This window comes from Leucoraja erinacea, chromosome 1 (genome assembly GCF_028641065.1).
Source record: "Leucoraja erinacea ecotype New England chromosome 1, Leri_hhj_1, whole genome shotgun sequence".
NCBI classification, from domain to species: domain Eukaryota; kingdom Metazoa; phylum Chordata; class Chondrichthyes; order Rajiformes; family Rajidae; genus Leucoraja; species Leucoraja erinaceus.
In genome coordinates this window covers 169982644-170054732 of record NC_073377.1, presented here as the reverse complement: position 1 = coordinate 170054732, position 72089 = coordinate 169982644, and the positions used below count along the sequence as shown (strand labels likewise).

Here is a 72089-nt window from a genome sequence, read left to right as displayed (position 1 = left end):
TTCATGAACCAAGCGGACAACTAATGAACCAAGTGGACAACTAGTGAACCAAGCGGTGAACTCGTGAACCAAGCGGGGAACTCGTGAACCAAGTGGGGAACTCGTGAACCAAGTGGACAACTCGTGAACCAAGCGGGGAACTCGTGAACCAAGTAGACAACTAGTGAACCAAGCGGGGAACTCGTGAACCAAGCGGGGAACTCGTGAACCAAGTGGACAACTCGTGAACCAAGCGGGGAACTCGTGAACCAAGTAGACAACTAGTGAACCAAGCGGGGAACTCGTGAACCAAGTAGACAACTCGTGAACCAAGCGGTGAATTCATGAACCAAGCGGACAACTAATGAACCAAGTGGACAACTAGTGAACCAAGCGGGGAACTCGTGAACCAAGCGGGGAACTCGTGAACCAAGCGGGGAACTCGTGAACCAAGCGGGGAACTCGTGAACCAAGCGGACAACTAATGAACCAAGCGGACAACTCATGAACCAAGCGGGGAACTCGTGAACCAAGCGGGGAACTCGTGAACCAAGCGGTGAACTCGTGAACCAAGCGGTGAACTCGTGAACCAAGCGGGGAACTCGTGAACCAAGCGGTGAACTCGTGAACCAAGCGGTGAACTCGTGAACCAAGTGCCATAATTCATGAACCAAATGGACAACTAGTGAACCAAGTGGGAAAACCATTAACCAATCCAATTAATTAATGAACCCAATTGTGAACTCATGACCCAAGTGGGAGAATTCATGAATTTATCAGCTAACTCACCAAGCGGGAGAATTCGTGAAGCAGCCAAGTACCAGACATAATCTTAGGCGTTGGTGTACGTTTAACATTGCAGACCTGTACGCAGGCCTGCAGTGCAGTGGCTCACCACACGGTGGGAGTGTTGACCCCAAATTTGAGTGACCTGTTATGCGAATTCGCTTCACATTGGGAGCGCTGTCTACAAATTAGATATAATTGTTCTCTTTCCCGCAAAATGGTTCATTATTGTTCTGTGACGCATTTCCTTTCCCCGTAATGCACCCATTGCCCAGATGCCAACGTTTGTAGAAGTCCTGAAACCAGTTTAGATTTGGGATAAAAATCAAGATGCTGGTTGGAATAACAGCGGGTCGGGCAGCATCTGTGGATAGGTGACATTTCAGCACAGGACCCTTCACATTTTACTAAAATAAATATATTAAGACAAACTAAAATATGGGTGGCACAGTTGTTGAGTTGATGTCTGGCAGTAGCAGTGACCTGGGTTTGATCCTGATCTCGGGTGCTGTCTGCACAGAGTTTGTCTGCTCTCTCTGTGACCACAGACGTTTCCTCTGGATGTTTGCTTTCCTCCCACATACCAAAGATGTGCAGGTTTGTAAATTAGTCGGCTTCTGTAAATTGTCCCTAGTGTAGGTTAGGCATGGGTGATTGCTGGTCAGCATCTAAGTGGGCCGAAGGGCCTATTTCCATGTTATCTCTCCAAACTAGAAACCACTGAATGGGCTGGATTAATAAATTGTAATTGGATTAAAATTAAGGCCATGAATATTACACTATAACTTTAGCGCTAATTTAACCAGGGAATATAACTAGGTCTAAACAGTGCTGGAGGTACTCAGTGGGTCAGGCACCATCTGTCTGAACACAAATTGGATGGACAGACATTTTAGGTCAGGAACCTTCCTCAGACTGGTGGAGTAGGGCAGAGAAAGTGGGGAGAGAGAAGGGAGCAGGACAAAGCCAGGCGAGTGATAGATGGATACAGGTGAGGGGGTGGTTGGCAGATGGATGGAGTAAGTGACAGAGGCTGGAGGTGAAAAGGACATAAAGGTTGTCAGATAAGGAGATGGGAGCATTGAAATGTAAAGCCAGAGAGATGGATATGGGTGCAAGGGGAAGGAGGAAAATATAAGATTCAGGAATGAGAGATGAGCGTACAGAGGGGTAGGAGCAGTGACTGAGGTGTTGGGGAAGTGTGGACACCAGGGTGGGGGTGCAGGGTAAGATGGGAGTTTCCATCAGTATACTCATCTCCCTCTCAAAGTGCCACATTTCCCTTTTACCCCCTTCACCCCCACCCTGTCCCATTACACCTGTATATCTCCCTCAAGCTTTACATTTCACACCTCCTCGCCTTCTGAAACATTCTTACCTCTCCATCTCCAGCCGTTGTCACTTACTCCACAATCAACCCCTCACCTTATCCACCCATCACTTGCTAAGCATTGCCTCACCTCACCTCACTTTCCCAGCTTTCCCCCACTCCAGGATTCCAAATAGATACATCTATCCATTTGCTCCACAGATGCTGCCTGACCCACAAAGTTCCTCCAGCTCTCAAAATTCCCTTTTAAAATAGCCACAGAAAAATTTAAATATTTGGGAATCGAAATCACTAGAAAATATCAAGCTATGTATAATGCTAATTATACAGTGGCTTGCAAAAGTTTTCATACCCTTTGAACCTTTCCACATTTTGTCATGTTACAACCACAAACGTAAATGAATTCTATTGGGATTTTATGTGATAGACCAACCCAAAGTGGTGCATAATTGTGAAGTGAAAGGAAAATGATACATGGTTTTCAAATTTCTTTACAAATAATAAACTGAAAAGTGTGGCGTGCAAAAGTATTCAGCCCCCCTGAGTCAATACTTTGTAGAATCACATTTCACTGCAATTACAGCTGCAAGTCTGTTGGGGTATGTCTCTACCAGCTTTGCACATCTAGAGTCTGAAATTTTTGCCCATTCTTCTTTGCAAAATAGCTCAAACTCAGTCAGATTGGATGGCGAGTGTCTGTGAACAGCAATTTCCAAGTCTTGCCAGAGATTCTCAATTGGATTTAGGTCTGGACTTTGACTGGGCCATTCTACCACATGAATATGCTTTGATCTAAACCATTCCATTGTAGCTCTGGCTGTATGTTTAGGGTCGTTGTCCTGCTGGAAGGTGAACCTCCGCCCCAGCCTCAAGTCTTTTGCAGACTCTAACAGGTTTTCTTCCAAGATTGCCCTGTATTTGGCTCCATCCATCTTCCCATCAACTCGGACCAGCTTCCCTGTCCCTGCTGAAGAAAAGCATCCCCACAGCATGATGCTGCCACCACCATGTTTCACAGTGGGGATGGTGTGTTCAGGGTAATGTGCAGTGTTAGTTTTCCGCCACACGTAGCGTTTTGCATTTAGGCCAAAAACTTCAATTTTGGTCTCATCTGACCAGAGCACCTTCCTCCACATGTTTGCTGTGTCCCCCACATGGCTTGTGGCAAACTGCAAACGGGACTTCTTATGGCTTTTTTTCAACAATGGCTTTCTTCTTGCCACTCTTCCATAAAGGCCCGATTTGTGGAGTGCACGACTAATAGTTGTCCTGTGGACAGATTCTCCCACCTGAGGTGTGGACCTCTGCAGCTCCTCCAGAGTTACCATGGGCCTCTTGGCTGCTTCTCTGATCAATGCTCTCCTTGCCCAGCCTGTCATTTTAGGTGGACGGCCATGTCTTGGTAGGTTTGCAGCTGTGCCATACTCTTTCCATTATCGGATGATGGATTGAACAGTGCTCCGTAAGATGTTCAAAGCTTGGGATATTTTTATATAACCTAACCCTGCTTTAAACTTCTCCACAACTTTATCCCTGACCTGCCTGGTGTGTTCCTTGGGCTTCATGATGCTGTTTGTTCACTAATGTTCTCTAACAAACCTCTGAGGCCTTCACAGAACAGCTGTATTTATACTGAGATTAGATTACACACAAGTGGACTCTATTTACTAATTAGGTGACTTCTGAAGGCAATTGGTTGCACTGGATTTTATTTAGGGGTATCAGAGTAAAGGGGGCTGAATACTTTTGCACGCCACACTTTTCAGCTTTTTATTTGTAACAAAATTTGAAAACCATGTATCATTTTTCTTCCACTTCACAATTATGCGCCACTTTGTGTTGGTCTATCACATAAAATCCCAATAAAATACATTTACGTTTGTGGTTGTAACGTGACAAAATGTGGAAAAGTCCAAGGGGTATGAATACTTTTGCAAGCCACTGTAGTCCCCTACTTAAGAAATTAAATACTTTAATTAAATTCTGGAAAACACTTCCCATGTCTTTAATAGGTCGAATAAATGATGTAAAAATGATATTTCTACCACACATTCTATACCTATTTCAATCAATCCCTATATATCTACCAAAAAAGTTTTTTTTTAAACTGGACTCAGACATTACAAATTTTATGGAGGACTAGAAATCCCACAGAATACAAATAACTCACTTGAGCAAACCTAAAGAATTGGGTGGTTTAACGCTTCCTAAATGTATGTACTATTACTGGGCAGTAAATATCAAAAATATGATCCACCTGCTGGACAATTCTGCCCAGCAGGTGGATTGGATTATAATGGAGTGAGGACTGCTCCCCTTGTAATATTGGAGCGACCCTCCTCTCACCAATCAACTTGAATAACACAAATTAAAAACTAAAAAGCTAAAATTAAAAGCTAAAAACTCACGGACAGAATGTTTATGAGTAGCGGGCGCCCCATTAGAGTCGGCTGGAGAAAACAGCGACTATAACAAAACGGTAGAAAAATACCAATTAAAAACCTATAAGGTATAAGGAACCATAAAGAAAAAATAGATCTAAATGGATGAGTTGGATTCGGAGATAATATGTCAGATTGGGTCGCACTATTGGAATTCCTCATAGAAAATGATTTAAAAAGGCACACTCCAGAAGGGCCTAACAGGAGAGCCAGCGTATGGAACACCCAGGAGAGGTCCTGGGAAACATTGGCCTAGCAGAGAGCCAGCACCAGAAATGTCTGAATAAAGACAATACAGGCATTGGTCTACAAGAGACCCAGCGTTAGCAGCAACCTAAAAGGGCTGCCAGAGTATGGCTTCTATGAAGAACGTGTGAGAGGAATACCCGATAAAGGATTTACTAAGCGTAGGCCTGTAGAGAGCCAGCGCAGGAAATGCCTGAAGAGAAATATCAGGTGAACCCCACTATGAGGAGGAGGAATATCCAGAAGATTCTGATAATGAACATATGAGGAACGAAGCCCAATAATAAAGCCCAAAGTACCAGGTCTGGTCCAAAATATTCTCAGGTCCCAGATTGAAGGGACAATCATTGGCAGAAGAAATAGTATTAACTATATTATTGTTTCCCATCAGTTGTAAGAACTGACTATGGATGAGACTGTTAAAAAATATGAAATCCCGCAGAATTACGCACTGCTAGCAGTCCCACCAGTAAATAATGTAATATGGGGCTATTTGCTTACCGTAGTACATGCTCAAGAAATGAGTTTATAGCGGGTGCTGAGATCATTTGGATCAAGTATTAAAAAATATAAAATGGCTTTTGCCAGAGACCTGGGAGACGAACATGTAAAATGTCACAACAGGATGTTTTGGCACTAATGTGTAATGCACACTTTGAAATAAAATGTATTGTAAAACTGTTATAATACCTAATACACATCCTAAGTTTGCAGGACTTTGTAAACAATCAGATATATAATTGCCGAAGTTACTCTTTGGAGAAACTCTCGCCAAATTAATGAACTACCTGAAGGAAGAAACAAAATCCGTGGGGATGATTAAATCAACGGTGTTTGGCAGATCAGTTCAAAGGCAATATCCATACCGAAGGTACAACATTTGACACCCGTAAACCCTGAGGTAGGTGGGCTGGTCCTGGAAGAAACATATTATATGTTCACATTCATAAATTGATGGAAGGTTACAATTCTTCCTAAATTAGATTAGATTAGATTAGATTAGATTAGATTAGATTCGTTTATTGTCATTCAGACCTTTCGGTCTGAACGAAATTTTGTTTTCCTGCAGTCATACATATAATTTAAAAATGACAAAAACACACAATCAACACAAATTTAACATCCACCACAGTGAGTTCACCAAACACTTCCTCACTGTGGTGGAAGGCAAAATCTTAAAGTCTCTGTCTCTTCCCTCTTTGTTCTCCCTCTGCGCCGAGACGACGGCTCAAACTCTGCGGGTGGTCGCTGCCTCCGCCACAGCTCCAGGACCGAGTCGGGTCTCCGCTGCCACAGCTCCAGGACCGAGTCGGGTCTCCGCTGCTGCTATCTCCACCGCTGCAGCTTCAGGGCCGAGTTGGGTCTCCGCCACTGCTGCTGCTGCTACAGCTCCGATGCCGCCAGCTCTGCCATTAGGCCTCAGCGCAGACGGAGACGGGGATGGGGAATACGACCGAAGAAAAGTCGCATCCCCCGAAGGAAGAGACCAAAGCATGTTTCTCCCACCCCACCCACACACATATACAACTTAATAAAACAATATTAGCTAAAACATGACAAGGAACAAAACGAAAGATAAAAAAACAGATGGACTGCAGGTGGGCCGCAGCTGTTAAGCCAGCGCCGCCATCTTGAATCTAAAAAGGATAATGGAGAATACATTTATACTGTGTCATCTAACAAGTCTTAAAAACATTTGTATTTCAAAATGGAGACATTACCTATTGCTATGCAGCTAATTTGAAGAGAATGCCATATCACCAGCATAGATCTGCAAGATGCATATTACTCTGTGGCTGTGCATGGTAAAAGATTGAAGATATTTAAATATTTAACTGGATGGAAGGTTTATTTGGTTGATATATTAATTGTGGGTGATACTCAAGCTACAACAGAAGGATCAGTATCAGAAATAAGCTATAAACGTTTCTAAGGCTGGCATTTGTAACATCCAGATAAATCTATATTGTCTCCAAAAATGAAACTATTAATTACTTGGGGTTCACGATGAATTCAGAACACATGATAGTGATTTTACTTCGGAGTCACGTGAGTGACTACGTGAAGAGCCCGCTCAGCACGCATGCGCGACATTGCGTTCACGCAGGCAACAGCGACACAGCGGGAGTCAGGCAGCTCCCACTACAAGTCTGAGGGAAAGGACCGTTAGGTAAGTACTTACCTTCAGTTTAAACTAGCGACTTTGCGCTTGTTTTTGCTCCAGGGAGAGCAAAGCAGCAGAGGGAAGCGGTCCCCGTTCGACTCCAGGGAAGGAGCCGACAGTGGAGGGGGGAGAGGCGGCAACGGGACCGCACACGCTGCGGTCCAGACACGGGTGCTGCGCTGATGCCCAGTCCGCTAAAACAGCTGTCTGACCAACAGCAACGGACTGGAGGGAAATTTAAAAACTGGCCGGCATCCATGCAGACTCCCAACAAGGAGACTCGCCGCCAGAGAACCGCTGATATGCCGCCCGAAAACAGCAGACAGCCTCTAACAGCAAGGTCAGGACCAACCTCAGGCTGGAGACAGACACGGAAGATGGAACAAGATTGTCTGTTTCTCCAAGCCAGAGGAAGGTCATGGAGCTAAAAACTCCAGCGAGACTGCATCAGGAGCAGGAGCAAGTCCGCCAAGGGAGCTACCACTCCCACTCCAGTGCCTAACAGCATTGGCCATCTCCCTTGTCGAGGAATTGATGGGGGCCAGACTGGACTGGTCAAGAAGAGGGGTCACTGGCTGAAGTTTATCGGGAGTATGCTTGAGGTACAGGATCAGGAAGAGCTGCTGGGTGTGGCCGCTATGTGGCTCCACCACTAGCGAGATGGCTTTTCAGTCTCAACTGACGGCCAGCTTACTACCTGTTCTTTTCAAAAAACCTCTCCAAGACAGGTAGTCATGAGGTGTTGGATTCATCACGCCTCCCCTAAATTGCATTTACTCAAAGTGCCCACCGTTATTGGGTGGTACATTGAGCATAGCTTTAAAACCCAAATATCTTAAAATGCGTTTGATATCCCTGACGTCGGTTATCATTTTCGCATGTTCATATCAGAGGGACAGGGTAGTATGGCAAAACACCTGACCCTACTGTTCGCAGTGCTCCGCAACTTCTTAGGAAGTTATAAAACCTGCCCTCAACTTAAGAAATTACAGGGTGTGAGAATGCCGACCTCTCAACCACAGACCCTGCTAGCTGGCTAAGTTATCAAACCAAGCCTAAAAAACTGGAGAAGTATCCAAAATTCGGCATCTGGAGGGCAGGATCTGGAATGAGCACCACACGAAACCAGCAGCAGTGCCTCTACGCATCCACCAGTAGGCGTCCACCTAATAGTACTGGTGTAAGCTCGGGGCCCGCATGCCAACCCCCAGTAAGCCCTGCTTTTTCAGGCCAGGTTCCAGAGCGGGCCCCCTGGAAAAATGTGCCACCCCCAACAACACCATCCCTACGGACAAGGAACCGGAAACCGAAGAGATGAACACACCACGGAACAACAGTGAAATAAGATACGTATGGTTCCTGCCATCACACAAAAGATGAAGGGTTTGTACTAACAAAGTATTCAAGGATAAAATTAAATTAGATCCCATCCTGCTCGGCCTTTTGGCTAAGATTAGTAGTAACTGCCTTATCAGTTTATACCTGATATGTCCCTTCCCAGGGACCATACAATACCAGTACAGCATGCTCCCTAGGGGTCTACCCTCCCACTAATAAGAACATGACGGACTAGCAACTGGGGGTAATAATTATACAGGGGTCATATAGAAGCCAATATGAACCTTTGGTACCAACTAACCAAGATGGTAATGTCACCATCATCGATATCAAGGGGTCATAATAAACCCAGTATGAACCTTTGGCTCTAAAAATCCCAACATGGTATATGTCGCACTGTCATTGACTTGCCACTTGAGTATCTCGCCAGGCCACGCTTGGAATATTGAAACTGCCAACCTTTCATTCCAAGCATACTTAATGGTAGACATCAACTTCAAAGATGCATACTATTCAGTACCCATTCAAAACACTTGGAGATAACTTGGCAGTATTAATTATCGACTGTGGCTATTTACAGCCAAACTGGTTCCAGATATTCTAACCAGCCCTGGCTATATTAAGGAACTATCGTCATGGCATGTTCCAATGATATTAACAACGACTAATCCATGGGTATAGCTATCACAGCTTTAGTTATTATTCTTTTAGCTGAGCTTGTCATGCAATCCAGATAGATCTACGATTGAAACCATCTCTCTCAGCCTTGTCTAAATCAAGCGGAGTATCTGTTGTTGTTAGTTCTATTTTGACCATATATCAATTGATTTGGAACACGGAGATGGGGAGGGGCTTGCTCTGTCCACTCCACGCATCAACCAGTATTGCAGTACCTTGAAATATAAATCCTCTACTGTTGACTATTTGGTATTCAACACTCTACCCACTTATATTTAACTTGGCATAGAAGAGTCAGTATGACACAACCTGTAACAATTAATGGTATCTACCTACCATTCAACAGTGGCAAGAGTATTGGGAGCTAATAGCAGCTGTTCCAGCTACTTAACTTGAACCTTCCATTAAGGCTAGGTGCTAATGTTTAAACTACCCACACCCAAAACATGGTGGCATATGGACTAATCTGGAGTCGTCATCACTATAGACACAAGGCGTAAAACCTAGTTTGGAAATTTTGAGTACGCTCTATTGGCAAAGCATATTATCCTGCAGTGCACCATTTTGCATGTTTGTTTATAATTAACAACATCACAGTAGTGACATACACAAGCCACTAGGGCAGAATAAATCGATATCATGTGACATTTATTTAACAATTGGAAACTACAGGTCGTCAAAAATATACGACCATCAGCAAACTTACCTACTAGGTGAGCTAAATACTGTAAACAGACATATTAAACCCAAGTATTGCTGGAATTACAAAGCAATATGGAACACCCGATATCGATTTCACTGTATTCAATTGAATTCTCCACGTACCGATGTATGTCACAAGAAACCAAATTTGAGGCAGGGGCAATGAATTAATTCCCACTGAATTAGGAAGCGTGAGGGGGGAATCTAATCTATGTTTTTCCCCTTTTTTCCTACCTCATCAGGTACTACGCACATGCCACGATAAATTAAACTACTGAATTGCAGATTTGAAAAGACCATCACTGGGCCTGGATTGCAGAATTGGGAAGACCTCTGCTGGGCCTGGATTGTCAATAGTGCTATCGACGAGGATAGCATCCCATCGCATGTCCACTAGGGAACATACTTGGCGAACATCAAGAAGTGGGAAGATACCATTCAAATACAGGAACTACATATTCAACTACAACAAACCTGTGCTGGAGTTCTGGCAGGTCTTCATCACAATGAAGGATTCAGCCAGAACTGCTCTGTCAGCCTACTTAACTCGGGCACCAGGACCACAAGCCATAGGGTACCTCCCGCTGGTGATCAAATTTAGAAGAGGTTATTCCCCCAGACCTAGGTACACCCAAATCTGGGATGTCAGTATGGACCTGACGTACCTTAGGGAATGGTCACCAGCCAGGTCCCTCAACCTGGAACAGCCCACCCTGAAGGGACATGCTGATGGCCTTGTCTCAGCACAAAGAGTCCAGTTCCTCCATCCACTACGATTGGACAAGATGGTCCACTACACCACGTTACATTACCATTAGGGGCTGGGCAAACAGAGCAGACCAGGAACATCAGGTCTAGTTATGGAATTCCGGGCATACCCACCTGAACCACGGTTATGTGTCATGACCCACTTATTGAACTACATCAACACAATAAGTAATCCTCGAGGGAGAGAAAAAGCCTTATGGGTCAGCCACAAGAAACGTTATGGTGGGGTGACGAGCCAAACTATCTCAAGTGGCTCACCAGGTACTGGGAGTTGCTGGAGTACACACTAACGTGTATAAATCTTACTCCACCAGGACAGCATCCACATCAGTGACTAAGAGGATGGACTTACCAATGGACCACGTCCTGGCTACAGCAGGGTGGTCTAGGGAGTATACGTTCCAAGCTTTTATAACAAGCCACTGACAGAACCTGTATCGTTTGCAGAGAAATAATCTGCAAAAAATATATAATTTAAGCCCGGGGAGCATTTGGTCTTGTTATTGTTAATAACACCATTATTGTTTTTACAAACAGATTCATGGTTGATTACGATAACATACTTCTTCCCTCGAAAGACTTCGGCAGCGAGTGAAGTATGAACTGTTACACGGTTTGAAATCACAGAGCTTTAAAATCTTCACGTAGTCACTCACGTGACTCCGAAGTAAAAAAGTACGATGAGGGATTACGTGCCCTCCGCTCCCACCCTCAATAATATGGGTCAAACTGATAAACTGATGTCTCCTTGTCTTTACTATGTTTATTTCAATAACTGTGTCTATCTGTGATTCCACACCGCTGCTTTGAAGTATGCCGCGCATGCGCGCTGAACGGGCTCTTCACGTAATCCCTCATCGTAACTCCTCATAAAATACAGATCAAACTTCAATCTGGTAAGTTCTCGTTTAATCTTACTATTATATGTTTTAAGTTTGGACAATAGCACAATGGTGTCCCATTCGGAGGGGAAATAAAAGCTCTTTTTTCATTTTCTATTCTATCTGCTTTGAAATTTGATCAGTGACTTTCATACAGATGTCTACCTTGATTAGCTAAATTCCTCAAACATCAATAGTATCTCGTCTGTTCTCTGATTAATTGATGCTTGGTGCTGTCTCTGCAAGTTGCAAATGGCGAGTTTCTGACAGGGAAATTCTAACAAATTCATAACCATACGGTAAGGAGTAAAACAAATGCAGAGTCAAACACAAAAGTGATATCGAAAGTGTGATTACAGAACTTACAAATTATGTTTAAAATGTTATTATGGCATCTTTTAAAAGCAAGTTGTTTGTTTGATTTTAATATGCACATATAAACTTAAAGTGAGCTGATGTGTCTTTTACTGCCACCAAGACTGCTGAAGTTGCAGATAGTGAGGAATGTTGTCAAAATATACAGTGAGAAATGGATCAGCTTGAGAAATAGGTTGGGAAATAGCAGGGAGTTGAATCCAAATAAGTGTGAGATATTGCACTATGGATGGTCGAATGTAAGGGAAAAATATGGTTAATGGCAAGATCCGGATTGGAATTGATGCACAGATGAAACTTGGGTCAAGGTCCATAGTTACCTTGAAAGTGTCAATACAGATAAATAGAGTGGTAAAATGCATATGGTGTGGCAAGTGCTTCCTTCCCATCATTGCTCAGGCATTGAGTATGAAAGTCAGAAAATCACAATGCAGCCCCATTAGACACTGACTGGGCCACATTTGGAATATTAAGTGCAGTTCAGGTCATTCCATTACAGGAAGTGGAGGCTTTAGCGAGGCTGTATCGGAATGCTGGCTGGATTAGGGAATATTAACTGCAAGAATGGACAAAGTTGCAGATACAATTGTGGCATTGAAGAGGCTTTTAGATAGACATATGGGTATACAGGGTATAGAAGGATATGGATCATGCACAGATTAACATTTCCTGGCTTCATGTTGGATGCAGATATTATGGGCCGAATGGTCTGTTCCTCTGCTGTGCTGTTCTGTTATATGACTTATATCAAAGACATGAGATAAATGTAGTACTGATAGACAAGTTTCATCTATAAATCTTGATCCATTTCACTCTCCAATCTGCTCTGGATCACGAATCTACAGCTTACAATCATTTTGAAAATGTCCTTTACATAATGGATTATATAAGCAAACTTTTCAACCGTGTTATGGGGTGCTCTTGAGGTGCAGTGCGCCTGTAAATCCGCCAGATGTTGTTGTCGAACGCTATTTATTTTTGCAGAAGGGGGTTCGTTTCCTAACTGAGTTATTTGCTTCTTGACGACATCTGACCGAACCTCCCAAATAATGTGCACCGATATAAAGTTAGGCGCTCTCCGTCCAAGATCGCTTGGAGGCAGATAACATCAGCAATGAATTGTAGGCGACCAGGGAGTAAATCATCATTTGACACAGTGCAATGAGCGACACCAGTCTGAAAAAGGATCTCGACCCGAAATGTTTCCCTTCCTTCTCTCCAGAGATGCTGCCTGTCGCGCTGAGTTACTCCAGCATGTTGTGTCTACCCACTGTTCTGTTAGGCTGGAGATCGGGTGATTGTTGCGGAAGGACTGTCAGAGGTTGATGTAGAAAAGCAAACTATTTATTTGTTGCTTTGTCCCTCCCAATCAGTCAAACCCTTCAGAAAATATGAAATAAACTAAAACCTCAGCAAGAAAACAGAAAACACAGAGCGTGCGAGATATTATAGTTCTGGGGGCTCAAGCAAGTATTAATCCTGGACTTTACACCTTGAGATGGGAAAGGGGATCGGAACAATGAACGAGGCCGGCAATCGATGATGCGACTGTTTCTCCAGGGGAGGAACAGGTCAAAATGTGTAACATTGCCTCACATTAACTGCGACCTGGGCGGCTTATTGGAAATGTTTAAAAGGTTTTTTAATGATTGCCTGCGGTAAGCAAGGATGACGCCTCTTTGTGAAGTTGAATGCGGGATTCCTCCCTCCCACACACTCTGTCTGGGCCGGTGTTATGCTGGAGCCCGGCCGGTTCGGCAAGAGGAGCGGCCCAGGTGGGGAGTGGTGCAGAGAGTCGCCGCCCACACCTGTCGCTGTCCCACTCTGATAGACATCATGGTGAAAGACTGTGTCTTGCTGGCTGGTGTCTCGCTGCTGTCTGCCGTTCAGCAGGGTAAGAGTCTTGCTTCTCTTTCTTTAGCGATGCACAGTGCTGGTGTAAACTGGACTACCTTTATATTCGCACCAACGTGAAACACCTGAGGAGCAGCCCAGGGTCGAAGTCTCGCAATGCGAACATCACCTGACTTCGAGCAGCGACTGCTTTCCGCTGCCCAAATTAGCACCGTGATGGTTTGAATCGCCTTCCCTCCCCAATAATGCAGTTTTAAAGGCAGTTCTTTAATAGAAAATAGACGATATACCTACACTACTGTTGTGAGTTTTGCACTGCCCTTCAGCTTGTTGGGTGAAGGACAACAAAAATAGTTTTAGAAAGGATTTTTGGTGAATCATTAGTTTAAACCGTTTCAAACTTTGGACGATTCTCTGGGAGCTGGACAGGGACAGTTTATCTGAATAGTCCCAGTGATATCATGTGGCTGTCAGATTTGTAAGAGGTTGTTAAATTTTGTACAGTGTTAACAGTCATTTCTGGCCATCTTTCAATTGAATTAGGGAGACAGATTTAAAGTGACTGGAAGGACTGGCGCGGAGATTAAAGAATCTGCAGAATTTGATTATTATTTAAAATTGATGGATTTGATATTGTGGGGAAAAATTCTGATCCTTGACCATGAAAGAAAACGTAAAGTAATTGTCAGAGACAAAACTGCAGATTTATTTTTCTCTACTTAGTAAGTTGTTACAATTTGGAATATATATCCAGGGTGATGGAAGCAGATTAAACAGCAACATCTAAAAATATATACAGAGTGGGGAGCTGAGGCAAGGCCCCTTGAAAGAGATGAGGGACTTTGTGTGGAAAATTACTGAAGATAGACACAAAAAGCTGGAGTAACTCAGCGGGACAAGCAGCATCCCTGGATAGAAGGAATGGGAGATGTTTTGGGTCGAGACCCTTCTTAAGCATTTTATGCCTAATTGTGTGCTGATTATATTCTTTCCTGTTTAAATGTTGGATGTCACGGTACGGTTTAATATTCCCTGTTATTGTTGCTTGGAGCTACTCATTTTTGCTTCTTGCCTTCGAGGTTCAGTTTCTAAAGTTTCACGATTCTTCAAAAGTATTGTTTTCTAAACTTTGAGTTCCACCCAGCAAGAAAAAGGGGTGATCTGGGTTATTGTATATTTTGGATACAGCAGCTTTCATTAGAATTGTTTCTGTGTTCACCTTGGCTGCACTTCCACTTGGAGGCATGCAGACTTTTGTAATGGAGCAGTAGATGGAACAGCAAACAAATCATTTCTTCAGAGGTAGACAAAAAAGCTGGAGAAACTCAGCGGGTGCAGCAGCATCTATGGAGCGAAGGAAATAGGCAACGTTTCTGGCCGAAATCCTTCTTCAGACTGATGGGGGGGGGGGGGGGGGGGGGAGGAGCCTGAGGGCATCACTCACTGGGGGGGGGGGGGGGGCAGTTGGAGAGGAGGTTGTCTGGAGAGAGGAGGAGAACTTCTTCAAAGTAGGCATACCTTGAGGAGATTTAGCAGCGGAGTAGACAAAGTGTTTAAGAAGGAACTGCAGATGCTGGAAAATTGAAGGTAGACAAAAGTGCTGGAGAAACTCAGCGGGTGCAGCAGCATCTATGGAGCGCAGGAAATAGGCAACGTTTCGGGCCAAAACCCTTCTTCGGACTCTTTATTTACAGCTACTGTTTGCTGTAAAATGTAGCATGTCTCATGAATTCCATTCCTGTACCACATGCATTGTGCAATCACTTTTGGAGAGAGAAAAAGCAATGTTCCTAAAGAATGCTACACATATTTTAGAGGGAAATGGTAGCCATGTAACCATATAATATAATATAGAAACATACCCTTGGGCTCTCCATGTCGATTCTCACTATCAAACACCCACATACACTAATCCTGGTTTATTTCTCTTGCCCCCTCATTAACTATTACCTACCATACGAACGGCTTATTCTCCTGCCACCCACCTTCACCAGGCAGTTTACAGTGGCCAATTGACCCATGAATTAGGATGGCTTAAGGAGGTGGGTGGAAACTAGAAGGAACTACACAAGGAAGCTGTGAGGTAGCCATGCTAATTGCTGTGCCATTGCACCACCACCATTTGAAGTTTTATTTGTATTCAGCCAGAGATTATGTGTTCGACTGCAACCAGAACACTTTTTTGAAAGTGGCAATGCCACTATTTTTAAAGCTGAAATGGTTTAAATCAAATATATTATCACACAGAAGGGGGGCTTTCTGCCCATTGTGTCTGAACTGAGCAAACAAAGGGGAGACTTGGACAATTGCCATATCCTATGTAGGAAGGAACTGCAGGTGCTGGTTTACACTGAAGATAGGCACAAGTAACTCAGCGGGACAGGCAGCATCTCTGGATAGAAGGAGTGGGTGACGTTTTGGGTCGAGTCCTGTCTTTAGCATTTGCAATATCCCAAACCCGAGTTGGTAATCTTGTATTTTTGAAACTTTAAATCCTTTTCCAGGTACAGTTAGAAACCTTAATCCCTCATCCTTTCCAACATTCATCTCCAGACCATGACCAAATGTTGGGTTGAAAAAAATATTTAAAGGTTCCTGCTAATCAATGTAGTTTCATTTCTGAAAAAGTTGACTTGTTTGTGAAGTGGAAGAGATACTTCCTGTCAAGGCATCTCATAATGTTACATTTTGCAATTAAATCTGTCCCAAACCTCCCTTTTCCCTGAAGAAAGGAATCCCAGCTTGACCAATCTCTGCTCATAACTATAATCCTCCAGTTCTGATATTCTCCTAAATATTTTTTTCACTTCCTCAAATCCTTCCCCAGTGTTGTCGCAAAAATTGTGGTATTTTAGTCGTACATGAGGCTTGAGATTATATTTTATATTACTTTACAATCTGGTATAATTTTACCTAAACACTTTACATGAGGTGACTAATGATAGGGTGAGAAATGTTGTAGAGCAGGTTACTTTATTATTCCACATAATGTTGTCAGAAATTTGTGTAATCTACCCACCTCTTAACCTTTATTCGAGGGAGTGCCACTGAAAGTAAAGCTACTCGCTTGAATTGTAAACCATAACTTCCTTTGGTTTAGCACATTTAGTGCAAATTTCTTTCTTGTTTTAATAGTGAAATCAAAAGGAATTCAAAGAAATTATCATAGAATACCCATTAAATAATGAATGATTGGAAATATCTATATTATTAAAAGTCTGATCGTGACCATTTCCTGTTCTGTATATTGATTTTAGAAAAAATGCTGCCTCTTACGGCTGTGATTTTTGGCCATCTTACTCGGAGCCCCCTTCTGCTGCGCAGGACAAGAGGATTTTTCACATCAATGAAAAATAAAAGAGTTATTAGTGTTTAAAAAATGTTGAGATTCTCTCTCCTGAAGGCCACGCCCCTTCCGGAGGGACTATACAACCTGGAAGTGTTGAGTGCCTCAGTCAGTCTCTGCAAGATGGGGGAGCGAGCGGGTCACGTCTCTCAGTCTGAGCTGTGAATAACATTGAACACATGTCTACTAAACTGTGAGTGGTTTTACTGACCTGTCAGTGCCCTTAATGTGGTTTGAAAATATAGCTTGGAAATGCTAAAGCTGTGTTGCCTTTAGTTTGTAAATGCTAAAGCTGTGTTGCCTAATAAAAGTTTAGGATAAACGCTATCATTTACGGCTGTGATTTTTGGCCATCTTACTCAGAGTCCCCCTCCGCTCATCAGGTGCCGAGGATTTTCCCCACCGATGAAAAATAAAAGAGTTATTAGTGTTTAAAAAATGTTGAGATTCTCACTCCTGTCAATCATGCCATAAAGGCCACGCCCCTTCTGGTGGAAAGGGAGGGACTATAAAACCCAGAAGTGTGGGCGTGGCTCTGTCTCTGCAAGGTGGAGGAGGGAGAGGTCACGACTCGCTCTCTTTAGTCGTCTTGCACCCTGCTTGAAATGGTATGAAACTGCACTTGAATTTGTAGACCTTGCACCCTGCTTGAAATGGAATTTTCAGGAATAGCCGTGAATCAATTGCCAGCCCACCAGCCGTGAGTGAGTCAGCTGCCAACACACCAGGGTTGAGTGACTGAGCCGCCAGCCCAAGACTCCATTCGGCCCACAATGTCCATACTAGTCCTCCGGAAACCTCCAGAAACGCTCCAGAAAGCCCCCCCCCCCCCCACTGGCCACCAATATTGGAATTGGTGGAGAGGTGGAATATTGCGTTGGGGGACCAGCCCTCCCGGGTGATGCAGGGATCCAATGGGTCCCACTTAGTCTAGTTCTGAGTTATTTATTGGTTGTGCTTTAGCTTCATGTTTTTTGACAGAAACTGCTCAAGGCAGAACTTGATGTTGAAATAGATGTTGGATTGACTTCATACATGAGCTATTTAGACTGTAAATCCCAGTTTAAATTCAGATTAACACTGCAGTAGCTAATTTCTTCTGGAACTGCACATTCAGCCATGATCATATTGAATGGCGGTGCTGGCTCGAAGGGCCCAATGGCCTACTCCTGCATCTATTTTCTATTTTTCTATGCCATCAATGTATACTTGGATGTGCGTACTGCTTCACTTCCTGAAGTCATTCACAATCTTCTTGTCTTGCTGACATTGAGGGAGAGGTTGGTGCTTTAGCACCAAATTATAAGGTTCTCAAGTCTCTTTCCTGTACTTTGTCTCATCATCATTCGATATCTGGCCCACTATGGTCGTGTCATCTGTGATCTGTCCTCTTTACATTCTTCATTTAAATGTGTCTTCAATTAATCTAACAGTTTCATTTGTGTATTTAAAAACAGACCGTAGTCTTTGAAGAAATCTTCCTTACTTGTGCCCCAATTTCTTTCCTAAATTGCAACTTGTATTTCCTTGTTTCTTGTAGTATGCTGATATACTTAGAAAGAAGAGTTATGGCTTAACTTTGCCCTTTTTAAAAATCTTAATATTTTGTTATTTAAGATTATCTTTCAATTTGTGAGATTACCTTTCAATTAAATGATTCTATCCCCATGGGAATGATCAGCTTCCCTCAGCTTCAATGTTTCCCCTATTATGATCCAAAGTGCAAAAAATTATTTGATGTTAGATGAAGCACAGACGAGAGGTAATGATAATTCCTGACCTATTGATCTATCTTATTACCATCTGTCAGATGTCATCTCTAGCGAGGTGCCACGTGAAAGGGTGCTCCATACGACCTCATCATATTAGGTCAAATGTGTTAGCGTGAAATGAAGATTTGTTACTGCATAGAAGATTGAGGGGCTGAATAAAGGGGGGGGGGGGGGGTTTCAGGTGGAAGGAAGTAACTAATGGATAGGCACTGAGATTAGTTCTTGGCTTCAATCATTTATGATGTGGAGGTGGGGGCAGACTAGTTTGCCAATGAAATGACAACAGGTGAAAGGGTTTGTTGTGATCGGCATGGTAGGAGTCAACAACATAGATGAAGTGGGCACAAACTTGGCAAATGGGGTTTAATGTGAGAAAAGGTGAGGTCATGCATTTGATATGAGTTTAAAGGCATACTATTATCCAAATGGAGTAAGAATGCAGGTGAACAAAGTACAGAGGAATCTAGGTGTTGTACAAGAATTGTGAAAATGTTAATAAGAAAATAAATGGTATATTGGCTCTTATTGCAGGAAGGTTGAAGTTTAGAAATGGGGAGGTCTGCTACAGTTGTACAGGGTATATATCTGAAGTGCAGTCCACAGCTTTGGCCTTATTTCATATTGTCATTGGAGGCATTTTAAAAGAGGGAGTCACCTCATTGCAATATATAAGATCCTAAGTGGACATGGCAAGGGTAGATGTTGAAAAGATAGATTAAAAAAGCTGGCGTAACTCAGCGTGTCAGGCAGCATTTCTGGAGAAAAGGAATAGGTGACGTTTTGGGTCGAGACCCTTCTTCAGACTCGGGCTTCTTAAATCTGAAGAAGGGTCTCAACCTGAAAGATCACCTATTCCTTTTCTCCAGAAATGCTGCTTGACCCGCTGAGTTACTCTAGCGTTTTTTTTGTCTATCTTCGGTTTAAGCCAGCATCTGCAGTTCCTTCCTACACCTAGATGTTGAGATGTTTCTACTAGTTGGAAAATCTGAAATGAGGGGACATTGTTTCAAGGTCAGGGCGTAGTCATTTAAAACGAGTGTACATAGGAATTTCATCATATGCAGGATGGAGAATCTCTGGAATGCACCACCAGAGAGCTGTGGTACTGTACTGAATATTTGCAGTGTTTTGCAATTTAATGTGGCAAGGGTCATGGTGTTAATAATGATGTACTTTGATCACATTTTTAACTGTTTTCTGGACTTCCAATTTTGAAATCTCAAAACAGAGGCTTGGTGGCAGTGATGCTATTTCTACTTTAGGAGAGCAGTCTTGGATTTGGTCCCTTCCCCTCTATCTAGAGAAAGTGCAAAACCACTATTTGGCATGTCTATGGAGCCACAAGATGAAAGGGAGTGACCCCATGATCTTCACTGTTTGCTTTAGTTTTAGTTTAGACATATAGTGTGGATATAAGCCCTTCGGCCCACCGAGTCTGTGCTAATCAGCAATCCTCACACTCTAATATTATCCTACACACACTAGAAGCAATTTAAACTTATACCAAGCCAATTAACCTGCAAATCTGTACGTCTTTGGAGTGTGGGAGGAAACAGGAGGTCCCGGAGAAAACCCACGCAGGTCACGGGGAGAACGTACAAACTCCGTACAGACACCACATGTAGTCAGCATTGAACCTGGTTCTCTGGCGCTCTAAGGCAGCAACTCTATTGCTGTGTTACTTGGTTCATTTGCATATTTGTTTAATTGTTATTGTGTTTGCACCAATATTAGTTCATTGTAATTACATATTAATTAAGAAAGACCCCACCATCACTAGATATTCAGATGATTTTATGTTGACATTAAGATGGTGCATTTGGTTTTCTCAGCCCTAGCGCTGTTTACCATCTCTATGGATACATGTCCACAGTGAAAATTGCTGTCACAACATCCTGATTCACCCAACAACATGTCCAAACAATCATTGAAGAAGCATGAAACTACAGAAGCTGGAATCTTGAACAAAACACAAAAGTGCTGGAGGAACTCAACAGGTCAGGCAGCATCTGTGGAGGGAATGGACAAGGTTTGTCTGAAGAAGGGTCCCGACCCAAAACATCACCTGCCCCATTCCTCACCCAGATTCTGCCTGACCCACTGAATTCCTCCAGCATGTTGTATTTTGCCAAAGATTGTGAATGAACTTGGATGGTTGACTACACGACTGTACCATCACTTTGAAAACCTGCACTCGCTTCCAGCAATACCTATAGTTTAGTTTAGAGATACAGTGCGGAAACAGGCCCTTTGGCTCACCACGTCTGCAGCGACCAGCGATCCCCGCACATTAACACTATCCCACACACACACGGAACAATTTTCAATTGTACCCAAGCCAATTTACCTACATACCTGTACGTCTTTGGATTGTGGGTGGAAACTGAAGATCTCAGCCAAACACACACGGTCACGGGGAGACGTACAAACACCATACAGACAGCCCCCTTGGTGGGGATCGAAGGCGGGTCTCTGGTGCTACAAGAGCTGTAAGGCAGCAACTCTACTACTGTGCCACAATGCTGCCCCTGTGGGGTACATTTGTTATAAGAGTGATTATGCTACAATCTTGAATTTTCATGATCAATATTCTTGCTCCTTTGCTGAAGCACCCACCTGTGTTCTTCTTGAAACCAGCAACATATAGGGAACAAACTTTGAGTTTCCTTGTTTGTGGGGCTCTGTTGTGCTAGTTTGGACCAATTAGTCAGCTTGCTGGCCTGTCCACTATATTGCTGTGTTGAAGAAAGAACTGTAGATGCTGGAACAATCGAAGGCAGACAAAAAATGCTGGAGAAACTCAGTGGGTGAGGCAGCATCTATGGAGAGAAGGAATAGGCCACGTTTCGGGTTGAGACCCTTCTTCCGACTGATGGTGGGGAGGGGGTGTGGGAAAAAGAAAGGAAGAGGTGGAGACAGTAGGACTGTGGGAGAGCTGGGAAGGTGGAGGGGAAGGAGGGAGAAAGCAAGGGCTATCTAAAATTGGAGGTCAATGTTCATACCCCTGGGGTGTAAACTACCCAAGCGAAATATGAGGTGCTGTTCCTCCAATTTGCGCTGAGCCTCACTCTGGCAATGGAGGAGACCCAGGACAGAAAGGTCAGATTGGGAATGAGAAGGGGAGTTGAAGTGCTGAGCCACCGGGAGATCAGATTGTTTAACACAGACTGAGCGGAGGTATTCAGCGAAATGATCGCCGAGCCTGCGCTTGGTCTCACCGATGTAGAGAAGTTGGCACCTAGAGCAGCAGATGCAGTAGATGAGGTTGGAGGAGGTGCAGGTGAACCTCTCCCTCACCTGGAAAGATGGCTTAGGTCCCTGGATGGAGTTGAGGGGGGAGATATCGGGACACGTGTTGCATCTCCTGCGGTGGCAAGGGCAAATGGTCAAAGGCAAGTATGAGAAAAACAGGTGTGAGACAAAAGGATTAAATAGTTGGGAATTGTAAAGCCAGAGGAAGGAAAGTAGAGCGAGGAGAAAGGGAGAATTAGCTGTGACCAGGGGGAGCACGGTGGGGGTGGGGGTGGGGGGGGGGGGACTAATTCTGTATTACGCCGTCTGCAAGGGATGAAACTTTTTGTTGAAATCAAACAAAAGATGTTGCTAACTTTGAACATACTAACATAGAAACATAGAAAATAGGTGCAGGAGTAGAGGCCATTCGGCCCTTCGAGCCTGCACCATTCGCCATTCAATATGATCATGGCTGATCATCCAACTCAGTATCCTGTCCCTGCCTTGTTCTGGAACACCTTTCTCCATTTATTGAATCCATTGCATTTTACCATAGTAAGAATCCTTCTGAATCTGCAGGATATGCTGCTGGAAATGTGAAGAGACCCAAAGTAAAACAATTAAGAGTGTACCAATGTATGTGTTGCAATACTAATCTAGCATTTGGTTATCAGATTATTTCCCAGGGTCTGCAGTGACATATTGCTGCAGTACTACATGGCTACCACTAGATGCCCTAAGTGGACCATCTTGGCACCAATACAGTGAGCTCTACAGTAGAACATGATTGACCAGGCTAATTGCTTGCCTTATCTCTGCTTAATATTTGTGGGCTGGATCATTAGTTAACTGCACACTTGCCACAATGCTGAATTAGAAATGAGCAGGAAAGCACCAGATCCCATTGTTTGTGCTGAATCACCTTGGACAGATGTAGGAATGAGCAAAATGGTTTAGAACCCCTGAGTGAAGGAAGGGGATGTTTTGGGAGCATTCCTGTTTCTGTTTGCCATGTGATGGCATCTGCTGAATGAATATATATATGTCCTTCCTTGGTGTGGAGAAGGGTGAGGGCAGGTTCAGGCTTGCCCATGGCTCACTTTCATTGCCTTCACTACCAAAACTGGTGGTACAGGTACAAAGTTTGTGAGCAGTGCTGGCTTCCTTCAGTTTTTTTGTGAGCTAGAAGGTGAATGAGCTCATTTGGGGATGAATACTGAACTGCAGACCTGGATAACCCAACACTATAATCTTTGCTATTGGTTTATTAATTCTGGGCATTGCAATTTATCTCTGTGCATTGCATCTGTGGTATTTAGGCTAATTAGGTTTCTATGGCCAAATATAACAACAAAATAGATCTCTTGCCTCTTGCTCTATTATTATTCTTCTTCAAAGCATGTGGTCATTATTCTTGTTCTTCAAAGCAAGTTGCATTAACCAAATTTCCTGAAATTTGCTTCAAAATGGCATAAAAAGTTGTAAACAGAAAAATAAAGATATTAATTTTAATGCCTTATGCTTTCTCGAGTGACACATTTGGTTTGGAAGCTGGTAGATTCAGGATTGCCATTCAAAGGTTGCTTGTCCTTGTAGATGGCTCTGATATCTACATTGCCTGACTCTGCTTCTGAAGAGTCCTGGACAGCTTCAAAGAAAGTCTCTTTTCTTGGGTTCAGTATAGTTCAGAGCTATATGCTTGGTGAGGTGTCATTAGCAGAAGTCTGGTTCTGCTGTTGATCCTTAAAAATTCATGACTGGAGCACCACCTTGAAAACAAACCTGAATGATATTGTCAGACTCTGAACGTCAGTATTTCGCATGAGATCTCAAGTCCACATACGCCTGCGGTGAATCTTATAGACATCGCACTACATCTATTGCAATCCCTTCAGCCACCATCTTTGCTTGCAGTATCTGTGCCAATGTTTAAATACGGGATCACAAAATAAATAGGCTATTTGAAACATAGATCCGACTCTGTAATATCTGTTGGTAAGCTGTGAAAAATGTTATGACTATTGGTACTGTGTGCAAATTATTTAACCATTGATGTAATCTTTGAAATGTAACTTGTTTTAATTTAATTGCTGAAATGCTAGCTGTTTTATTTTTCTTGTAATAACCATAGATTTCCATTGTGCATGCAGCGTACTTTGCAGGGCAAGTAGGAAATGCCAGGATGAAATATAAAGTCATGCCACCATCAGTTGCAGGATCGCCTGATTTTGAAAGAATTTTCCGTGCGCAGTAAGTTTATTTTCATTTGCAACAGTTTGCTTTAGCTCTGAAATGACCAAAAACTCTTGTTTCCATTTTATTCCCAAATCAGATTGTTATCAGTCTTTTTGTGTTGCTCTACTTTTCACATCTCTAAATTGCAAACAAGTTATAGAGTCATAAAGTTTGTATGACACAGAGCTGGGGCCATTCAGCCCATCATGTATGTGGTGACCTTTTCCCCCATTTATATTTAATACATTTAATGTAGTAGCATTTTACCATATCCTCATTTGCCTTGCCTGTTCAGCTGCCTGCCAAAACATCTGTTAAAAGTACTAATTGTGTCTGATTCCACCCTGGCCACTGGCAATGAGTTCCAGCGATCAACTGCGTTCAGTGTAAGAGAAAGCCTTCCCTTCCCTTCTAAAACTCCAGCCTTTCACAATAAAACTATGTCCTCTTGGTTTAATAGCCCCACATTAGGAAAATTATTCTGGCTATTGTAGCCGTACCACTCTTAATTTTACAGGCCTCTATCAAGTCGCCCTGCAGCCCTCTTCATTATAGAGAAAACAAGCTTAGACGATCCAATCTCTCCCTGTAACCAAACTCCTCAGTACCAGGCAACATCCTAAACATAGACATAGAAATTAGGTGCAGGAGTAGGCCATTCGGCCCTTCGAGCCATTCAATATGATCATGGCTGATCATCCAACTCAGTATCCCGTACCTGCCTTCTCTCCATACCCCCTGATCCCCTTAGCTACTAGGGCCACATCTAATTCCCTCTTAAATATAGCCAATGAACTGGCCTCAACTACCCTCTGTGGCAGAGAGTTCCAGCGATTCACCACTCTCTGTGTAAAAAAAGTTCTTCTCATCTCGGTTTTAAAGGATTTCCCCCTTATCCTTAAGCTGTGACCCCTTGTCCTGGGCTTCCCCAACATCGGGAGCAAACTTCCTGCATCTAGCCTGTCCAACCCCTTAAGAATTTTGTAAGTTTCTATAAGATCCCCTCTCAATCTCCTAAATTCTAGAGAGTACAAACCGAGTCTATCCAGCCTTTCTTCATAAGACAGTCCAAACATCCCAGGAATCAGTCTGGTGAACCTTCTCTGCACTCCCTCTATGGCAATAATGTCCCTCCTCAGATTTGGAGACCAATCCTGTTCGCAATACTCCAGGTGTGGTCTCACCAAGACCCTGTACAACTGCAGTAGAACCTCCCTGCTCCTATACTCAAATCCTTTTGCTATGAAAGCTAACATACCATTCGCTTTCTTCACTGCCTGCTGCACCTGCATGCCTACTTTCAATGACTGGTGTACCATGACACCCAGGTCTTGCTACATCTCCCCTTTTTCTAGTCTACCACCATTTAGATAATAGTCTGCTTTCCTGTTTTTGCCACCAAAATGGATAACCTCACATTTATCCACATTATACTGCATCTGCCAAACATTTGCCCACTCACCCAGCCTATCCAAGTCACCTTGCAGTCTCCTAGCATCCTCCTCACAGCTAACACTGCCCCCCCAGCTTAGTGTCATCCGCAAACTTGGAGATATTGCCTTCAATTCCCTCATCCAGATCATTAATATATATTGTAAATAGCTGGGGTCCCAGCACTGAGCCTTGCGGTACCCCACTAGTCACTGCCTGCCATTGTGAAAAGGACCCGTTTACTCCTACTCTTTGCTTCCTGTTTGCCAGCCAGTTCTCTATCCACATCAATACTGAACCCCCAATGCCGTGTGCTTTAAGTTTGTATACTAATCTCTTATGTGGGACCTTGTCGAAAGCCTTCTGGAAGTCCAGATACACCACATCCACTGGTTCTCCCCTATCCACGCTACTAGTTACATCCTCGAAAAATTCTATAAGATTTGTCAGACATGATTTACCTTTCGTAAATCCATGCTGACTTTGTCCAATGATTTCACCACTTTCCAAATGTGCTGCTATCCCATCTTTAATAACTGACTCTAGCAGTTTCCCCACTACCGATTTTAGACTAACTGGTCTGTAATTCCCTGTTTTCTCTCTCCCTCCCTTCTTAAAAAGTGGGGTTACGTTTGCTACCCGCCAATCCTCTGGAACTACTCCAGAATCTAAAGAGTTTTGAAAGATTATTACTAATGCATCCACTATTTCTGGAGCTACTTCCTTAAGTACTCTGGGATGCAGCCTATCTGGCCCTGGGGATTTATCGGCCTTTAATCCATTCAATTTACCCAACACCACTTCCCGGCTAACCTGGATTTCACTCAATTCCTCCAACTCCTTTGACCCCGCGGTCCCCTGCTATTTCCGGCAGATTATTTATGTCTTCCTTAGTGAAGACGGAACCAAAGTAGTTATTCAATTGGTCCGCCATATCCTTGTTCCCCATGATCAATTCACCTGTTTCTGACTGCAAGGGACCTACATTTGTTTTAACTAATCTCTTTCTTTTCACATATGTATAAAAACTTTTGCAGTCAGTTTTTATGTTCCCTGCCAGTTTTCTTTCATAATCTATTTTTCCTTTCCTAATTAAGCCCTTTGTCCTCCTCTGCTGGTCTCTTAATTTCTCCCAGTCCTCCGGTATGCTGCTTTTTCTGGCTAATTTGTACGCATCATCCTTCGCTTTGATACTATCCCTGATTTCCCTTGTTATCCACGGATGTACTACCTTCCCTGATTTATTCTTTTGCCAAACTGGGATGAACAATTTTTGTAGTTCATCCATGCAGTCTTTAAATGTCTTCCATTGCATATCCACTGTCAACCCTTTTAGAATTAATTGCCAGTCAATCTTGGGCAATTCACGATCCTGGAGAATCCCCTTTGCATTCTCTCCAACACAATCTCATCCTCCCTACGGTGTGGCAACCATGACTGCGTGCAATACTCCAAATGTGATCTAACACTGTTTGTAAAGATACAACCTGTCCCATTTGTTATAATGTTATGAAGGCAAGCATGCCACTATCCTCCTTCACTACTTTCTGTACCTGTGTTGCCACTTTCAGGAAGCTATCAACTTGAATCCCTAAAGGGCCTGTCCCACTTGGCAATTTTTTTCGGCGACTGCCGGCATCATTGACTGACATATCAGATGCGGCGGTGGCGTGATGCCTTATGACACGCGGTGTTTTTCAAATGTCGCAACGTTTTTTTGTTGCCGCTGGATTTTGAAATGTTCAACTTTGGCAACAGTATCGCGCCGGCAGTCGCCAAAAAAATCGGGAAGTGGGAAAGGCCCTTATGTTTCTCTACACAGCAACATTCCTTATTGCCCTACTATTTACTATGTATATACTAGACTAAGTGGGACCCATTGGGTCCCATGTTCACATGGGAGGGCTGGTCCCCCAGCGCAATATTCCACCTCTCCACCAATTCCAATATTGTTGACCAGTGTGCGGGGGCTTTCTGCAGCGCTAGTATGGGTGTTGTGGGCTGAAGGGACTGGTTTCCAGAGGGCTAGTATGGACATTGTGGGCCAAATGGATTCTTGGGGTGGGAGCTCAGTCACTCAAGCCTGATGTGTTGGCAGCTCACTCATGGCTGGTGGGCTGGCAGTTGGCCCATGGCTATTCCTTGAAATTCCACTTCAAGCAGGGTGCAAGGCCACCTAATTCAAATGCAGTTTCCTACCATTTCAAGCAGGGTGCAAGGCCACCTAATTCAAATGCAGTTTCTTTCTTTTTCTTTAAAAATCTTTTTATTAGTTTTTTTTCAAAATTAATGGCAGGTATAACCTAAATATGAGTCCAGTGCCAAAATACACATTGAATATAGACCTCACAGTCTCTATGTAAATATAGTTAAATGTTTAAAAGAGAACAATTGCAGTTTCATACCACTTCAAACAGGGTGCAAGGCCACCAAATTCAGGTGCATCCTGGATGTCAGATGTGTGAGGTCAAGGAATCTGATGGCCTTCCAGACGTCCACATCTGCGCTAGGTGCGTCGAGATGGGGCTCCTAAGGGACCGTATTAGGAACCTGGAGCAGCAACTCGATGACCTCCGTCTGGTCAGGGAGAGCGAGGAAGTCATAGAGAGGAGTTATAGAGAGGTGGTCACTCCAAAACCACGGGAGGCAGACAACTGGGTCATGGATAGGAGGGGCAAGGGGCAGAGGCAGGGACTAGGGAGTACCCCAGTGGCTGTACACCTTGACAATAAGTATTCATGTCTGAGTACTGTTGGGGGGGGGGGGGGGGGGGGGGGCAGCAACAGCGGACGGGCCTCCGGCACAGAGACCGGCCCTGTTGCTCAGAAGGGTAAGGAAAAGAGGAAGAGGGCAATAGTAATAGGGGACTCTATAGTTAGGGGGACAGATGGGCGATTCTGTGGACACAGACAGGAGACCGGATGGTAGTTTGCCTCCCTGGTGCCAGGGTCTGGGATGTGTCTGAACGTGTCCAAGATATCCTGAAATGGGAGGGAGAGGAGCCTGAGGTTGTGGTACATATAGGTACCAATGACATAGGTAGAAAAAGGGAAGAGGTCCTGAAAGGAGAATTTAGGGAGTTAGGAGGAGAGTTAAGGAAAAGGACCGCAAAGGTAACAATCTCGGTAATACTGCCTGTGCCACGCGACAGTGAGAGTAGGAATGGAGCGAGGTGGAGGATAAATGCCTGGCTGAAGGACTGGTGCAGAGGGCAGGGATTCAAGTTTCTGGATCATTGGGACCTCTTTTGTGGAAGGTGCGACCTGTACAAAAAGGACGGGTTGCACTTGAACCCGAGGGGGACCAATATCCTGGCGGGGAGATCTGCAAAGGCTTCTGCGGAGACTTTAAACTAGAACGGTTGGGGGGAGGGACTCAAATAGAGAAAGCTAGTAGACAGTGTGTGAGGCAGGAGGCAGAGAAGGGAAGCACTCCGACCCAACATGTAGGGGGAAAGAAGAAAAAAATAATAAACAGAGAATAAGAGGTGGTGGGTTTCTTAAATGTGTGAGCAGAGAGACAGAGGGGTGTAAAATGAGGGTGGAAGCAATAGGTAGCAAGGTGAAAAGTAAAAGTGGCAGGCAGACAAATCCAGGGCAAAAATTAAAAAGGGACACTTTTCAACATAATTGTATAAGGGGTAAGAGTGTTGTAAAAACAAGCCCGAAGGCTTTGTGTCTCAATGCAAGGAGCATTTGTAATAAGGTGGATGAGTTGAATGTGCAGATAGCTATTAATGACTATGATATAGTTGGGATCACGGAGACATGGCTCCAGGGTGACCAAGGCTGGGAGCTGAACATCCAGGGATATTCAATATTCAGGAGGGATAGACAGAAAGGAAAAGGAGGTGGGGTAGCGTTGCTGGTTAGAAAGTAGATTAACGCAATGGAAAAGAAAGACATTAGCTTGGAGGATGTGGAATCGATATGGGTAGAGCTGCGAAACACTAAGAGGCAGAAAACGCTAGTGGGTGTTGTGTACAGGCCACCTAACAGTAGTAGTGAAGTTGGAGATGGCATCAAACAGGAAATTAGAAATGCGTGCGACAAAGGTAAAACAGTTATAATGGGTGACTTCAATCTACATATAGATTGGGTGAATCAAATTGGCAGGGGTGCTGAGGAAGAGGATTTCTTGAAATGTATGCGGGATAGTTTTCTAAGCCAACATGTAGAGGAACCAACGAGAGAGCAGGATATTCTAGACTGGGTAATGAGGAAGGGCTCATTAGCAGTCTTGTGCGTTGTTCCCTTGGGCAAGAGTGACCATAATATGGTTGAGTTCTTCATTAGGATGGAGAGTGACATCGTTAATTCAGAAACAAGGGTCCTGATCTTAAAGAAAGGTAACTTTGAGGGTATGAGACGTGAATTGGCCAAGATTGACTGGCAATTAATTCTTAAAGGGTTGACAGTGGATATGCAATGGAAGGCATTTAAAGACTGCATGGATGAACTACAACAATTGTTCATCTCAGTTTGGCAAAAGAATAAATCAGGGAAGGTACTGCATCCGTGGATAACAAGGGAAATCAAGGATAGTATCAAAGCGAAGGATGATGCGTACAAATTAGCCAGTAAAAGCAGCCTACCAGAGGACTGGGAGAAATTCAGAGTCCAGCAGAGGAGGACAAAGGGCTTAATTAGGAAAGGGAAAATAGATTATGAAACAAAACTGGCATGGAACATTAAAAGCTGACTGCAAAAGCTTTATAGATATGTGGAGAAAGAGATTAGTTAAAACAAATGTAGGTCCCTTGCAGTCAGAAACAGGTGAATTGATCATGGGGAACAAGGACATGGCAGACTAATTGAATAACTACTCTGGTTCTGTCTTCACTAAGGAAGACATAAATAATCTGCCGGAAATATTAGGGGACCGTGGGTCAAATGAGATGGAGGAACTGAGTGAAATCCAGTTTAGCCGGGAAGTGGTGTTAGGTAAATTGAATGGATTAAAGGCCGATAAATCCCCGGGGCCAGATAGGGGATTTCCAGAGTACTGAAGGAAGTAGCCCCAGAAATAGTGGATGCATTAGTGATGATTTTTCAAAACTCTTTAGATCCTGAGGCTTGGAGGGTAGCTAATGTAACCCCACTTTTTAAGAAGGGAGGGAGAGAGAAAACGGGGAATTACAGACCAGTTAGTCTAACGTCGGTAGTGGGGAAACTGCTAGAGTCAGTTATTAAAGATGGGATAGCAGCACATTTGGAAAGTGGTAAAATCATTGGACAAAGTCAACATGGATTTACAAAAGGTAAATCATGTCTGACGAATCTTATAGAATTTTTGGAGGATGTAACTAGTAGCGTGGATAGGGGAGAACCAGTGGATGTGGTGTATCTAGACTTCCAGAAGGCTTTCGACAAGGTCCCACATAAGAGATTAGTATACAAACCTAAAGCACACGGTTTTGGGGGTTTAGTATTGATGTGGATAGAGAACTGGCTGGCAAACAGGAAGCAAAGAGTAGGAGTAAACGGGTCCTTTTCAGATTGGCAGGCAGTGACTAGTGAGGTACCGCAAGGCTCAGTGCTGGGACCCCAGCTATTTACAATATATATTAATGATTTGGACGAGGCAATTGAATGCAACATCTCCAAGTTTGCGGATGACACGAAGCTGGGGGGGGAAGTGTTAGCTGTGAGGAGGATGCTAGGAGACTGCAAGGTGACTTGGATAGGCTGGGTGAGTGGGAAAATGCATGGAAGATGCAATATAATGTAGATAAATGTGAGGTTATCCACTTTGGTGGCAAAAACAGGAAAGTAGATTATTATCTGAATGGTGGCCGATTAGGAAAAGGGGAGATGCAACGAGACCTGGGTGGCATTGGTACACCAGTCATTGAAAGTAGACATGCAGGTGCGGCAGGCAGTGAAGAAAGCGAATGGTATGTTGGCATTCATAGCAAAAGGATTTGAGTATAGGTGCAGGGAGATTCTACTGCAGTTGTACGGGGTCTTGGTGAGACCACACCTGGAGTATTGCATACAGTTTTGGTCTCCAAATCTGAGGAATGACATTCTTGCCATAGAGGGAGTACAGAGAAGGTTCACCAGACTGATTCCTGGGATGTCATGTCTTTCATATGAAGAAAGGCTGGATAGACTCATCTTGAACTCGCTAGAATTTAGAAGATTGAGGGGGGGATCTTATAGAAATTTACAAAGTTCTTAAGGGGTTGGACAGGCTAGATACAGGAAGATTGTTCCCGATGTTGGGGAAGTCCAGGACAAGGGATCACAGTTTAAGGATAAAGGGGAAATCCTTTAGGACCAAGATGAGAAAAACATTTTTCACACAGAGAGTGGTGAATCTCTGGAATTCTCTGCCACAGAAGATAGTTGAGGCCAGTTCATAGTTTATATTTAAGAGGCAGTTAGATGTGGCCTTTGTGGCTAAAGGGATCAGGGGGTATGGAGAGAAGGCAGGTACAGGATACAGAATTGGATGATCAGCCATGATCATATTGAATGGCAGTGCAGGCTCGAAGGGCCGAATGGCCTACTCCTGCACCTATTGTCTATGTTTCTATGTTTCTACCACATCAAGCAGGGTGCAAGTCCACCAAACTCAAGTGCAGTTTCATACCAAGCAGGGTGCAAGGCCACCAAATTCAAATGCAGTTTCATACCATTTCAAGTACGGTGAAACCACTGTAAAACCACACAAAACCCCACAAAACACCACACTCACAGTTCAGTAGACATTCAGTGTGTTCAGTTGATTCACAGCTCAGACAGAGTCGTGACTTCTCCCTCCCCATCTTACAGAGACTGAGCCACATCCACACTTCCGGATTTTATGACCCTCCCCCTCCCATCAGAAGGGGTGTGTCCTTCATGGCGTGATTGACAGGAGAGAGATTCTCAACATTTTTTAAATACTAATAACACTTTTATTTTTCATTGATGGGAAGAATCTGCGTGGCTGGTGCAATATATGCATGGCAGATGCAGTATAATATAGATAAATGTGACGTTATCCATTTTGGTGGCAAAAACAAGGGGGCAGATTATTATCTCAATGGGGTTAGGTTAGGTCAGGGGGAGGTGCAGCGAGACCTGGGCATCCTTATACACCGGTCACTGAAAGTTGGCGTGCAGGTACACCAGGCAGTGAAGAAAGCTAATGGAATGTTGGCCTTCATAACAAGAGGATTTCAGTATAGGAGTAAAGAGGTTCTTCTGCAGATGTGTAGGGCTCTGGTGAGACCACATCTGGAGTGTTGTGTACAGTTTTGGTCTCCTAATTTGAGGAAGGACATCCTTGTGATTGAGGCAGTGCAGCGTAGGTTCATGAGATTGATCCCTGGGATGGCGGGACTGTCGTATGAGGAAAGATTGAAAAGACTAGGCTTATATTCACTGGAGTTTAGAAGGGTGAGGGGGATCTTATAGAAACATATAAAATTATATAAGGACTGGACAAGCCAGATGTAGGAAAAATGTTCCCAATGTTGGGCGAGTCCAGAAACAGGGGCCACAGTCTTTGAAATAAAGGGCAGGTCATTTAAGACTGAGGTGAGAAAAAACTTTTTCAACCAGAGAGTTGTGAATTTATGGAATTCCCTGCCAGAGAGGGCAGTGGAGGCCAAGTCACTGGATGGATTTAAGAGAGAGTTAGATAGAGCTCTAGGGGCTAGTGGAGTCAAGGGATATGGGGAGAAGGCAGGCATGGGTTATTGATAGGGGACGATCAGCCATGATCACAATGAATGGTGGTGCTGGCTCGAAGGGCCGAATGGCCTCCTCCTTCACCTATTTTCTATGTTTCTATCTACGTTTCTAATCCACTGCACCTGATGAGCAGAGGGGGACTGAGTAAGATGGCCAAAAATCACATCCGTAAGTGGTAGCATTTTATCTAAAATCAATATACAGTGCAAACAGGAAGTTGTCAAGTTTAGACTTTTTTTGCTGTGCTTTATTTCAAACCAACCACATTTTCATTTTCAAACCACATTAAGGGCACTCAAGGTCAGTAGAACCACACTCACAGTTTAGTAGAAATGTGTTCAGTGTTATTCACGGCTCTGACTGAGAGACGTGACCTTCTTGCTCCCCCATCTTGCAGAGACTGACTGAGGCACTCAACACTTCCGGGTTTAATAGTCCCTCCAGAAGGGGCGTGACCTTCAGGAGAGAGAATCTCAACATTTTTTAAACACTAATAACTTTTATTTTTCATCAATGGGAAAAATCCTCTTGCCCTTACTGAGGGGGACTCTGAGTAAGATGGCCCAAATTCACAGCCGTAAGTGGCAGCGTTTTTTCTAAAATCAATATACAGAACAACAGGAATCAGACTTTTAGTAATATATATATATATATGTCTTATCCCTATTTGTCTCCCCAAATACACCAACATGCACTTGTCAGGAATAACATTCATCTTCCAACACTCCCCCAACTTTCCATCTGATGCACTGTATATTCTGCTGTACCTCAGTGCATTTGTGCACAATTATATATCAATTTAGCTTTATTAGCTATAAATTATTTTATTTTTTAATTTGAATATTTAACAAGGTTTTTAGAGTGGAAGATCCAGATTGGTGGTACAAGAGGTTTCTAATCAGCACTACCATTTCACAACTGTGGTCCATTCATCAATGTGACTTCAAAGTTTCCAGCCACTTTGTCCAGGCTGGTAGAGTAGGTTTTGTTAGAGAGAGTTAGCAATAAAAAAACACAATTAAAAATGTATACATCGTCCAAATGAAGTATACTCCCACAAGTTAACTGCTATCCTATTTAAAAACAAGCACTGATATATTTTCGATTGTATAAAGCAATAATCAGATATATTTTCAATGTTTTTTTGCTTCCCTCTTGATGGTTATCAGCACCATGGCTGCTTTCTGCTGTCTGCGCACATTCTTGATTAATGAATCTCAACAGTAAATTCTATGTAGCTGCTTAACTGTGGAGCACATCGCAGCTGAGCTTGATACTGTTCTGACAAAATCTCCACACACACATGCATGTTTAGAAATTGGATTGGTTGACACGGGTTTTAAAGCATTTAGCATGCAAACATTGATTTTACCCGAAGTTGATCATATTGAGTGCAATCTGGGTGGTCAAAACCTTTGGAAAACTGGGCACTTTAGGATCTGCACTAACATGTCTGACCCTTGATATCGCATGTTTGACCTGAACTTTGCAGTCACTACCAACAGGAAGTGAACCTTCTGTATTGATATAACACATGTCATATGACAGTCACAAAAGCAGATCGCCATTGAGAAGTGGCCCTGATTCCAAGACCAATACCATTTGTCAATCACATTTAATAAAGCAATTGTTTGCTCCATTAATGGTTACAGCCCGTTTATTTTGTATATGTCAGTGCGCTGTGCTATAATTTCTGCCTCATTGGTCATCCTGCATCTCTCAGTGCATAGAACCTTTTCAAACTGAATGGATATGTTGGATCTGACCACACACACACACACACATGGAGGAACATCTCCGGTTCCATCCACCTATCTGTGAAACATAGCTTCACTTCACATTCAAGTCTGTGGTACACCCTCTGCTGCACAAAATCCCACTGTATTTTGTTTATCTCTCCCCATCCATCTCTGCTTTCTATGCAGTGAATTTATCAAGGATAAAATATCTTGAGTTGTTTCAGAGAGATGGAATGAACGAAAAGATGCTTTCCCAATGGGGACCACATGAGGAGGTTGACCAGACATTACAGCAGTAGAGCGAGGCAAGATGTGGTTTAAAGATGAACTTGAAGGATATCAATGGAAGGATTTGGACACATAATTCCAGAGGGTGGGGGCCAGGGAGCTGAAACTGCAGCTGTCTGCAATGGGGTGAATGGAGGAAGGGAAGGAAACAGAGCAGACATCATTGTTGGAGATGATTCCAACGGTAAAAGCCAAATGGGATTTAGTACAGCAGGGGATGTGGCCACAGGCTTGAGCATGAAGTGGACATGGGCTTCACAGAAAGCTGGGATGGGGCTACAGATGGAATGAGTTGATCTTCTGTGATTCAGGATTTAGGAGTTGGGATTGAGCAGTAGGCTGTATACAGTTTAAAACTTTATCAGCAGCATGACTATTTGTAAGGATTATGAAATAACTTTTCTTTTGGTATCACCGAAGGGAAACTCTAATTTACCTACTCAAAGTGGGGGGCTTTTATTTGCTGACAGCTGTGATCTTTGATTGCCAGTAATTAACATCTCAATGCCTTTCTTTTAATTGAGTCATAATCCATATAATGATACGGTGCTGGTAAATAGTTTGGAACAAATCTTGAAGTAACACAAGAGTTATTTTTGCAGGGGCATGAATCACTTGTGTGCAACTGCACTGTGATGGCTGCTTTCCCAAATAAAATGTTGAATTTAACAATTGAGGGTACAGGACCTACCTTTGATAAATACATCTTTTACCATTCTTTTCAAATGTAATTCACATCTGCACGAGGGTTGATCTTGGCAAAATAAATGTGGAATTCTGATCTATTCTGATCTGACTGGCATACATTTTGATATATAATCTGCAACAGGTCAGTAATTAGCTAGTTCATAAATTTCATATACATCAGGCTGTGGGTTAATATCATTCCTATCTCACACGAGTGACAACTTGAAGACTACTTGTGGTTTTCTTTCCTTTCCTCCATATTGATGCCGTCTGATCCAAGTAGGGAGGTGGGGAGATGATGATTAGGGATATTGATATTGTTTGGATTTTGTTCAAAGCCTCAAACACTCTGGGAGAACAATCTGTGTAAAGTGGGAAATGGTCCCATTTACCCTCCTACTTCTTCCTTGGGCATGAATGATTTAGTATTGCTTTAAATATACTGGTCCTGTGGGTGTTTGAATGCAAATGTCAATCAAACCATACCCAGTGGTCACATTCAAAGAGCAACTTGCCTTTCCTAATTGTTTGCAGCGAATGAACCTTGCTTAAACTGTAATCTCTGTTAAAATACGGCTGCCAATTTGCACACAGTATGCTTTTCCCCCAACAACAGTGATGACAATGGCTAAATAATCTAATTTTGGTCGGTTGAGTGAACAATAATATTGACCAGGACACCAAAGTGCCTCATGAATTACTTCCAGAAGCTGGTCATGCCGTATATCATCTCCAGCCTCCCTCACAGATGGCCTTGATGCACTGTAATGTGCTGCCTGTTACAACAGGTCCATAGCAAACGCTATCTCCCTGACCCAACATTCATCCATGGATCATTTGAATTACAAGATTGCCTACATCAGACTCCTATCTATTGACTGCAGCTCTGCCTTCAAGACCATCATTCCAACCAAACTCCTCTCAAAATTCTCAGCAATTCCCTCTGCAAATAAATCCTTGACTTTCTGACCCATAGATCATGATCATAGAAACATAGGTTATCTGCATTGGTTATCACGTTTAAGTTGTTTTTGAGGCACCTGAATGGGACTTGTGCATCACGTATTCCTTCAGGTGCCTTGGGTGGTCAGGGAAGATTGAATGGGCTGAAGGACATAGAGGAGGCATGGTCAAGGGAGGAGACACATAGAAAATAGGTGCAGGAGTAGGCCATTCGGCCCTTCGAGCCTGCACCGCCATTCAATATGATCATGGCTGATCATCCCAACTCTGTATCCTGTACCTGCCTTCTCTCCATACCCCCTGATCCCTTTAGCCACAAGGGCCACATCTAACTCCCTCTTAAATATAGCCAATGGACTGTGGCCTCAACTACCTTCTGCGGCAGAGAATTCCAGAGATTCACCACTCTCTGTGTGATAAATGTTTTTCTCATCTTAGTCCTGAAAGATTTCCCCTTTATCCTTGAACTGTGACCCCCTTGTCCTGGACTTCCCCAACATCGGGAACAATCTTCCTGCATCTAGCCTGTCCAACCCCTTAAGAATTTTGTAAGTTTCTATAAGATCCCTCCTCAATCTTTTAAATTCTAGCGAGTACAAGCCGAGTCTATCCAGTCTTTCTTCATATGAAAGTCCTGACATCCCAGGAATCAGTCTGGTGAACCTTCTCTGTAATCCCGCTGTGGAAATAATGTCTTTCCTCAGATTTGGAGACCAAAACTGTACGCAATACTCCAGGTGTGGTCTCACCAAGACCCTGTACAACTGCAGTAGAGCCTCCCTGCTCCTATACTCAAATCAGTACAGATAGATGACAAAACATCCATGATAATTCTCAACACTGGTGCCCTGCACGACTGTGTCTATAGCCCCCGACCAACCTCCCAGTACACTCCTGACTGTGTCTATAGCCCCCGACCAAACTCCCCGTACACTCCTGACTGTGTCTATAGCCCCCGACCAAACTCCCCATACACTCCTGACTGTGTCTATAGTCCCCGACCAAACTACCCGTACACTCCTGACTGTGTGGCCAAATTCTGGTGTAACTCCAATTACAGGTTTGCAGATGACACTGATTGTAGGGCAGATCTCAAACAATGATGATTGCGAGTGCAGGAAAGAGATGGAGAGCTTCGTAGTGTGGTATGAAAAATTACTCTCCCACAGTGTCAGGAAAACAAAGACCCTGGTTGTAGACATCAGGAAGTGGGGTGGAGCACATGCCTCAGTATCCATCAACAGTACTGAAGTGACGATGGCTGAGAAATGTAAGTTGCTTAGTGTAAATATCACCAACAATTGTTCATGGTTCAATCACATTGACAATGCAGACAAGAAAGAACACCGCCTCAAAGAAGGCTCAGGAAAATTGACATGTTTCCAAAGATTTTCCCCAATTTCTACATATCACCATAGAAAACATCCTATCCAGATGCACCATAGCTTGGTATGGCAGCTGTCCTGCCTATAACTGTAAACCACAGCCCAGACCTGCTTCCTTCCATCCCCACCCCCACCTCCTCCCTCCTGCCATTAACCATCTATGCTTCACGCTGCCTCGGGTAAGCAGCCAATGTAATCTGGGATGTCACAGCCTGGGTATTCTCTCCCCTCTCAAGTTGGGCAGAAGATGTGAAAATTTTACAACTTGCACCACTAGATTCAAGAACAGCTTCTCCCCCGTGGCTATCGGACTCTTGAACAGATCTCTCATATACGAGGGATACATTTTCCAATCTTTTTATTGACCTTCTTGTGGCCCTTGTACTTTTCTATAATCTGCACTTTCTTTATTGATGTAATATTACATTCTGCATTCTGTTTGCTTTCTCTTTTGCACTCACGTATGGCATGATCTACCAGGATAACACACAACGCAAAGGTTTTCTCTATATAAGTAAGTACGTTTATTGTCCGTATTCACATACAAGGAATTTGCCTTGGTGCTCCGCCCACAAGTAACAACATGACATACAGTGACAGTTACGAATGACTCAGAAAACATTAAACATTAATAATAATAAAACATTAATGATAAAACACGATTGATCAAGCATGTGAACCAACAAAATACCAGATCAAGGGGAGGCTACAGATTTTTGGCTGTTGAGTAGAGCAACTACTCGTGGATAAAAACTGTTTTTATGTCTGGCTGTGGCAGCTTTGACAGTCCGGAGTCGCCTTCCAGAGGGAAGTGATTCAAAGAGTTTGTGACCAGGGTGAGAGGGGTCAGAGATGATCTTGCCCGCTCGCTTCCTGGCCCTTGTAGTGTACAGTTCATCAATGGAGGGAAGGTTGCAGCCAATAACCTTCTCTGCTGATCAGACGATTCGCTGCAGCCTCCAGGTGTCGTGCTTGGTGGCTGAGCCAAACCAGACCATGATGGAGAAGGTGAGGACAGACTCTACGATGGTCGTGTAGAATTGGACCATCATTGCCTGTGGCAGATTGTGCTTCCTCAGCTGCTGCAGGAAGTACATCCTCTGTTGTGCCTTTTTGACTGTGGAGTCGATGGTAGCCCCCCACTTAAGGTCCTTGGAGATGATGGTTCCCAGGAACTTAAAATACTCCACAGATGTGACTGTTGTGTTGTTGATGGTGAGTGGGGGGAGGGGAGGGAGAGCTCTCCTAAAGTCTACAATCAATTCCACTGTCTTAAGAGCCTTGAGCTCCAGGTTGTTGCGATAGCACCAGGACACCAGCTGTGACACTTCCTGTCTGTAGGCAGATTCCTCCCCATCCTGGATCAGTCCAATCAGGGTTGTATAATCCACAAACTTGAGAAGCTTGACAGAGGTGTCTGTAGAGGTGCAGTCGTTGGTGTAGAGAGAGTAGAGGAGAGGAGAGAATACGCAGCTTTGCGATGCTCCTATGCTGAGCGTTTGCGGGTCCGAGATGTGCTTTCCCAGCCTCACATGCTGCTTCCTGTCTGTCAGGAAGTTGGTGATCCACCCACAGAGGGGTTCAGGCACAGTCAACTCGGAAAGTTTGGAGTGTAGTTGCTCTGGCACAATGGTGTTGAATGCAGAGCTAAAATCAACAAACAAAATCCTCGTATAGGTCCCCTGGTGGTCTAGGTGCTGTCGGATGAAGTGCAGGCCCAGGTTGACTCCATCATCCACAGATCTATTGGCCTGATATGCAAACTGCAGAGGGTCCAGCAGGGAGTTTGTGATATTTTTCAGCTTGGCCAGCACAAGCCATTCAAGTGTCTTCATGACTACAGAGGTCAGTGCGACAGGCCTGTAGTCATTAAGACAAGTAATTCTTGCCTTTTTGAGTACAGGGACAATAGTGGAGACTTTGAAGCAGGCAGGGACAGTACATGTTTGCAGGGACTGGTTAAAAATGTCTGTGTAGACCGGTGCCAGCAGTTCAACACAGAGCTTGAGGGTAGAGGGGGAAACATTGTAAGGCCCTGGAGATTTCCGGCTTTTGCCATATTTCCATACACATGGCAATAATATACCAATACCAAAGCTAACTTTTTTCAACATGGCAACATGGGCACTTTGTATGCCCTTTGGTCAAGGCCAGTGAACTTGGTCTGATGTTTCATCTGACCAAGCGCGCAATAGAACAGCACCTACTCAGTATCAAGTATCAATATATACTCCTATAGATTAGATTAGATTAGATCAAACCTCAGAACGGACGGACCCCTTCGTGCCCCGGTTGTGGAAATGTCAACAAAACAATTGCAGGTTTTAAACATGTACCTCACTGTTGTTGAGTTCCCAGAATGAATGAGCCAGCACAGTAATGCTGTTTCTGACCACAATTCAATAAACCCCTCACCAAAGGTATGATGAGGTTTACATTAGGGTTAAATACCAGTGGCATCCTAATCTTGCACCACCACCATTAACTCCGTATTCCATAAAAGAGCCCCATCAGATGCTTTTAGATTACTGGGGAGTTCAGCCTTTACACAAGTTCACATGTTATAGCGGTAGAATTAGCCCATTCGGCCCATCGAGTCTACTCTGCCATTCAATTATGGTTGATCTCTGCCTCCTAATCCCATTTTCCTGCCTTCTCCCTTGACATCCATTCTAATCAGGAATTTGTCTATCTCTGCCTTAAATATCCACTGACTTGGCCTCCGCAGCCCTCTGTGGCAATGAGTTCCACAGATTAATTACCCTCTGACTAAAGAAGTTCCTCTTCAACTCTTTAATTCTGAGGCTGTGACCTCTGGTCCTAGACTCTCCCACCAGTGGAACTGGGCCAGGACACTAACATTTCACTGCACATCTTGTATGTATATGTGATGAATAAACTTGACTTGAAATTCAGTAAAGGCTTCTGGGCTGCTAGGCCATTTGGTCAATTTAAATGTGCCTTCTGCAGAAATGGGACAAGCTGCAGAATGGTGCCAGTTTGTCTAGAGCCTAGATAGGAGTTGCAGGAAGAGAATGGAACATCTGCAGATCCTGACAATAAGGTGCAAATTGCATAGAATGGATTGGATGAATGTAAACCAGACATACACATTTAAATAATGTTGCAAAGCTTTACTTTGCTAGATGTTGATTGGATTAAGTATTGAGCCTTATCTGGGTTTCTTGAATATCAAGACACATTTTGCGATGTTTGATTCCTTTCAGAAGCTCCATTTGAATACAATGTATTGTTACTGTATAATGTCTTTCATATATTGTGTTAATCGATTTCTGTTATTGGACTGTAAAGAGACCACGCCCATGTGGTTTGGCCCCTCAAGGTTCAGGGAGGTATAAAAGGCGGCTCCTGTGTCGACCTTCTGGGAGACAGCTTGGGACTGCGTGACCTTCTGGAGCGTCTCTGCTTGAAAGAGGCTAAGGAGGGCTTGGCCAGGCAGATACAAGGATCGAACCCACGGTGGTTAGGTATAGTAGTGGGAACTGTAATTGTGTTTTGTCAAAATCAAGATTAGTTGCGCAGGTTCTTAACTCAGTGATTTTTGACTGAAACTAGACTTGGGGGGGGGGTAGCTGAGACCGAGCTATTTACAGAAAGATCCTTTCCATATCCAAGCTATCTATGCCTTTCATTATTCTGTAAGTTTCAATGAGGTTCCCCCCTCAACCTTCTAAACGCCAATGAGTAGAGGCCCAATGCTGTCAAAGCGCTCATCATATGCTAAGCCATTCATTCCTGGAATAATTCTTGTAAACCTCCTTCAGACCCTCTCCAGAACCAGCACATCCTTCCTGATATAGGGCCCCTCTGGACACCACTGAAGACATTCTGAGAATTAATCTGTACCTTTAGATGAAGAGTGAAACTTGATCGGGTGAGCTGTTTAAGTGGATTTAAAGAGATATCTTTGGTAATTTAATGGTTGTTCTATGCTTTAATTTGTACAGGCAGAACTCGGTGGAATTCTTTCCCGTGTTCCTGGTTGTGTTATGGATTTCTGGATTGTTTTTCAATCAAGGTGAGCTGTAACCATTTAAAGGTGATGAGAGTTTCTTCATCACTCAGACTTGTCCATGGCCAGATTGGTTGCATAACCTATTCAACTTTGCAGCATGGGGACTAAGATGAGCATTTGCTTCTTTTTAGAAGATGAATTTCCAATAACCACATTTCCTTATTATTTGGCCAGAAAAACAGCTGGAAAAACTCAGCAGGTCAAACAGCATTGGTTAACGTTTCAGGTCAAAAACCCTTCATCAGAACTGAAATGTTAACTGTTTTTGTTTCCGCAGATGCTGCCTGACCAGATGAATTCTTCCAACGCTCTCTGTTTTTTATTCCAGTTTTCTAATATCTGCATCTTTTTGATTAGCACAGAATGACTTGGTGCTTTAATGCACAGCCCATTGTGACACTGAGTTGTAGTGTGCTGAAAATTCCCAGCTTCAATCCTTAGCTTTTTCTTATGTTGCATATTTCCACCCAAGTGTATGTGGGAGATGTTGGCTATGGATTACATTCTTGATTTTCTTTTTTATCGTTGACCCAGATTAAAAATGGTAATATGCTGTTTTTGTTCAGGATTGTGTTGGGTCATCCATCCTTTATTGGCCATTCCAGTTGGAAAATCTAGTTCAATCTATTTAAGGATGGAACATTGAGAATTAAGAGTCAACTAGATTGTCATGGGACTGGAGTCACTTATGGGTCAGTTTCCTTCCCTGCAAGTCAATGCCCTGAAAGCATTTCATGGCAATTTGATGGTTGTGATTACTGACACCAGGCTTTTAATTCCATATTTATTTAATCATTTTGAATTTAAATTCCCCACTACCAGAGTGGATTCAAATACATGCTCCTGATTTAATAGTCCAGGCTACTGGTGCTAGTACAATGACTTAACCATTAGACTTAACCATTACAATACTGTATCCAGTCTTTTGGATACTAGGCTCAAGATGGGACTAGCGTAGTTGGGGCATATTGGTCGGTAGGGACAAGTTGGGCCAAAGGGCCTGTTTCCATGCTGCCTGACGCTAAAATGTGCAATGGAACAGAATTTGTACACTGAGCTTGTGCAAGAGGCTTTCAGTTGTCATCTCTAACATCTAACATCTCTAATGCATTTCGTTGTCTCTGTACTGTGCACTGACAATGACAATTAAAATTGAATCTGAATCTAACATTAGGCACAGTTTCACAGATCATTGAAGGGAATGCTGGATCGCAAAGGTGAGTTCGATGGCAGGGCTGGAGCCAATCGCTTGAGGTCAACTAGGGTGAGGTTGGGTCAAGAAAATGATCAGGAAAAATAAGCTGGGGAAGAAAATCAAGAGGTGGTCGGTAAGGTAAACAGTCACTGCAGCGGTGGGATTAGACACATTGAAGTGGGTGCCAGTGGGATTAGACACATTGAGTGGGTGTCAGTGGGAGCACACACAAAGAACATAGCTAAATGGCTAGTCAAGGTATGGTTTATCCTATAATGATGTTGATGCATTCAAACAGAGATGGAGCTTCACCAACAGATTCTTCATTGCATCAACTAACAAGTATCCTGGCACAACAGTTATCCGTCATATTGCATGATAAACTACAGATCTTAAGACTACAAGGCCCTTGTTAAATAGCCCTGAAGCAGAGTTCACCTTCCGATTAAAGATTGTTTCCGTATGCAGCACAAACATTGTCTGCATCTTGCAGTTTGGCAAAGAACATGATGCACGCTGATTAAAGTCTCAGGCCATATGAAGGTGAAGGCATGCAAACTTCTTGAGAAATGATGCATGAATATTTTAGTTTGCTATTCTACATTGTAGAATTCTATCATGTAGTACGTATAAAGGTTGTGTTACATGATAGAATTTCCCCAGCCATCTAAAGCATTCATATAGCTTACATGAGATCAGCCTTTGGTTGATTTGACTGCTGTAGTCAAGCAGCCCGTCAACATTTATTGACCTGGTTCATACATGAAGGATAGGCTCTCTACATGTCCAGCAGGGAGGGTCAAATCATTTGTGGATTTGTTGCAATAACACAGCAAATGTACAAAACTCTCTTTTAGCCAAATATTGTCTGGGTTTAAAAGCTCACAAATCAACACACTGCTAATAATAGGGGGTGGGGAGAGGGTCTTTCATTTAAAGAACTGAGGCTAATGCGATGCAGCTATTACTGAGCCCTGGCAGGAATTAATGAACATCTTTAACATAGGATGCCCCGCAATGTTGTCATTCTGCAGTGTCATTTATTTAGCTATTCATTCTGTCAGGCATGGCATCTCTTTTCTGTCATCTTCCCCCAAGATGACAGCGACACTTGGAATATAATCAAAGAGAGGGAGAAAATACTGCAAACGGAGTCGTCAATCTCGGGCAGAATAATGCCTTGTCAACTTTTTTCACCAGCTTCATTACAAACACAGATTGATGTTTAATCTTTAAACATTGTTGGCCACTACACATTTGGGAGGAAATAAATGAGAATGGGCTGAAATGATAATCTTAGAAGTATGATCTATTAATGGGGTGCTGCAGCACAGTGGTGACGTTACTGGATAATTGATTCACCATCATCATGAGTTCAAATCCCATCATGGCCAGTGGGACCTGGAATACAAGCAATTAAATAACAGGCTTGCATCAGTAATGTTGATCATGAAAAGTTTAACTATATTGCGGTTTAAAACTCATCTGGTTTATTAATGTACTTCAGGGCAACAGACAAAACAATCCATTTCTACTCCCCTGGTTTAACAATGTGATTGACTCTTACCTGGTCTTTGAATGGCAACTTACCAGGTTCAGTTGGAGATGGACAATGTATACTGGCATTGGCAGCAACTTCCATGTCCCACAGAATTGTCAAATGATCTCCAGTCACAGAAGAAGTGCCAGATAACTAGAAACCTGAATGTGGAACTTTTATTCAAGAAGATTGGCACGGTGGCATAGCGGAAGAGTTGCTGCCTTACAGTGCCAGAGACGTGGGTTTGATCCTGACCAAGGGTGCTGTCTGTACAGAGTTTGTACATTCTCCCCATGGCCGTGTGGGTGTTCACAAGTTATAGGAGTAGATTTAGCCCATTCGGCCCATCGAGTCTACTCCGCCATTCAATCATGGCTGATCTCTGCCTCCTAATCCTAATTTCCTGCCTTCTCCTCATAACCCTTGACACCCGTTCTAATCCAGAGTTTGTCTATCTCTGCCTTGGAAACAAATCCACTGACTTGGCCTCCACAGCCCACTGTGGCAATGAGTTCCACAGATTAACTACCCTCTGACTAAAGAAGATCCTTTTCACCTTTTTAAAAGAGCGCCCTTTAATTCTGAGGCTATGACCTTCCCCGGGTGCTCTGGTTTCTTCCCACATTCCAAAGACATATAGGTTTGTAGGTTAATTGATTTCAGTAAAAATTGTAAATTGTCCCTAGTGTAGGGTAGAGTTGGTGTATACAGGGATTACTGGTGGACATGAACTCTGTGGCCCGCCCGAAGGACCTGTTTCTGTGCTGTATCTCCAAAACTAATAAACTAAAGGGCAGCAGGGATAAACAGAGTAATGACCTGCTGTTGAATCTAACCAGTGGTAAGGAAATAACTGGAAACTATTTTGAGAGACAGGATTAATGAATACTGGGAAAGGCAGGATTTCAGCAAGGACCATTGCATTGTCTTTGTCAAGGGGAGATTCTGTCTAATTTGATTTTTTGTTTGTGACTTAGTACTTTGATAAATGTTGTGCAGTTTTGAAATCTGCACATGTTTCGGTAAGACCTTTGAAGAGGTCCTGCATATAAGTCTGGTCCAAAAAGCTCATAGGATCCAGGCCTAATACATTGTCTTGTTGTTGGTTGGGGTTAGTGTTTGTGATTGGACACCTGTGATAAGTGGTGTCTAGTGGGGTATAGCATGGGACCCTGCAACTGTTAACATATAGGTTAATAATCTGGATGTGAATAGACCAAGTAGAGGAAGTAGATTTGAGGATGGAATCATAATTTGTGGTGATGATTGTGTGGAGGGTAATGTCACCACAGATAAATAGGTATTGGCTGAAAAATGGCAGATAAAATGTAATCCCTGAAAAATATGATATGATCTATTTTGATAGGACTAATAAGGCTAGGATAAACACAATGAATGGTAGGATTCTAGGACATATTGAAAATAACTTGGTGTCCTTATCACAGGGTCCCTGAAGGCAGCAGGCATACGGATTATATGAAGACATGCCAGATATTTGTCTGTTAGCATCTTCTTATTATCGCGACCACACACAAGATTAGTTGTTCAGCCAGAGCTGAAACACACATCTCGGCATCTGCATACAATGGTGTATGTCTTGTTGCTTCTTGTGCGTGGTGATGGAAAGATTGTTGGAAACGGGGCACGACATGAAGGCTCTCTCCTTGACCCCGTCTTTGTTAGCTGTGACATGAATATAAGAGCAAGGAAGTCATGGCACTGCCATAAAAACATTAGTTAATCCACAACTGGTGTACTGTATAATACATACAGTGCTGGAGTAACTCAGTGGGTTCAGGTAGCCTCTGTTGAGGTCATCCATACGTGACCCTTCTTCAGACAGAAGGGTCGCAACCCAAAATGTTGCCTGTCTCTGTCTTCTACAGATCCTGCCTGACTCTCTGAGTTACTCCAGCATTTTGTACTCCATCAAGATTGTAGCATCTACAGCTCCTTGCATCTCAGGAGTACCATGTATAATTTGGGTCATTGCATTATTGGAAATATCTGAGTATACCAGAGGGAATGTATCAGAGATTCATTCGGACATAGGGATTGAATGATTTTAGCTATGAGGAAAGATTTGGATAGGCTGGGTGTGTTTTTCTTGGATTGGAATTAAGGGACAGAAGTTTAGGGGTAACATGAGGGGGAACTTCTTTACTCAGAGAGTGGTAGCTGTGTGGAATGAGCTTCCAGTGGAAGTGGTGGAGGCAGGTTCGATTTTATCATTTAAAAATAAATTGGATAGGTATATGGATGGGAAAGGAATGGAGGGTTATGGTCTGAGTGCAGGCAGATGGGACTAGGGGAGAATACGGGTTTGGCACAGACTTGTAGGGCCGAGATGGCCTGTTTCCGTGCTGTAATTGTTATATGGTTATATGGTTATATAGAATGTTCTGAGAAGGAACATGGTTATACACACTTTTCGCATGACTACAGGTGCTATCTGTACTGAATTTGTATATTCTCCCCGTGATCATATGGGTTTTCTCCAAGATCTTCGGTTTCTTCCCACACTCCAAAGATGTACATGTTTATAGATTAATTGGCTTTCTATAAATATAAATTGTTCCTAGTGTGTGTAGGATAGTGTTAATGTGTGGGGGTCGCTGGTCGGCACGGACTCAGTGGACTGAGGGGCCTGTATCTGCGCTGTATCTAAACTAAACTAAAGCTGCCTTGTTTATTCCTTTAATGGTGTTGATGATGACATTCAAGGAATGATGACATGGGTTGAAGTTCAGAGTAAAACAAATCAAAAACAAGTGGGCAAGTGCAATGCAGTGCAAGTAGTTAAATTCGATGCATTTCCTAGTTTCTACGCAGACAGCAACATCTTAAATAAATGATTACTGGGGAATGTCCAGAGAAAGTAAAAGATGAATCATAAAATGTTCATCCTAAATTAACAGAGACATTCAGATTGTGATGAATTGAAACGTGTTACTCTCTGGAGGGTATTCCACTCAGGGAAGACTGATAAGATAGATACAAAATGCTGGAGCAACTCAGCGGGTCTGGCAGCATCTCCGGTGAAAAGGAATAGGTGATGTTTCGCGACAAGACCCTTCTTCAGATTGAGAGGGGTCTCAATTTGAATTATCACCTATTGTCTGACCTGCTGTTGCACCAGCATGTTGTGTCTATCTTCAGTGTAAACCAGCATCTGCAGTTCCTTGCTACACAAGACTAAAACAGTGCTCCCCCACACCTCTCCTACTAATCCAAAACACACAGGCCTTCTCTCTGGTTTTTAAAAGATCTTGAATTAAGGGCTTTGGGGGAACTGGTACAAAAGAGTGTTTGAGCCACGAGCATATTAACTGGTAGCACACTTGAGATGCCTATTCCTGCTTTTAGTGTCTCTGTCTTTGTAAACTTGACGACTGTTTAACTCCCTCCCTCCCTCTCGCTCCCTCCCACTCGCTCCCTCCCACTCGCTCCCTCCCTCTCCCTCCCTCCCTCCTCCCTCCCTCGCTCCCTCCCTCCCTCCCCCTCTCGCTGCCTCTCCCTCCCTCCCTCCCTCTCTCCCTCTCTCCCTCTCTCCCTCTCTCCCTCTCTCCCTCTCTCCCTCTCTCCCCTCTCTCTCTCCCCCTCGCGCTCCCGCGCTCCCTCCCTCACTCCCTCCCCATTCCTCTCACCACCTGCATATTATAATGCAACTTTCATTCAATGAAACAATATCCCTAACATCAATACAAAAAATTCAATCTCTTCTCATGGGTGATGGACGTCTGAAAAATGTATGGGTTTCAAATTGTGCTGAGCAAAATGAATGACGAAAGTGTTAATGTATCTGGGTAATATATTGATACCTTTGTTTAAATGAGGATCTTACACAAATGAGGAATTTTTCTTCTTTCAAAAAGACAAGAAATTTCATAAGACACATTAGAATATTCATTAGTATAATCACATGGCAGAACTTTAGCCTAAGGATCTACTAATGCAAATGTAATGGATTATCTGGGAAGGTCTAATTCTGAGAAATGTTTTTATAAATGTACAAAATCTTCATTAGAAGTTAAGTAATGTGAAAAACAAAAATGCTAAATGTATTTGATTATATTTTTGCATTAAAACAATGGATTTCCTGTTTTATCTGCCAACTGAACATTACAAAATGTATGTACAACTGCAACTTGCATAGCACTCAAAGTGACACATACTTCATGTGTGTTTATTAAACAACATTTAACAAAGGCAAATGTGATGATTAAAGGAGTAGGTTTTGAGGATCATCTTTAGTAAGAGAGGATAAGGATTGACCGTGTGAAATTCTGAGGGTAACGGGGAAAGTTCGAATGGCAGGTTGTTGAGTTTAGATCCAGCACAGAAACAGGCCTTTTGGCCAACCGCGCCCACATCGACCAATGATCCCTGAACACCAGGAATTTTTTGTATCCTACACGCCAGGAACATTTTACAATTTTTACCGAAGCCAATTCACCTACAAATCTGTACGTCTTTGGAATGTGGGAGGAAATTGGAGAAAACCCATGTGGTCACAGGGAGAACGTACAAACTCAACTAGGTGGCAAATAATGGCTCGGTGATATTACAGAGGTGACATTTTCCACTCATCTTGGGGAAAAACAAACAATTTCAGACAGTTGCTACAAGAAGAATAACATTTAATTTTGGATATAATTAATAATTTAATTACAGGATGGCTTCAATCTTTCAATACTTAGTTGTGGAAAATTCCTGCTTATTTGAGTAATAATTCATCAACAAGATGGTTTTATACTCGAGAAATGTTGGAGAAAGCCTCACTAAGCAAGATGTCATTTTGATATGAAATGTTCCGTGTCATTTGGCAGGTGTTATAAAAGTGCATCCATCTCTCGTGTCTTCAGCTCCCACCTCATTCTAACCTTTTCAACCCTCCTCTCCCAATGGTCTGGGCATGCTGACATAGTTCCATTGTGTTTTGGACATTCAAAGAACCAATCTAAGTGGTTATGTTTCATGCTTGAGCCAACACAAAGTGTGGGCAGCTAGACTCACCAGTGGAACGTATTTGCCGGTCTTGATTGGCACATGGATTACATGAATCGGCATGAGACAGCTCAGTGGCACAGCTGGTAGAGCTGCTGCCTCATGGCATCAGAGACCCAGCTTTTATCTTGACCTTGGTGGCCATTGGTGTGGAATGTGCACATTAAACATGTGACTGCATGGTCTCCTCTGAGTGCCTCGCTTTCCTCCCACATCCCAAAGACATGCAGGGTTTTAGGTCAATTGGCCTCAGTAAAACTGCCCCTTAGTATGAAGGGGGTGTGAATTTGAGATAACGTAGATCTAGTGTGTTCGATGGTCAGCATGAAAATGATGGGCAGAAGGGCCTGTTTCCATGCTGCACTCTTCAATTGATCAATCTCTTGAACCTGGTGCCTTCACAGAATATACAACACAGTCAGGACAACACTTTGTGGAGTATTTACCAATCAAGCCGTCATGGAATTTTGTAGTCGGTACAGCTCAATATCAAGCCGTCACTAATTCAAATTTTTGTAAATTTGCTTTTTAAAAACTTTTTTCTTGGCTCAGACAATTGAATGTTAATTCAGCTCTTGTACAAAACCTGTTGGAAACTTTATAGGTTATGTAAGCACATCTAATATGGCAAGCTGACATCCTCTCATTAATAATGTGCTCTCCCTTGCGACCTAACTAGGAGACACCACATCTTGCCCAATTAATTTGTTTGGATGCCGAAATTCATCTTCAAGAGGTGAATGCTTGAATCTGAGATTTGTCACGTCTTGATTGAATTCATCACCACTCAGTTAGTAGTAGTGGAAAGGAGATGAGAGAACAAATAAACTGTTCACGTTTGCTCTGAATACAGCTTTGGTATTAAAGTCAAACGTGTCACATCGTGGACTTTTGCACAAGCTACTGTGCAGCTTTGACTGCTGATGTCTCTAATGTAGGTTTATTTTGTGACTGCACGACAGTTTGGCTGATGAACGGGAGGAAGTGCTATTCAAGGCCAGCTTGTGACAGCTAGTTGATCAGCAGGACACATGGTACAAAACTGAGAAGAATAAATAGACTTCAGTAAATTAAAATCTATCATTAGATTGCCAGTTATAACATTCACATTGGGGCTTTAAAATAAATGCCAAACACATTTGTAAATCTAGCTACGAAGGAAAGACTACAAAGGAAATTCAATTTAATTTATTGCAGGAATTGAATGCCATAATAAAATATTAGTCATAGGGATGTTTCTGTTTGGCTAAAAATTACATTTTTAATTGGGGTTAACGTAAACTTAGTTTGAAGTGGGTTTGTAAAAGTAAACGTTTCTACAGAATAGAGGGGAAGGGGAAAGTCCTGGCCATGCAATGTGAGATGCTGCCATATACTCCTTCACTTACACCATCTCCCGGTTGCCAAACATTTTAACTTCCCATTCCCACACTGACCTTTCTGTCCTGGGCCTCATCCGTTGTCAGAGTGAGGCCACATACAAGTTGGAGGAACAGCACCTCATGTTTCGCTTGGGCAGCTTACAACCCAGCAGTATGAACATTGATTTCCTTCAAGTAACTCAAGTAACTCTCCCCCTACCCTCCTCTATCCTTGTCGTCCGGTTAGTTCCACTGTTCGCATCCCTGTATCCCTTCGTTATTACCTCATCCCCAGCCAACAATGGGCCACTATGGGCTACTATGGGCCAACAATGGGCCACTATGGGCTACACCCTTCCTTGGTCATCAGTTGCCATCCCTGTTTTCATTTGGCTTTTTCCTACCTCCCCCTCCCCCCCACATCTACATTCAGTCTGAAGAAGAGTTCTGAGCTGAAATGTCACCCATTCCAAAAATGCTGCCTGACCCACTAAGTTATTCCAGCACTTTGCCTATCTGCCATATACTCTTATTCTTAACTCAACCTCGCTCAGTAATCCCGTTAATACACTTGTAGTTTATTGCACTTCTTCAGATTGCACTAGAATCTTTGCATCATTCTGCTGTTTTGCACTTGTTGTTGTACATTGTATCTATCATCATATTTACTTTGAATTTAATGAGAATAGGAATTTCATTGCACCCTTGTGTATATGACAATAAACTAATCTGAATCTCTCTCTTTCTCTTCAAACAGTGTTGATCTGACACAAATGCACGTGTTCTAAGGGAATCAGTGAGATGGAGATAAGTGGGTCGGAGATCAGCCACTTTAATGCACAGCCAAGCACGCTGGGTTGGTCTGTACTTTAGAAATTTAGAGATTCAGCATGGAAACAACAAGTCCACACTGACCACTGATCACACATTCACATCAGTTCTATCTTATCCCACTTTCTCATTTGCTCCTGACACATTGGGAAAAATGTACAAAGGCTAATTATCCTGTAAACCCGCACGTCTATGGGATGTGGGAGAAAACTGGAGCATTGGACAAAACCCAGGGGGTCTCAGGGAGAACGTACAGCCTCCGCACCCGAGGTCAGGATTGAAGCTGGGTCTCCAGTGCTGTGAAGCAGCAGCTTTACCAGTTGTGCCACTGTACCACTCTGTCTTCAAGTTATTATCAGCTTGGAAGGACTATAGGCAGAATGGACATAGAATCATTTAACTGGCTATCTTGTTTCAGAGACAGGATCTTGTCTAGACCTTCAGATATTAAGGCGAGTCTGGTCGACCATGAACTGTGTGTGTTGACAAAGTATTTTCACTAAATTACTACAAAGACATTCCGTAGGACAGTAACATTTTGTTGCCAGGTGACATAACTAAACTATTGTACTCCATAATCTTCATGTATTCTTACTAAATCTTCCTTGACTTGAAGGGGGAATTATTTCTTTAAACATTGCCGCTCTTGTAACATAATGCATGATGAAGCCCAATGTAACTGTAGCCCAACCGAGGAGGAGAAACTGTCTTCCTTTGGTTGGGCTACAGTTATGTAGGGCTTTGACATGCATACTGTTACAAGAGGGGCAACGTTTAAAGAATATGTGTGGGGCAGGTTTTTATACAGAGTGGTGGGTGCATGGAATGTGTTTCCGGGAGTGGTGTTAGAGGCAGATACAATCATAGCATTTAAAAGGCTTTTTGATTGGCACAAAGATGTGGATCACATGCTAGCAGAGGAAATTAGTTTACCTTTGCATCATGTTCACCACAGACATTGTGGGACAAAAGTCTTGTTCCAATGCTATATTGTTCTATATTCTATGGGTCACCTGCATAAGTTGCCATTCTATATGTAAAAGATTAGTTTAGTTTAGTTTATTATTGCCACATGTACAGAGGTACAACAGAACACTTTTAGTTGTGTGCCATCCAGTCAGTGACAAGACTGTACGTGGTTCAATCAAGCTGTCCACAGTGTATAGATACAGGATAAGATGTATAACGTTTAGTGCAAGATGAAGTTCTCCAATGAGGAGGAGGATGGGTGGTCAGGACCGCACTGGAGCTGGTGAGAGCTTGGTTTAGATTAGGCTATTTGACTGTGGAAAGCATCTTGGTCAGGTAGAGTCTGGTATTTGTCATATTCATACACAACAAAACAATGGAGTGAAGAAAGTCATTACCTTGTGTTCATCCATTGCTGTATCATGATAAAACTAAGCAAACATTGGCCCCGAGTGAAGTTTCTCCACAACAGTGTCCCATATCATGTCAAGACATTAAAACTAGTCACATCCCAATTACTCATATAAAGAGACAATAATTGTAACAAATGATATCAAAAGTCATCTACCTTCAAGATTATTAAATATTTCTCAAAAATGCAAAGTATAAATTTTGTTCATGTATTCCAACAATGCATCTTTCATAATTGATCATTTATGTTGACTTTAAATGGATGACTTTCTTGTAAAATAAAATGAATATGTTTTGTCTTTGCATTCAGAAATTGCCTCAGTGGTTGGTCTTGCCTATCTATTTAGTCGGCTGATGTACTTTAATGGGTATGCAGAATCAACAAAGAGAAGGTATGAACATGCTAGACTTCTCACACCCTCTCAAAGGTCTCCCCATATTGTACACCAACTATCCAATTGAGAAGGCGGGTATATTGTATATTATTTAGTCATGAGATGGGGGAATTGCTGGCAAAACCTACATTCAGTTCTTTTTATTTGTCTTTTTTTTCACTTTTAATTTAATTTTAATTTTGTTTTTGTGTGCCTTGTGTGTTACGACTGTTGGCAGATCAATTTCCCTCTGGGGATGAATGAAGTTCTATTGCATCGTATCATCTGAAAATGCTCTTGGGAAAGTATTGTGAGGCATCTTTTTGATCTGCTACAGACTGTGGATAAAATACTCTCACAGTGCTCGTAGGTGGAAAACCCTGGGACTTTAAGACAGTGATCATGAAGGATCAAGAAGTGATACGTTTCCAATTCTAGATAGATAGGGTGTGACATGGGAATTTGGAGGTGGCAGTGAATACATCTCCCTACTGGCTGGATGTTTCTTGGTAGAAACGCACATGGATCTGATAGCTGCTGTTGAGAAAATGTTGGCAAGCAATTGCAATGTATTTTGTCAATGGCACTGAAGCCAATGTGAGCTGGAAGTAGTGAATGTTTAAGGTGATTGGTGAGGTGCCAATCAAGCAGATTGCTTTGTCTGGTTTTGAATTACTTGATTAAACTTGCCCAAGCAAGCAGAGAATATTCCATCACACTCCTGACCATTGATCACTATTATAACGTGAGAAATAAAGCAATGAAATTAATAACCAGATTATTTATTTTTTAGTTACTTTGTCGATAAGATGCTAGGATAATTCGGTAGGTTCTTTGCATCCAATTCAGTGGCTGGTTGGGTTTAGACAGTGTGGAAACAGGACCTACTTCCCACCGAGTCTGCACCGACCAACAATAACCCTGTATGTTAGTATTATATCCTACACACTAGGGACAACTTTACAATTTACAGAAGCTTACAGCTTTGGAGTGTGGAAGGAAAGGCGAGCACCCAGAGAAAGCTCACGTGGTCATGATCAAACCCTACAGCTGTGTCACTGTGGTCCTGTAGTTCTTGGCATTTCACCTGATAGATGGCACTTCCTAGACTGCAGTACTTGTACTGTGTTGCCCTGGAGTGTCAGTCTAGTTTATGACTTCAGGGCTCAGGTAGGGTCCAAAGTGCCATAACTTTCCACCCTTTAACCAAGGCTGACATTTGACATTAATGTGCTCCTTTCTGGCACAATATCACTTACTTTGCATGGCTAGAGACTATCTGCCGACTTTTCTAATCTGATATTCTCACCGAATGTCCATAGAATAAATGTTGCAACAGTTGTCAGTAATGTTAAGGGAAACTTTGTTGTTTTTTGCTCGTTGTTTGCATTGTAGCAGTGAGGAAGATTAGGTTGTATTCAGCTAAACAACAGTAAATGTGTAGAGACTGGCGAAGGGTCTCGACGTCACCCATTCCTTCTATCCAGAGATACTGCCTGTCCCGTTAAGTTACTCCAGCATTTTGTGTCTTTCTTCGGTGTAAACCAGCATCTGCAGTTCCTTCCTACACAGTAAATGGGACACTTGTACACCGAGCCAATGTCAGATGGTAATAGGGAAACATGGATTCTGAAAAGATAAAGTATATTTAAAATTAAATTGGAATGAGACAATTGTGTTATTTCCTTCTCATTTCTATTTCTATTTTCAGGCTGCCTGGATTCAGGATTGGTATAGCGATGTTACTGATATTAACAAGTCTGAGCATTGGGGGAATCACAAACTCCATGTGTGACAACTATTTTGATTTTAACCTTGGTAAAAAGATCATAAAAATGTTTTTGTAATGTGTGCGTAGTTGACCCAAAAGGCTTGCAGCATGTCATACATTCAATGCGGTATTTTGTGAATATCTGTAATTTGCATATATGCAAAATAAAACATTTAAACTGGCCTCAAGTATTCAGTCAATTATTGAATATCATCTCTTTGTTTTGTCTACTTCTTGTGGCACATTACACCAATGCTACCTAGCCTTGTTTCACTTGTGAATGTTGTTATTTGCATTTGGGTGGTTGGGGTAACGTAATTTAGCATCAATTTAACTTCACTACATGAAAACATCTCTCTGTTATTGTCGATATACCAAGTACAAAAGATGTTCCCTGTACCTCAGTAGTACATGTGCAAACAAACTAAACTCAACTTAAACTTACCCCAAAAAAACACATATTTCAGATCAATATCTTTTGTCCTTGCTGTGATTTTTAGACAATATATATTTCTCTCTGTCACACATTGGACCAGGTGCTGATTGGAGTCTCTGCCATCTTCAGTGCTGCCCATTGTCCTGTCATAGATCACGTCTCACGTGAGATTATTGTGAGGAAGGAGGGCACTGCTGTGACCTGATGATTTTCCTCCTAATCTTTTATTCCAAGAGGAGTTGCAACAAAGTCGATTTTGATTTCCTCCCTGGATACCAACTGGTCTGTTTCTGCCTGCCACCAGCTGCCTGGAGTGGGGCTTGTTTTCTTGTGATGATAAGTTAAGGCCAGCATTAATCAGCCATGATCATATTAAACAACTAGGCAGGCTTGAAGCTCCTATTGTCTTGTGCTGTGTTCTTGAATTCTTCTGTCTCAGAGCTATTCCAAGCCAGGCACTCATTACTCCTACTCACTAGACCATTGCTTATTCTACCCTCTGCAAGTACCCAGCTGGATACGTCCTTCTAAGATGCTAATCTCTTGGTTCCATCAACAAAAAGAAAACTTGGATAAGAGGAGGGCAAGAAAACTAAGTTGCATTTTACAGCAGTTTACCGCATCCTCAGAATGTCCCTAAGTGCTTCAGATGAATTAATTTATTTCTGAAGCACTCCCATTGCTGCTGCACACAAGTTTTGCTCAGAGCAATATTGCATAGACAATAGAAATATGTGGTTTGTTTTGTTATTCCCCCTAGGATTTAATGGAGGAAAGAATATTGGTCTGGACAATGCTTCTTTCCTCGATGAATGGTGCCTTGGGATTATTTACATCAACTCGAACAGGCAAACAAGTGCTTAATTTAACATCTCGCCTCTAATATTGTTGCATTTTTATCTGTCGTGTTGAAGTGTCTGGCTGTATTCTGTGCTTAAACCTTCCATTACTTGCTCAGATTCTGGATTGTAGCTTAAATACATATTTGCCTCCATCTGAAATTTGTATTAATTTGTTCATAAAGTTTAAACAGAACACATTTTATTTTACATTAAAGTATAAAAGCAGGGGAAAAATGGAGATGGCGGAAATATCAAATACAATCAGAATACCCCATGTCAGATGAGCAGAGGATTCTAGGAGTACAAGTACAGGTGCACAACCTTTTATCCGTATCTTGGGACCAGACACTTGTCGGATTTCGGACATTTTCGGATTTCAGAATGGAAGATTTTAGCGTAGATTAAAGGTATTGAAAAGTCTGGAGCTGCTGCAGGGGAAAATAAATGTTAGAGATGGAGGGAAATGTGGTGGTGGTGGAGTCGGGGTGAAAACTTTAATTCAAGTCCCCTACACCTGGTCGGCGACCCCAACCGCGGATGTCAGATTTGAGCAGAGGAGCTCCAACCCCGGCAGGAGTACAAATCCCATACGCTCCGCGAGTTCCTTGAACAGCGCTCCGGCACGGCGACCCGGTAGCATTGCCTGCTCCCCGCTGGTTTCCCAGACTCCCGACATTTGCGGAGCTGGGGCGTCCGGGCCGCGGGCCGCGCTGGATTTGGAGTTGCTGGGGTCGGAGTACAACTGGCGCCGCCCGCAGAAGGTTTTTGCACAGCGACCCGTTGGCATTCTCCCCCGCCTCAGTAGGGGAGGATTTTTAGTACAGATGTACATAATGCTCCCGGTCTCCAGGGAGGAACATTATAGAACATTGGGTTTGAAGTACTGCATGCACCGTCATCAAGTTTGGCGCCAAACGCGAGCTTTGGTGCGCAGACGACATCTGGAAAAAATGGACGGTTTTCGGAGCTTTTCGGTTACACCGAAGGCTTTGTTCCTTGAAAGGGCATCACAGGTAGAGTGGGTTTTTGGCACGTTGGGCCAGAATGTTTTTGCCAGATGTACATAATGCAGGGGGAAGTACATTTCTGGCTACAAGAAGAGGTTGGACAGACTTGGATTGTTTTCTCTTAGTGTCAGTGTCAGATTCAGGAATGGAGCTTAAGTACACACAGTATTTACATCTCTGGAACGCCAGAGGCTGCAGGGAGACCTGATTGAAGTATGTAAAATTATGAGATACATTGTTTGGGTAGACAATCTGAACCTTGTTCTCAGGATGGAAAAATCAAATACCAGAGGGCAAGCCTTTAAGGTGAGAGGAGCAAAGTTTAAAGAGGTTCTGAAGTGCAACTTTTTAACACAGAAGGTGATGAGCGCCTGGAACACGCTGCCGGGGTTGATACAGATACGACAGTGGCATTTAAGAGACTTTTGGATAAGTATATGTATATGCAGATATGGATTAATACAGGTAGATAAGAGTAGTGACATTACCAAACCTACCTTCAGCGGCTGCAGTTCTGCCAATGGCCGTGTACGTGACTTTGACGCCTTTGAGGGGGGGGGGGGGGGGGATTAAAGTGCAGGTTTGTATCGCTTGTCGGAGAGGGATTTCCTCCAGCTGCTAGTCGATGAAGAAAAATCGATCGGACTTCCGTTCCCAGTTTTAAAAAATTTAAAAATCGCTGGACAATTTAATAGTTGGATTAAAATAAAAGGCGACTTCGAACGCCCTCAACGCCTACAACGTGATGGATCGTAATATCAGGACAAAATAAAAGGTAAGTCGTTTATTTCACATATAATCTTGATCTTGGGGCGGCTTTAATCAAATTTTACGACGCAAAAATGTTATTTGGGCCCCGTACGAACCGGCAGTGTCTTTGCCTGCCGATATGGGGTTTAAATTCATGGCAACAGCAACGTTCCAATCAATCACATTCCAGAAACGCCCACTCGCAAGATGATTTAAACCCTCATTTTATTTGGACGATCATGTCATGAGGATCTAAATCGTCTATATTTTGTGTTATTGCCTATCCATTATTAATATTTTATACTAAATAACCACAACTGTTTTAGTCACATGTATTGTGCAATAAATAGTCATTTTGATTATATAGAGAGTGGATGTTTCCAGATTAATTTATGGAAATTAAACATTAAATTCCTTCCATCTGGCATATAAATTCATGACAGTGAGATTTAAAAGTCATGTTATATTGTGAATTCTTGTGTGAATGGCATTTGTTTGTTATTTGGATACTTTGGCTATTTAAAAAAAAATATCCTTTTCTTAAGAAATGAATAGATGTTTAGATCTAGTAATTGAATTTAGATGAATTTAATTGATTAGATGAATTTAATTGATTAGATGAAACTGAATTTTTTGTTGGGTATTTACTATTTGTTTTAGCGTTTAACTTTATAATTTCTACCTTTTTTCTAAAACTGCAAATAATAACTTGTTTCTGTTAATGCTGTTCAGGGTTTTTTTCCTTTACATTTTAAACAGATTTCTCCGAAGAAGAAATGCAAAATTGTCAATCCAAATGCCCAGCAAAAGAGACTGATTTAGACAGCATTCGCAGAGATTATCCAAATTTGGACTACTCCAAATGTGATGATCTACAGGACATTGTTAATGGGAAAGTAGTGGGCAGAAAAGCATGTCATGCGTGGTTTGAAGAGCAAAAATTGAAAAGTTGAGGAAAAACAAGGTGTACAGAGTTGTTTATTGGTTACAATCTGAGGAATATGATGATGCTACTGATTATGATATACCAATGTACCAGCTAGGAGCTGATCTTCTCCATAAAGACTTGGTCTATTGCTAGAAATTGTAATTTATTTACCTACCTGTTACGGATTTACAGCATATAATATAATAATATTAAAGTTCTGATCTTGAGAATATCACATTTTTGAATTTTCAAGGCAGTCTGGGTGTTTATTACTATTTCGTCACAACGGTCAATTGACTACAATTAGGTAATTAACTAATTATGTGCTTTAATTTCAGGTCATCCAAGTAAGATGTTTCATATTTGTTTCAGAATGCTTCAATCTATAATAACTGAAAATTTCATTCGGTTCTCGTAATTTTTAAGAAAGTTATGGGCTTTTGACTGTCCTCGATCACAGCTTTTGTGTAAAGTCAATGGAAAAACAATAGGGAACAAGATGCTAATTTCCAAGTATGAAAATGGCCATAACTTTTTTAATACTGAAGATATGAAAGTGAATTATGTGTCAAATTAAACTTATTTTTATGCTTTATCTGATGGGATAAATTGCAGACTTGATTTTTAAAATCTCAAAATGTTGTAACATTGCTAATAAGAGGTGGTCTTGCATAATGTTCAGCATAGACATTGTGGACGGAAGGGCCTGTTCTTGCGCTGAACTGTTCTATGTTCGATAAGATCAGTGACATGTGAATTCAGAGCAGTGACAGATTTAGAAAGCAGACATATTTTAATTTGTAGAGGTGGAGAAAAAAATCAAACGTCTTTAATTGTGTGGAAACCCAGTGTTGATGCATGGCACAGATTGGTAGATTCACGGGGATAGCACCAAAAGCTGCTGAAGGATTGTTAATGGCAGCTAATTTGTTTGAAGGAATTGTGAATAGCGTGAGGGCAGAGGAAGGAAGGCAAAAGTTCTGCTGGAGACACACACAAAATGCTGCAGTTACCCAGCAGGTCAGGCAACATCCCTGGTGAACGTGGATAGGTGATGCTTTGGATGGGGACCCTTCATATAACTCACCCTAGTTGGCCTACTAGTTGCACTGTTTGCATCCTTGTATCCCTTCATTACCACCCCTTCCATAGAGCCACAATGGGCTCAACCCTTCCTTGGTTATCTGTTGCCCATCCAGGTTTGTTCTGGCCTTTTCCTTCCTCCAGTTCCCTCCCTTTTACTTTCAGTCTGAAGAAGAATCCTGACATGAAACATCATCCACCTTTTTTCTCCAGAGATGCTGCCTGACCCGCTGACTTACACCGGCACTTTGTGTCTATTTTCAGATACCTTGCGCTTCTGCAGGAACTGTGAGGTGGGGAAGAGAACAGCTGGTGGGAATCTAAAATGGTGGGGGATCCTGTTAATCTCCCGACACCTGAGGAGAGAGAGAAAAACATGAGTTACATTAAAATAAGACAGGGATTGAAAAGCAAAGAAAATGTTGGAAATCTGAAACAAAGACAGAAAATAAACTAGGAGCCCTCAGCAGATCAAGGATATCTGTGGAGAACAAATGAAGCTTTGGTGCGATGACCCTGTACAACTGCAGCAGAACCTCCCTGCTCCTATACTCAAATCCTGCTGCACCTGCATGCCTACTTTTAATGACTGGTGTACCATGACACCCAGGTCTCGTTGCATCTCCCCCTTTCCTAATCGGCCACCATTTAGATAATAGTCTACTTTCCTGTTTTTGCCACCAAAATGGATAACCTCACATTTATCCACATTATACTGCATCTGCCATGCATTTGCCCACTCACCCAGCCTATCCAAGTCACCTTGCAGCCTCCTAACATCCTCCTCACAGCTAACACTGCCCCCCAGCTTCGTGTCATCCGCAAATTTGGAGATGTTGCATTCAATTCCCTCGTCCAAATCATTAATATATATTGTAAATAGCTGGGGTCCCAGAACTGATCCTTGCGGTACCCCACTAGTCACTGCCTGCCATTGTGAAAAGGACCCGTTTACTCCTACTCTTTGCTTCCTGTCTGCCAGCCAGTTCTCTATCCACATCAATACTCAACCCCCAATACCGTGTGCTTTAAGTTTGTATACTAATCACTTATGTGGGACCTTGTCGAAAGCCTTCTGAAAGTCTAGATATAACACATCCACTGGTTCTCCCTCATCCACTCTACTAGCTACATCCTCGAAGAATTCTATAAGATTCGTCAGACATGATTTACCTTTCATAAATCCATGCTGACTTTGTCCAATGATTTCACCACTTTCCAAATGTGCTGCTATCCCATCTTTAATAACCGACTCTAGCAGTTTCCCCACTACCGACGTTAGACTGACTGGTCTGTAATTCCCCGTTTTCTCTCTCCCTCCCTTTTTAAAAATTAATTGAGATAATGGCTGATCGTCCCCTGTCAATAACCTGTGCCTGCTTTCTCCCCATATCCCTTGATTCCACTAGCCCCTAGAGCTCTATCTAACTCTCTCTTAAATCCATCCAGTGACTTGGTCTCCACTGCCCTCTGTGGCAGGGAATTCCATAAATTCACAACTCTCTGGGTGAAAAAGTTTTTTCTCACCTTCGTCTTAAATGACCTCCCCTTTATTCTAAGACTGTGGCCCCTGGTTCTGGACTCGCCCAACATTGGGAACATTTTCCTGCATCTAGCTTGTCCAGTCCTTTTATAATTTTATATGTTTCTATAAGATTCCCCCTCCTTCTAAACTCCAGTGAATACAAGCCTAGTCTTTTCAATCTTTCCTCGTATGACAGTCCCGCCATCCCAGGGATCAAGCTTGTGAACCTACGCTGCACTGCCTCAATCACAAGGATGTCCTTCCTCAAATTAGGAGACCAAAACTGTACACAATACTCCAGATGTGGTCTCACCAGAGCCCTATACAACTGCAGAAGAACCTCTTTACTCCGATAACTGAAATCCACTTGTTATGAAGGCCAACATTCCATTAGCTTTCATCACTGCCTGCTGTACCTGCACGCCAACTTACAGTGACTGGTGTACAAGGACACCCAGGTCTCTCTGCACCTCCACCTTACCTAACCTAACCCCATTGAGATAATAATCTGCCCCCTTGTTTTTGCCGCCAAAGTGGATAACCTCACATTTATCTATATTATACTGCATCTGCCACGCATCTGCCGACTCACTCAACCTGTCCAGGTCACCCTGCAACCTCCTAACAATCTCTTCACAGTTCACACTGCCACCCAGCTTTGTGTCATTCGCAAACCTGCTAGTGTTGCTCCTAATTCCCTCTTCCAAATCATTAATATATACGGTAAACAGTTGCGGCCCCAACACCGAGCCTTGCGGCACTCCACTCGCCACTGCCAGCCATTCTGAAAAGGACCCGTTCACTCCTACTCTTTGCTACTAAGTAGAACCATAAAGGGAGGAAGGAAGGCAACGTTGCTACCCAGACACCCACTTCCTTCTTGACTGTACATGAATAACAGATCTGAGCATTGTATTAGTAACTCTTCTCAATTCCTCATTTCCAAACAGACCCAGACCCTAGCCCTTTGTTAAGGTTCACAATGGAGAATTAAAATAATATGCATTCCAAACCAATTTATATAATTAATTGACGCTTTAGTTTAGTTTAGAATTACAGCATGGAAACAGGCCCTTTGGCCCACCGTATCTTTGCCGACCATAGATACCAAGCCACATGGTCACAGGGAGAACATGCAAACTACACGTAAACAACACCTGAGATCAGGATTGAACTGAGGTCTCTGGCACTGTGAGGCAGCAGCTCTACAAGTTGTGCCACCCTACTGTGCCTTATTTCCATGCCCTTTCCAGCACGTATTCATCTTTCCTTGAAGTGTACGAGCTATCGTCAGGTAACAAATGTGTTCCCTTTTTACAGATGTCCATTAGTTGATTTTGTCCCGAAAGTACGCAAAACACATTGATAAAAAGGGAAGGTGAAGTGGCAACAAGCCGGGAGGAATGATGGCAGGTGGTAACACCAGAGAGAGAGGGAGAGAGAGAGAGGGGTGTGGGGTGTGGGAGGTGATGGGCAGATGTAGGTGGGAGGATGGGAAAGAAACAGAATGACAAGGGAGTTATGGTGGGAAGAAGGGGGTGTGTGAAGATGGATAGGAGGAGAAAAAAGGACAGACGTGAGTTACCCAAAAATGTAGAATTCAATGTTCAATGTGTGTACTCCTTGTTGTGTGAGACAGACCCATGCTAACATTCCCCAATGTTGTGTACTCCTTGTTGTGTGAGACAGACCCATGCTAACATTCCCCAATGCTTTTCCTGACCCTACAAATCTTCTCCAGTAATTTCTCCATGCAGCTCCCTGGCCTATAGTTTGTCCCTGTTGCCTCTCACTCACCTGACTGCTGTAGAACCTCCACCATTGCCACAACCCACAACTATGACCGTACCATTATCTCCTCCAGCTCTCACCCTTCCGCTACCTTGTGGCGAGGCTGCCGTGACCCGCTTCCCGAACCGATCACGGAACGCAGGGGCATGGGAAGTGAGTTCACAAACTGTTCATTGTTCCACTGATACCATCTTGTAAGTTGCCTTGGAGGGTCGAACAGAAACAAACCATGCATGACAACTCTGGTGTAAGTTGCCTTGGAGGGTCAAACAGAAACAAACCATGGATGACAACTCTGGTGTTACGAGTGAGTGGACAGTATAGGCTTGGATGGGATCAAGTTGGGGAGCAGTATGTAAGGGACCACCCATACCTGGGTTGGTCCGGGGGGGGGGGGGGGGGGGGGGGGGGGGGGGGGGGAGGTGAGGGATGGCTGTAAAATATTCCTTCAGCATAGGACGTCGTAAAATCTTTTCTCCTTTGTTTCTTGAACATGTTTCATCATGTCTCGGCTGAAGATACCAATATATCTAATCTAGGATCTTGTAATTAAAACTGTAAATAATATTCCAAATGTGATTTAAATAAAGTTGTTGCATGTTTAACATCTCCATTCATTCGAATCCTTCTCCCTTGAAATAAACCCAAATGTTTGGCTTGATTTATTGTTGTCTTATTAATGGCCTTGATTATATTCAGCAGATCAGGCCATATCTCTGGGAATGGAAGCAAAGTTATCGTTTCAGAACTGAAAAGGAGACTTGGCAAACTGACCATAAGACCATGGATCCATTCAGTCCATTGAGTCTGCTCTGCCACTCAATATGGCTCATCTACTTCCCTCTCAACCCCATTCTCCTGCCTTCTCTACATAACCTTTGAGACACCCTTACTAATCTAGAACCTATCAATCTCTGGTTTAAAAACATCCAATGACAGCCTCCACCGCCTCTGTGACAATTAATTCTACAGATTCACCACCCTCTGGCTAAAGAAATCCCTCCTCATCTTCATTCTAAAGGCATATCCTTTTATTCTGAGGCTGTGCCTTCTGGTCCTATATTAGTTTTGTTAATTTTAGTTGAGTCTAGTATAGTTTATTGTCACATGTACCGAGGTACAGAGAAAAGCTTTTGTCCCAAGTTAATCAGCGGAAAAACTATATATAATTACAGACTTACCCACTACTGCAAGAGTCCTCTCCACATCCATTCTATATAGGTGGGGTAAATAGGAGAGGGGATGGCTCTGGCCATGAGGATAAACACCTGGTCAATGAATGAATGGGAGCAGTTCCAGAGTGAGAGCCTGGACAAAAGCACATAGATAAAACAGAATAGGGGGTGTGGCAGAGCAGGAAGACTTGCCCAGCAGGTCAGGATAGGCATGTCCTTCATTCCCAGAGGATTAGAAAAAAGGAAAAGAGAGGTGGAGTAGCAACTGTGATTTCTGGCAGATCAGCATGTCTTCTGTCTGGGCACAATGCAGCATTTGTAAACCCAATAATACAATCGACAACTGTAAGTGTGTCAGAACTGGCCATTTTTACTGTGGGGTTATCCATCTGTAATCCTGATTCAGGATTCTAACCCACAACATTAACAGTTTCACCCCACTCCCAGATGCTGCTCAACCTGGTGAATTCCTCCAGCAGATTGTTTGTTGCTGTCATCTCTTAGTAATTGCTCATTTTTTCACTCTCCACAGGCACTGTCTGATCTACAGGGCATTTATAATTGAAGAGGTTTTAGTTTTAGAGATATAGTGTGGAAATAGATCCTTCGGCCAACCGAGTCCACACCGACCACGATCGCCTATATACTAGTTCTGTTCTGCACGCTAGGGACAATTTACACAAGTCATTGACCAACAAACCTGCACATATTTGGAGCGCGGGAAGAAACCGGAGCACCCGGAGAAAACCCTCTCAGTCACAGGGAGAACGCACAAACTCCCTTTCCTTTTTGTGTAGAAAGGAACTGCAGATGCTGGTTTAAACCGAAGAGAGACACAAAATGCTGGAGTAACTCAGCGGGACAGGCAGCATCTCTGGAGAGAAGGAATGGGTGACGTTTCGGGGCGAGACCCTTCTTCTCCTGTCTGAAGTGTCTCGGCCTGAAATGTCACCCATTCTTCTCTCCAGAGATACCAGCTGTTCCGTTGAGTTACTCCAGCTTTTTGTGTATACCCTCCCCTTCGTTTTCTTCTGTTAGTTGTTGCCACCGTTGAGATGAGTTTAGCAGACGACGAATTAGAATCACGAGCATGTCATTAATACAAACACAAACTACTCCCATTTCTAACTTTCCAAAAATTCGCCTCTTACAGCCACTTCGAGATTTCTGACAAGAAAAATCAAATTAACCTTATTCAATTATCCGCAAGATGCAATTCCAATACAGCGAATCAAATGAATTGTAACAACTAATTTCTATTTTCATACCTGCAAATACTGAAAAACATAGAGCAGGATACCTGGATTGCTTTGATTGTAACAGGAGGTAACTAATAAATAAAAAAATACACTTAACAAAATCAGTATGCAACATCATTCCATTATATATCAGCTGGAAATATTGTATAAAGTGGTTTTCCAAATTAACGATTTTTTTTATATTACAATGTACGTTTCAAACATTGTTAGTGCATGTAGAAATACCCATTGAATACATGTGTGAAGAATCACTTGCATATTTCTTAGCACGATAAACTGAACATTCCAAATAAATGAATAGTCAAAATTGTATACACAGGAATTGGCAACAAAATGGAGATAAATTACAAATAACAATTTGCATTTACATAGTTGTTTTAATAAAGCAAAACTTCTTAACCTGCATGGTGAAATTAATCAACAAATATTATTGTATTTGAACAGATGCACCAAAGCCTGATTGTGTTGGATGGATGTCACAAAGTGTAAGGGTTTTAGGGTAGATTTCCAAATGATGGCATTGCATGACTGCACATAACTGATAAGAGTGATTAGGATGATGATTTGCAAGAGGTATGAGGAGAGTAGAAATCCCAAACATTTCCAGAGTTGGAGGAGACACTAGGATATGGAGGGATAAAGTCACTGAAGGATTCAAAAATTAGAATAAGTATTTTAAAACTGAGGAAACAATGTACGTCGAGGATTTATAGTCAGGGTGTGTTACAAGTGACTGGCAGCAAAGTTTTGGATGCACTCTGATTTATGGTGTGAGGGGAGCATTGGATGTGGCACAATAGGTTTGCAATACCAAAGGAGAAGAGATACTGGCAGCATCAAGGGTGATGTTCCAGTGGTGAAAGTAGGGAGATCCATTGATGCAGTGTTTATGTGGTTAGAGGTTCATCTGAAGATCATTGTTGCAAGTGGTCTGTTTCACTTTCCAGGGAGAGGATGGAGTTGGGAGGTGGACAATGGAGTTTGTGGCATTCTTGAGTCCCCAACTGCATCAAACACAGTGGTTTCAGTTTTCCCAATATTTAGTTCAAAGATCTTTGTGCTTAACCATTACTGGATGTTGAACAAGCAATGTCACAAATTACAGATGGTTGAGGAATCATAAAAATGTCACTGATATGCAGATTAATCCTTTATGTTGCAGTTATTGATAATATTGTCAAAGAGCAGCCTTGGGGTAATAAATAGGATAGATTTGGGGATGCAAAGTAGAAGTGAAAATCCATCGCAGATGTTTTTCTGACCCTGACTGCTTAGATAAGAGAGAACTGGTGAGAACAGCTCATGGATCTGGATAACAGTGAAGACCTGCAGGAGAAACGTCACATTGTAGACCAAGTCAAGGGTTGTAGACAGCTTGGGAAAGTGAGGCAGGATAGTTTACCAATGTCACAGTCACAAAGATTTTGATAAGTGATTTTCATCAGGGCCATTTCATCGCTGTGGCAGGGGAGAACATCTAATTTCAATAATTTAAGGAGTTCAAACATGAGGTTGTAAGAATTTTGGGTATGTATTTAGGAGAGAATACACAGAGTCTTTCAAAGATAAAGTAATGTTGTAGATGAGCTCATTGTTTACAAGGACATACAATGCAAATTGTGAGTTTTGACAAGTCTATTTGTAAATCTGAAGACTTCCCATTTTGTTAAATGCTCTGTGTTTTTTATTCTCTTGATCAAGGAGAAGGATCTTACTCAAATGCTAGCAGCTTATATGCCTGGGTTTTGGTATTAATATACACTTGAAATCTGCTTTGGAGAAACAAAACCTCCACTAGCCATGGGTCACATTAAAATTCTTTTTTAATAAGATCTCATGATTCATTGACATAACATTTGCCACCCCCAACCAACCCCCACTCAAAAAAAAAAAATCCAACATCACACTTTTACACAGTAGAGGATTCTGTACAGGTTTAAAAAGAACGGAGCTCAGGTTCCAAGCACTGCTTAAGGTACAGAGTAAAAATTAAATCTAGAAAAAAATTGTATCCAATGAACACATCTGTTTAGAGTTGACAGTACAAATAATTAGTCAGATATTGTCTGGTGCAATATCATTGTTTTGTTGATGAATTGAAAACTGTAAAATGAAATAAAAATACTTCAATATTCTGTTAAACAAAGAGCCATTCTTTACAGGAAGTAGACCCAATGGTAAGCCTTATATTTGGACTTATATAAAAACCTATTTACATGAAACCATTACAGTTTGTATACATCTACATGTACATCAGCACCGTAATGCAACAGCAGTGCAACTACAAAACTAGGTCTACTTTACTTGGTCCCTAAACACTTTATTTAACAGCCTTTTAATATTTAAAAATTCATCTACTGCTGGCTGCCAAATATTTCATCAAACTCTTGTATCCAGCCTTCCGTTGATCCACTTTTGATTAGAGAGTCCATCAGAGCGACACTGTCTGATAAATTAGAGAAGGAGCCAGCCCCTGATTGACCGGCATAATTGAAGGACAAGTCCTGACCTGTGGTTCTTGTATGATACACTTGACTTGGGTTACTTTGTGCATAGCAGCCTCCTGCCAATTGTTGGCCTGTGGCCTGGTTAAAACCAGCCATATTGTGGACTGTCTGGGTCATGCCAGACATAACTATTTGTCTCGACTGGTTGGTCCTTGGCTGTCCTCCAAAATGAGGCATCATTTGTCCTCCAACAGCAGCAGCAGACTCTAGAATTGGCTGACCCATTGCCTGGGAAAAATGTTGCTTGGTCATCTTGGGTTGACCAGGTTGCAATGGATAAACTGATTTGTTGTTGAATGGATTGAGCTCATTGTTAGCCTGAGTTCTATTGGGCAGGCTCTGTGAACTGTGTTGCTGCCAACTCTGAGCAGGAGAACCAGAACTTGCCATTAGTTGTAGTCTTTGAACTTGAGCCTTGGACATCTGCTGCCCTACTGGTCCTTTCACTTGCTGCTGTTGGGCCAACACAGGGTTTCCAAGTAAGTTTTGTCCATAACCAGGTGCCATTCCAACCCCTTGTCCTGCAACAGGCTGTTTCTGCATCTGGCTCACGTTACGTGCCATGGTTGCATTACTTTGGTTTGAATGCTGAAGAATTTGGTTCATGCCTGGACTGATACTGTACATTCCTTGTTGATTGCTCTGGGCATTATTGTAGGGCACAATGCTAATCTCTGACTGCCCAGTGGTGACTGGTATCGCACTGGTGTTCTGGACCGATGACATCGGCATCATGCCCGGATTCTGTGCCATCATTCTGGGACTTCTCACGTTCTGGAGAGCTTGACTCCTCGCGGTTGCCAGTTCCTGGGCTGTCCCTGTAATGCAAAGAAATAAACAGACGCATAATTTTACTGCATTGTGTTAAAACAGTTTAAATTATATTCTTTCAGATTGTGATCAGACTTTGTTAGTCTTACATTAATAATTTGTCATTAAGTATTTCCCATATTTCACAGTAACAGTTCCATTAGGGACTTGACAATAAAGATTTGTGTCAAGGTACACTTAATGGTCTGATTCTCTTTGGTGTCTTGGTTAAGTGAGAATTACTCAAAAGATGCGACTACTGACACATTGTGAATGTTTATAAAGACATACCTTTTGTGCAAACTGAGGTTTTAGATGTATCTCACCAGGAGTGACTCTCACAAACCCTAACACCTCATCTCTTGGCAGGATGTGAGTACAGGTGGCAGAGATTCTGAGATTAATAAGGATTTGTTACTCCTTGATTTCCATTGGGAGAAAGGGCCACTTTCCATGTTCTCCATCTAAACACTCTCAGCTCTCATCACCCACTTCCTCCTTCCCTTATGTTCCTTGTGTCTCCAATATCAAGCCATTGCTTCTATGCCGATGATCAAGTACCTACCCCTATGAATCCTACATCAATCTTATATCTCGTCTTTTACCCCAATCCACTCCTTCCCTGCACCACATATTCTCCAAACACACGTACAGTGCCCTCCATAATGTTTGGGACAAAGACCCATCATTTATTTATTTACCTCTGAACTCCACAATTTGAAATTTGTAATATAAATAATCACATGTGGTTAAAGTGTACATTGTCAGATGTTAATAAAGGTCATTTTTATACATTTTGGTTTCACCATGTAGAAATTACAGCAGTGTTTATACATAGTCCCCTCCATTTCAGGGCACCATAATGTTTGGGACACAGCAATGTCATGTAAATGAAAGTGATCATGTTTAGTATTGTGTTACATATCCTTTGCATGCAATGACTGCTTGAAGTCTGCGATTCATGGACATCACCAGTTGCTGGGTGTCTTCTCTGGTGATGCTCTACCAGGCCTGTATTGCAGCCATCTTTAGTTTATGTTTGTTTTGGGGGCTAGTCCCTTTCAGTTTTCTCTTCAGCATATGAAAGGCATGCTCAATTGGGTTCAGGTCAGGTTGACTTGGCCACTCAAGAATTTACCATTTTTTAGCTTTGAAAAACTCCTTTGTTGCTTTAGCAGTATGTTTGGGATCATTGTCTTGTTGTAGAATGAACCGCTGGCCAATGGGTTTTGAGGCATTTGTTTGAACTTGAGCAGATAGGATGTGTCTGTACACTTCAGAATTCATTATCCTACTACCATCAGCAGTTGTATCATCAATGAAGATAAGTGAGTCAGTACCTTCAGCAGCCATACATGCCCAGGCCATAACACCCCCACCACTGTGTTTCACAGATGAGGTGGCATGCTTTGGATCTTGGGCAGCTCCTTCTCTCCTCTATACTTTGCTCTTGCCATCACTCTGATATAAGTTAATCTTCATCTCATTTGTCCACAAGACCTTTGGGTGGGGGGAGCGTCACAGGAGAGAACTGGTTCCTGAATGCAATACTCCACCGCTCATCCATAGGTCCCAATATTCACCACTCCCTAGAGAGGGAGGGGGGGAGAGGGGAGGGGGGGAGGGAGGGGAGGAGGGGGGGGGAGCGGAGGCAGAGGGGGGGCAGGAGAGAGGGGGGGGGGGGGGGCAGAGAGGGGAGGGGGGGGGCAGGCCAGAGGGGGGGGGGGGGGGGGAGAGGGGAGGGGGGGGGGGGCAGAGAGGGGAGGGGGGCAGAGAGGCGAGAGGAGGCAGAGAGGGGAGGGGGGCAGGAGGGGGGGGGGGCCGAGAGGGCAGGGGGGGGGGGGGCCGAGGGAGGGGAGGGAGGGGAGGGGGGGGGGGGGGGGGGGGAGGGGGGGGAGAGAGGGAGGGGGGGGGGCAGAGAGAGGGGAGGGGGGCAGAGAGGGGAGGGGGCAGAGAGGGGAGGGGGGGGCCGAGAGGGGGGAGGGGGGGGCGGTGAGGGGGGGCAGTGAGGGGGGGGGGGAGTGAGGGGAGGGGGGCAGAGAGGGGAGGGGGGGCAGAGAGAGGGAGGGGGGGCGGAGAGAGGGAGGGGGGAGAGAGGGGGGGAAGAGAGGGAGGGGGGGGGAAGGAGAGGGAGGGGGGGGCAGTGAGGGGAGGCTTGGCCATGTAAGTCACAG

The 72089-nt window shown here is 43.0% G+C and overlaps 2 protein-coding genes across 3 annotated transcripts in view; one reads left to right on the top strand and one right to left on the bottom strand.

The window, feature by feature from the left end:
• The first annotated feature begins 13341 nt into the window (after positions 1-13341).
• On the top strand, positions 13342-55985 carry LOC129704685 (microsomal glutathione S-transferase 2-like). Of its 2 annotated transcripts, XM_055647981.1 has the most exons (5): positions 13342-13582; positions 24045-24144; positions 42276-42346; positions 53968-54049; positions 55743-55985. In XM_055647981.1, the coding sequence occupies exons 1-5, from the start codon at positions 13357-13359 to the stop codon at positions 55876-55878; spliced, it is 615 nt and encodes a 204-aa protein (XP_055503956.1). In that variant the 5' UTR covers positions 13342-13356; the 3' UTR covers positions 55879-55985. The 2 variants fall into 2 exon arrangements, with proteins under 2 accessions (XP_055503956.1, XP_055503963.1); XM_055647988.1 differs by lacking the exon at positions 53968-54049.
• A 12418-nt stretch (positions 55986-68403) lies between these two features.
• maml3 (mastermind-like transcriptional coactivator 3) overlaps positions 68404-72089 on the bottom strand; it is a 479071-nt gene continuing 475385 nt past the window's right edge. The window contains exon 5 of the mRNA XM_055647968.1: positions 68404-69923. Within this exon, the coding sequence (XP_055503943.1) occupies positions 68953-69923 (971 nt within the window). The 3' untranslated portion in view covers positions 68404-68952. The remainder of the gene's footprint in view (positions 69924-72089) is intronic.

Coding starts and splice junctions, on each gene's coding strand:
- LOC129704685 (XM_055647981.1), top strand. CDS start 13,357: ATGACGCCTCTTTGTGAAGTTGAATGCGGGATTCCTCCCTCCCACACA. Junction 24,145..42,275: donor GAAAGAATTTTCCGTGCGCA/GTAAGTTTATTT, acceptor TAATTTGTACAG/GCAGAACTCGGTGGAATTCT. Junction 54,050..55,742: donor GCAGAATCAACAAAGAGAAG/GTATGAACATGC, acceptor TTCTATTTTCAG/GCTGCCTGGATTCAGGATTG.